The sequence below is a fragment of the Aquila chrysaetos genome, chromosome 13 (assembly GCF_900496995.4).
Source record: "Aquila chrysaetos chrysaetos chromosome 13, bAquChr1.4, whole genome shotgun sequence".
Taxonomy (NCBI): domain Eukaryota; kingdom Metazoa; phylum Chordata; class Aves; order Accipitriformes; family Accipitridae; genus Aquila; species Aquila chrysaetos.
In genome coordinates, this window is record NC_044016.1 from 14489776 (window position 1) to 14561864 (window position 72089).

Genomic DNA, 72089 nt, shown 5'->3' on the forward strand with positions numbered 1-72089 from the left:
AAAAGTCTCCCAGGCTCTGGAATTAATTTTTATTAGAGCAAAACTTAATCAGACGGGGGGAAGTTTTTAAATAAAGCAAGTTTTGACCTCCTGAGCAAGAAAGAAACACTCTAAAGGTTTGAAAAGAAATCTCTCCCCGACAGCCATGCCCTTGAAAGAAGGGCCCTGCAAAGCGGTCTTGCTTCCTGGCCTCTCCGCTTCACAAATCTTTTTGAATCAGATATTGTCAATGCAGTCTCCTCGGGCCCCCCGTGGTCCTGAAGCACTCCCCACCTGAGCAGAAGCCATGGCTTTCCAGGAGCTGTCTTGCCCTGCCACTGGTATGTGCCGAGACAACGTAAACAAAAGCCTTCATTTTGGCTTGGATAGGGCTCTTGTAGCAGAGCACCACGTACAGCAAACTGAGAACAAACAGGCGAGGCAGGTCTGCCGGCCATCAAAACGATGTCAGGTTCATTATGTCATGTTGCGTTGGGCTTTCTCATTCTTCCCCATGACCTAGTTGGGCAAGCTCTGCCTTTGCACTTAGCTCCAGTAGTGTTAAGAACACAGCTTCAGAGATCTGGGGGCTGCTGGATGTTTGCTTGGTGTTAAAGATGAAAAGGTTAGCTATGGTTTCAGAGGTCAATTTACAGAACTCAGCAGCGGTCTGTTACACTGAATTTTGTGAAATGTGATGGCTGGGGGGAGGCATTTATTTTGTCAGGGAAAACCCACACTGAAAGTAAAGCTCAGAGATAAAAACTTGCACGGCTTAAAAAAAAGTTCTCAAGTCTTTTGAACTGAACCCATCATGCCGATTATAGATTTAACTCCAGTAATTTGTATTACATATGTTTTTCCTGCAAGGAAATGCAGGAAATTGCAGGTATTGTTTTAAAAATCGCTTTCTTAAATACTGTAGTTGTCTTTCCTGATGACCACTGGAGATAGATTTAATCTGCATCCAGACATCAGTATGTTTTGCTGTAACAAATCAACAGGGCTAAATAAGTACCATATTATGAAGCTGTACGGGTCATTTCATATGTTCTTTAATGAAAATATTCTCCTGTTCGGTGTTTTTTTAAAAAATTATTACTTTAAGTTCATTAAGAATACTTACCTCAAATTGAAAATAAAACCTAAAATCAACTTTTAAGTATGAATGTCGTATGTGCAACTTACATTTAATATTTGCAAAGATTTAGTCCTAAGGGAAGAAATAGTCCTGATGACATTTTGATTTACCTGAGCAGCTCATCTTGGGACAGGAAAAATTCTCTTTCCCCATATCTTGTTAATGTGTATTTCTAGGTAAGCCAGAGGTGTATTTTTAAAATGCCTTTTTCTTTGTAACCTGCCAAAATGGCTTTTGTAATGTTCCATGCTTACTGTGTCTCACAGGGCTCCTACTGAGCCATACTTACTCTGTAAGCAGAAAGCTGAGATGGCTGTTGTTTGCTTGTTTTCAAGTTACTGATTCTCAAATTTCAGCTTGGAAAGTGAAAAAAAATCGCATTTGCCATTTTGCACATCAGTAACAAGGATCCTGGAGGCTGGTCGTGCCTTTAATAGTATCCATACATACTGCCATCATGTTCTGTGCTTGGTAGCATCTGTGTGGATTCACTGCCTCCTAAAAATGCCCTACACTGCAGTTAATCTTGAATTTGGTCAACAGTTTTGCTGGTGAGGTTTTAGATCTGATCAGCCCCTTATCTAGGGTACTCTCTGATTACTAACAACCACAAAAAAGTAAGGTTGATCTGAATATATGACTTGGGTGCCCCAAAGTTATATACTTTCTAGTCTCTATAGCGGAAATCCTGAATACTCATTTATACACTGAAGATCCCTGCACAGGACAGGGACTCAAAGCTGAATCCAAACAAGGTGCTGGCTAATTAGGGAGTGTAATACACCTAGCAAAAAAACCAAACCAAAACAAAAAACCCCAAACAAAACAAAAGAAAAACCTAAAGAAAAAAAACCCACCAAACCCAAAACCATCAAAATTCTGGGGGCAACAGTATATCTGAAAACCCAGACTCAGAGTTTAGACTGTGCAGCACAGTCTACTTTAGACATACCTTTATCAAGGTAAATGTGTTGCTGTAGAAGTTGATGTGGCTGTAAATAACTCCTTGCAATGCATGAGCTAACTTGTTTAAAGCTAGATTAAGGACCTCTGAACTGCACCACAATATGCAGAACAGACATCTCGGGCCTCAGCAGATGTCTTCTTCACAAAAGAAGCCTTTTTGGCAGAGGAAAGCAGCATTTGTTCTTGTTTCTTTTGAAGCAGAGCTGGAGGAGAAGGCAGGATCTTGAACGGCTTAGTAGTTAGGACTGTCTACTTGGGGGCTTGAATTCTGTCTGTCTGATGCGAATGCATAAATCCCCATGACTCCCACATGGACCAGGATGGTGGAACATCATGCTGTCCCTTGCTTACTCTTGCTGGCCCATTTAATGGTGGATTCCTTTCTCTAGAATAGCTTAGTATCAATTGTACTGGAGTGTGCACCTTGCATAAAAGGTTGGTGGTTAGGGCACTTGCCTGGGAAGCCAGACATTAGGCTTTTGAATGTCTGTAGGCTTAGGAAGCTATTGAATCCAGCCCTCTCACTTGCTGAGTCCTGCAAGCATTAAGCTGTTGCGTGAAAGGTGGAGATTCCCACCCATCCTTTTTAAAAGACAGTGAGCAAGTCTGCGTTTTCTGAGGAACCTCATCTTGTCAGTGTGCTCTTGGTATTATTCACTAATGATTAATGTTTTGGATGCCTTAGGGGGCCTGCACATTCTTTTGCCAAATTTCTAGATCCTATCTTGGGAGGGATGTGAGAAATAGGCGCTGAGCTGTTTAGGCTGGGGCAATTCTAAGCATGTACAAAGCAAACACCTAGGAAACTTTCAGGTCAAATGGGGAGGAGAGTGGTAAGTTTAAACACCCTCTGGAGTAAGAAAATCTTACTAAGAAGTATTTTGGATTTCATTTTGAACATCTGGGCCTCAGGTCTGAGTCAGTCCTGTTTTAGAAACTTGTGTTCTTTGCTGAATGTGGCTAATGGTCACTGAAGACAGTTGTACTATTCTAGATACACACAGGAAGCAAAAATGTTAGCAAGTATGAAGATACCCGTTTTTATTTCCAATTTGAGATGTACTTGTATTTTGGCTATTTTACTGCAGGTGATGTCTACATGTGAGTAGTTACTGCTTTTTGATGGACTCTTTAATTTCCTGCTACTCAATTTACAGACTCCCTTTTCTACTTAATAATGTTGTCTTCTATGCAGAAACAAAATGTTCTGGACAAGCAAATATCAGCTGGCTCAGATGTTTGCTGAAAAACACTGAGGGGCTTAAGAGTGTAAGCCATCAGGAGTCCTCAAAAAGCTAAAACATTTGGCATTCTCACATATCCATGTTAGTAAATTAATTAGAAGACGCACCGTATCTGTTCTCACTTGACTCTTCTTAGAGTTTTCATCACTATTGCTTTGCAATGAGAGGTTTTACAGAACTTTACATGTCACAGAGAAAGCAGTATTAAGATTTTAGGACAGGTAAGGAGAAGATTTCTGCATCAGAAGACTTCCACTTTTTTCGGATCAGCACTTCACTGCAGACACAGGCAGAGTGATTTTAAATTTAACCTGGCTATCTACTTCAGAAGCTCTTTCCCATGAATTCACACCCATTCACATGATCACGCTGCGCGAAAGCTCTCACCTTTGAAAAGCAAAGTTCAAAGTTGAGTATATTTTCCTGACTGGAACTATTTGCAGCTCAGTTTCCCTTGGTTGGGAGATATAATATCACATTCTTGTCTGGTTCCCACTGTGCTAAAAGTATCTAAAGAGTTTTGTTTTTAGAGGGTTTTTTTCTCTTGTCACCTTAACGATCCTGTCTTTGGTCAGTGGAAATCAGGTGCTATTTATTCAATTTCTGCAACACCCACTTCATGGGAATCTGGGTACCTTTAGCTCTGCCCATGGCTTTAGAAAAACAAATCTATTCTGCTTTGGGAATGCCAAATGAGACTAGCTGGGGTCAGACATAAAGGAAGCAGGAAGAGAACAACAGTGAACAAGGAAACATTAGTATGAAAACAATTTCATGTTTATGAATCATAGAGCCTTTGGTGAAATTAATTAAACAATGTGTCCGGGGCATATTCAAAGAAAGAGTTGAAAGGCAAAATATCTCTATGAAGGTGAAATAAGTTCATAGTATTATTTGAAGTGTTCTCAAGAATGTTTGTTCTATACAGAAGGAAAATGGGAAAAATTGAAAGTAAGTCAGGGTTTGTGGGTAGACACAGCATATTTTATTTTACTGTTACACTAGAGGAAACCAGTAACACTTTTAAGCACATAAGCCTGTCATGAGGTGATAGAAAGACAAACTCTTGGGCCTCATGGATAGGAAGAATGGACTGACACCAAAAGCCTTCCCCTTTTTCCCACTATACCAGAGGCAGTAAAACAGTTTTTGCTACAACTTTTGGATACCTCTTGTATGCTTAGAGCATGATCACTACAGCAATGTTCTTGCAAATGAGAAAAGACCTTCCATTCTTTTCAGTCACAGCTATATTTTTATTTCTATGCTGAGAATTTTGAAAGAGCAGATATTATCCAACAGAAGTACACCCCTGAATTTGTTGAAAATGTAGCTTCAACTTCATAGCTTAAAGGAAAATATTCAAAAATAAATTAATACAATTGTGTACAGCTGTGTACAATTTTGACAATATTTTATACATGTTTTCTACAAAAAAATGTAATTATACTTTCTGAGTGTAATCAGGTAGGCTTTTGCTATAGTAGACTTCAACTTTTTTCTCTTCTTGTAAAGTTGTGTCTTTTTTCCTATTTTTTTTACACAGGTTTCTATTGGTTGCACTGTAAAATACGCCTGACATTTTCTCTGTGTCTACTTTTTTCTTTTTTTTTTCCCCTACACAAGTCTTATTTAAGCCAGAGCTGTATTTTTTTTTTTAATTTATCTCTGTGTGTTCCTGCCAATCTTTAATGACTACATTAAGGCTTACTATTAAAGTGAAGAACAAACAAAATCATATTCTAAAACATCCTGTTCTGGCCTGTGCTGGTTTGCATGTAAATTTTAGGCAGGATTCTTTCTGCCCGATCTTTACATTAGTTACTCTAGCTAATGGAGGACGTTGTTACCTTTCATTCAGTCAAAGAACCATAGAACAACAGTCCCATATTTCAACATTTTCAATGGAAAATAAAAAACCAATATTTGAACAAGGATGGCATGAATTATTATTACATAGGCATATGTTTCATTGCTGTGTGATGGGCAGGGAAGAGGGGAAGAAGACAGGCATTAGAGGGATGGTGGGACAAAAGACAAGAAAAACGTAGCTGGGTGGCAGAAGAGCATTCTACACCAAATTCTCTAGTGGTGTAATAAACTGGGACAGTGTTGTCTTCTGCCTCCATATCAAGCACTGACATGCATCAAATATTACTAAATGCTTTGGATAAAACTGTTTGAATAATAAACTATAAAATAGTATTTTTACTTTCTCAGAGTTTGATTGTTAGTTAAAGAAAATTCCTTTTAACTGTTCCGCTGGCAGAAAAGAACATTAAAATAAAATCCAGCATATCAGAGTAGGTTAGAAACTTTCCAGAGGCATTAAAGCTAAATGCTTATTCCTTAAACCCCAAACAATTTATTTGACACACTTGGATTTGATGAATTTCTATCAAGGCATGGTCCTACAGGAATGCTTCCTGGATTTTTGTTTGATTTTTCCTGAAGTCAGTGATACTGAACATCTTGGGGATACCTACTGTCTGGGGCAGATACATCTGGTAAGTGTCTCCCAGGGCCAGAGACCACCGGAGCCTCTGGCAGCTGTTAGTGAAATGGACGTTCTGCTTGTCTTAGTGCAGAAGTTGATAAGAGATGAGTAATAGAGCACTTCATTAAACTACACTGGGGGATGAACACTGGTCAATTAGTTAAGATGAGATTAAAGCCCAAATATTTTGGACTTGGACTTTGCTTGCAGTTTATTGATTATTTTGCAGAGATGAGAAAAATTTATCTATTTTCTTCTAACTGTGGAAGTAGCTCTAAGGAAAGTTATCTCTTTACAAACTTTGCCTCTGTGAGAGGAACATAGTTTTCACTGAGCAGTTGAAAATCAAGTGGTAGAATTTCCTGCAGACTTGGATGCAGTCTGGTTTTTGACTGTGTGTAATTGAATATTTTAGTTTTGTGCCAAAGCAGCATGAAGGGGCCTCTATCTATATGAGAATAAAGTCCATGAAGTTTTTATTGTTGCATCTGACAAAATGCAAATTGCACAAATTTGAATACGTGAATCAATTTTAATTTGCAAAACTCTCACTAAATGGTTGTTACAAAATACTGCCAGGCTTCTTGCCGGTGGAAGAATTTTCCCAGTTTTTTAATTACAGACTTTTGTCTTGCAGAGCAGTGTAGGAGCAGGAATTTTAATTTTCTTTTGATTTTATGTTTCTATGTTCCTAGTTTTGGGACTATGTTTGAATCTGGAGTATCATATAAACATTTCAAATTTTAAATTTGATGTCAACACTTGAATCCAAACTTCCTTAAAGTTTTTGGGTGGTGGTGGACAATGTTGGTATTCTAGACCAGTCACATCTGTAAGTTACTACAAGGAAACGAAAATTGTGAGGAATGATTTTCAGGAAATATTTTTGTAGCAATTATTTGCTCCCCCCCCCCCCCCCCAACCAGTCTGTAAGATCAAAATCTATTCAGTTTTCATTGCTTTCAAAAAGTCATGTGATGCATTCAGGGGAATACGGGGGGGGGGGGGGGGGGGGCTGGGGGGTGGGCTTCACAACATACCAATGGTAGGACAAAGACAAATGAAGTATTTTTTCTTTTGAAGGCAGTATGTTTGAAAGCTGGATCATCCAATGTCAGCAAGTGGGACAAACCCAGGACAAATGATGGAATCAAAGCCTTACATCCTTAGCACAACCTTAAAAATAAACAAACCTGGAAGAGTGCCAGCATGCCTGTACTTGCAGGAGACTGTTTGCAGCTCCACTTGTTCCTATTCCTTGTGCTGACAACTTCCAGCTGTGTGGAATATTTAAGATGGGATAATACGAGCCTACTGCTAAACTTAGTACTCTACAGTGAGCCTAATACTATTCGTTACATCTTTAAAGAGCCCTGAGTAAAGATATGGGTAAAATACAGGTTTTAAAAATTTTTAATTATGTTTAGAAAGTTAAGAGGTTTTTCAAGTTTTGAAAGCTGTTTGGCAAAAAACTCCTAAATCATCTGCTCAGCACCTTCCTATGCTTTCTCCTAAAGATGGTCTATAGTTATTTGTCTTATCAGCTAACTTATCAGCACTTAATATTTTCTCTTTAAAGTGTCTGTGTTATTTCTCTTACCAGAAACGGCCCCTGAAGTTTTAGGCTGCTCCTCTAGAAATCTGTATTTACACCCAAACCACTTTCAGAAGCCTAAGCATGTCTTGAGGTTCTAATGTAAACTCAGAGACGGATACTGGGAGTCCCTTTTGAATTCCTTTCAAAGCTTTATTTCCTTTCATCCTTCAAAGAAAGGCATTATATTGATTTAGATTTTATTTTTTTGAGATAGAACACAATTGATCTGGGAGTTTATTATTGTTGCACCTCAATGCAGGAAGAATGTAAATTTTAGAGATTATGTTTGATTGCCAGCCTTAGTCTCAAATAGTCCATTAGATTTCAAAAATAACTCTTGTGGGAATAAATGTGTGCTCATACTTATATATTTTTTTTTCCATCTTAATTTGCATTTGCATACATGTGTTCATATATCTCTCTGTATATAGAGAGATATATTTCTGTATATGTGTGTGTATACACCTAGATGTATAAAAAAGTTTTAGAATTTGTATTATGTTTCAAATCGGCACAGAAAGTGTACAATTTCAGTGAGCCAGCAATCTGAAAAAATGTTTTGCTTTTGAGTACTCCAAACATTTCATTTTCATTGGACGTAATATGTTTTGTGTCTTAAATTTCAAATTGAAAAATCATTTCAAACATACAAGTGGGATTTTTTTGTTTTGAAACTGTCAAAATGGATCTCTTCAGCAACTTTAGGAACTTTGTTCCTGAAGAAGACATTAATTAAAACTGTCTTTTCCTCCTTTAATTTCAACCAGCTGATGTTTTCTAGCAAAATAAATGAATCTAAAAAAACAAATCATGAACGGGTGTGCTTTCAGAGAGAATTCTGCAGTGTTTTGTTAACTAATGGGCAAAATAGTACATAAAGGTTAGTTATAACTGTTAAGTAACTTGGAGCGGGTATTTCATCTGCAATATGACACGTTATTGAAGATACGAAATGAAAAATACACATCCAGTTTAGATAAACCTTCACATTTTAAGGGATTTAAACAAAGCTAATACCCAACAATGGATGCGTAATCAATATAATGTACTTCTACATATAAACCATTTTGAGCTATGGAAAATGTAAATATACTATCAAATTTTTTCTGTGGTGTGCTCCAGTCATGACTGGAACATCAGTCTTTTGGTAGAAAAAAAATTTATACATTATACAATAATGTCTAAATTAGTTCCAAAACTTGAGGAAGTGATTTTATATTTATGCAAATGCTTAAAGATATGTTGGGCCTGTGCAGCAGAAACAGGGTTATAATAATAGTTGGGGATCTTTCAGGATGAAAAGGGTCAAGTGATCTAAACCACCACAGAGTCTGCATGTTGTTACTATTGAATTAAATAAGGGTATTCAGGACAATACTATGATTGGGGAAGGGTGTTGCTTTATTTTCTGGCTTTGATGGACTCAAAGTACATAGTTTTTAATGTAATTTTACATAATTATTCATTTGAAACATGCAAAATGAATGAGTGGTCTCAGCAGCAACTGTAAAATGAGTCTATCCATAGCAAACACAGGGACGTTGTGCCTGGAGCTCCAAGGTGTAACTGCTGCTCTTTTGATGAATGCTTTAAAAACATTTTACGCAACTTGTGAGTAAAAAGGCAGAATAATTACTGTAATCAGAACATCACAAGCTGGCCCAGGCTCAGCAGCATGTTACAGAGACCTTTCGTGAGTGGTTAACTGGTGTTTACTCTTTCTGTAATAGTAAGGCTGTATATTTCATGTTAACTCTTTATTTGACATAACTGGGTATTTCAAATATACAAAAATTTTTGCTGTGAATAAGTAGTTTCCAGAGACCTTTTTCTGCATTTCAATCAGCACATGCAAAAATATTGCGGTTAGTTACATTTTTTCAGAGTTTCGTTGTTTTTTTTTTTTTTTTTTTTTTTTTTAACCAAAGTCCCTTTAATCAAAACAATTCACTGCTTTCCATTTTTGCCCAAGCATCTCTTCCAGCAGGTCCTCTTGTTTTCCCTGTAAAAAGGAAAAATTGATAAAGTTTAGTGTCTTTAATGCAACCCTGCTTATTTACAAAGTCTGAGGAGGAATCAGGAAAGAAAAAAAGAAAAAAGATGATTTTGTTGTTTCCAGCGTCAAGGCCCTTTGAGTCTGCAAGCATATTCCAAATATTCCACAATTCCAAAATACACTCTCCAGACTTTTCTTAAGAAAATGTGCTTTGATTTCTCTCAAAAACACATTGGAGTATTTCTGGCTTTATGTTACTCCTATGACTTTCTGAAACAGATGCTTGGGTGAGTTATGTCAGGCAGCAAAGTAGGATCCTGAGGCCAACGCCAAGCTTGATCTCCTCTTCCCTGTAAAGCAGACAGTGACGTTGTCCCGGCAGGAGAGTGTGAAGATACTGACCTCCCCAAGCTGAGTTTGCTGCTGAAAGGCAGGGGAATGCAGTGAGTTGGAGGGAGCAAGCATGTTAGCTTAGAGGCATGTAAGAGACTGTGAACATTGCCTAATGCTTTCTGCCTTCAGCTCTCCATTTTCGGTTGTTTCCAGCCAGCTCATTGTAGTAATTTAAGCTGAATTTTTCCATAGGTTGTTCCTTCATCACATTAGTTGTTTTGTTGGGGTTTTTTTTAAGTTTCAACAAAAATAGGTGATTTGTTTCCAAGAAAAATATTGGTGAAGAACAGGTGTTTTTGCCAGTGCTCATTTTCTTCATTTGGTTTTTTGAACAGCTGTGTATCCTCTGTGGTTTGGAGATATATACTGAAATTTGGCAGTGAAGTGCCTTTCATCGTTCTCATGAAATTCACCCTGTTTTAGTCAAGTTGCAAACAGGGGAAAAAATTGCCATTTTCATAAATGCAGCAGGATTTTGCTTCTTTTATTTGTTTGTTTTGCTGAAGGTATTACTAATTTTCAGAAGAATTTGTCTTACAAAACAAAAAACTTCTCTACAGAAAAATATCAATTATTTGATACTAACTTTGTTCTGAACTAAGACATACCAGCTGAAATAGGGACATAAAATTAATGTAGAAATATCAAAATGTTTCATTTTGCCCAGGTCAGGTCTATGCCCCCCCCAGAGGTAGAGTGGTGATGCGTGAGAAGGTAAGTACTATGATGAACCACCGAAGTGCAAAAGGACAGATGATGTGGTGTGACATGGGAAAATAAATTTTTTTCAAGAAGTATTCTTCTGTGGAAAACTTTGATTTTTGTGTGTACTCCCACGATTTCTATAAGAAACCTCTTGTAAGAGAGAGATTTTCTCTGTTCAGTTCAGTAGAGGCTTTTACGAGGAAGGAAGACTACCATTTGTCAAAACTGAGGTTGAAATGGATATTGAAAAAATTAATTCTGTAACACTTTTTAAGTCACCTTGAACATAGTAAGAATAATGTTGTTATTAATAATAAAGAATGTGATGTATTGCTCCAAGAATGGAATTAAGAGAGAATGAAACTCAGAGGTCTGAGAGATGCACTAAAGAAGTCAAAGAAATAACGAAAATCCATCTAAAATGAATTCCTACATTTTTCAGGCCTCCTTGCTATTTCCTAACCTTTTAACGGAGCAGATGAACCAGGAACTAGCCTTACTAAGAAATTTCAGACATCTGTTTCAACTTAAAATGCCTCCTGTTTCTTACTTTCATCAAGTTTCCTAGAGAAAAGAACTTCTCTCAGCCAGATCTCCCCCATGTTGTGATCTACATGAAATAATCAATAGCAGTATGCGATAATCTGCAGCATGATATACTGACAAATGCAAACTAGACTAAGCACAATATGGATCTCTTGTTTCTGTAAATATTTTATGCTTTCTCAAAGGACTTAAATTTATGAAGGCCTTAGAGACATACACCTGCAAATATAACACTTTGTTTTACTCAATTCCAATTACATTTAAAAATGCAGAAATTTCTCTGGCATATGAGCTCTCAAATGCTTTGTCTGTGAAGTACATGGTCCCTGAATTCTGGCTTTTTGTAGGGTTTTTCTTCTCAATTTTTATTTTAACTCCTTAGAAGAAGCTACAGCTAAGCAAATTTTAATCAACACCAGCAATATTTTTCATAGAGTTGCCACTAAGGTATTTATGTCATCGTAAATATTAGGGAGAAGGTTTGTGCAGGAGTGGGAGAGCAGCTTGGCTAAGAAGTTAATTTTATCTTTAGTCAGTTTGAATGAAGACATATAAGGAACCACCTTTTACTACTTTTTTTTTTTTTTTTCTTAGTAAGGCTCCAAGTTTAGACTCAATTTTATATCAATGCCATATTAGACATAGTGTTCTAAAAGGGCCATTAGCCTGATCCAGTGTGACAGTTCTTATGTTACTTTTTTACCATGGTAAATCCTTTAACCACTGAAATACTTTATATGCAGTGTAAAAACAAGCAAATGAAAAAAAGTAATCTTTTGGATTTCTTTTTTCAATTTTATTTTAGTATGAGCTCTAGCCCTACAGCTACATGATCACTTTGATCCATGCTCATGCTGAAAGGGGTGGTCTCGTTCTCTCCTTGCCACAGCAATTTCTCATTTTTTCCACCATTACTGTTAGTGCAGCCTTGGATTGAGGGGGGGTGCCAGGAATGGGGACAAGTTGGAAAACAATGCTTTTTTACATAATGGCTGAAAGCAGTTTGCTGGAAATACATAGCTTTGATACTTGATTGGTAACTACTTCATGATATAGTATGCAAAAAAGCTAATTCCACTTTATTCAGATAAAAATATAGGCAGGATGAAGCCTAGGTAAAAGATTAAATTATGAGAATAAGAAATGAAACTGTGTTAACTATGGTTAGAGAATGGCAAATGAAATCATACAGCAGTGATAGTAAGTGCTAGTGTTAGGACCTGTTGCACTTGTTATCTTTGTTACTGACTTGGAACAAGGAGTTAGCCACTCAGTAAATTAACAGCCCCAAAATTGCTACGAGTCTGAAGCTCAGTCTAGACAATGACATAAAAAAAGATGTCATGGTAGAAAGGAAAGCTGGGAAAGAATTACCAATACAAGATTATTCTTTTATAAAACAATCAAACAAACAAAATCTGAGAACCGAGAAACTATCCTGAAACATTTTTTTTCTTTACAGAAAAATTATTCTGGGGAAAACACAATACTAAGAGATGTCAGGTTATGTCAGTGTACAACTAATGGACATGAATTTGTCAAACAGTATGGATATGAAAAGACTTAGGCAGTTTGGGGCTGCTTAGGAAAAGTCATCTCGTTGTAAAAGCAAAAATCACTATGATGAGCCAGTACTGGGGTTCTGGACAACATCCTAGAATAAAGATACTGCCACACTGGAAGGGGTTTAACTAGCATTATTAGGGCTCTAAGCATTGATTTCTGAAGTCTAAAAAGCTAAATGTATGCAATTTAGCATGACTTAAGTTAGTGAAAAATTTAGGGCTTAAACACCTGGAGAAGATCTTTCCATCAATTGTCATAGCTCCATTGACTTGGTTTAGTTGCAATCTCCCAGGCCAAGGTCAAATTATTTAGCTGGAAACATGTGGACAAAAGCAATGAGGTAGAGTAGAATACAGAGCAAATATACGTTGAAGATACACACACACACACACACACACACACACGAGATCCTTACAGTGTGATAAAATTGGCTGTGGAATGGTCTACTTACGGAAAAGTATAAATCACAACGTTTGGAGCTTTTAAAGTGATTCTGAGCAAAGCTCAGTGTAGCATGCTGAAGTGGAGTGATCTTCCACTGGCTGGAAAATGGGCTGTATTCCATAGTCTTTCCAAATACTGTTACTCTTTACAAGAAGCCACATAGAAGGATCAGATTTAAGTATTTATGTATGAAATAAGCCATAGAGATTCAAAATTACTTTCAAATCAAAACCAGATTTATGGATCACTGTTGCTGCATTGTCTTGATTGAAGACGGCACCTTTGTAGGCTATTTGTGCCCATCATCGAGGTTTTGATACCCAGATGTTGATCTGTAAACTTGGTAAGACCTCTGATAGTAAATTAAGGAATCAGCTTTTCAATTCTATAGAAAGATCAGATTTGAAATCCTGGTAAGTTTCTGCTTTTTGGTCTTTTTCTTTAAAGAGATTAAACAAAGGTAGTAGCTCAACATATCTAAAAATCATCCTGACCTAAACAAAGGACCAACAAACATTGAAGATACATTTATAAGTTTGAGTGCTGTTTACCCTAAACATGTATCAGCAAAGTTCTGAATTTCCCTCACACCCTTTGCTCTTTTTTCAGTTTATAATCTAAATAGCTTCTCTCCAATGGCATCAGTAGTTGTGCCCAAGAGTTATTTGGAGTTGCAGAAAGATGTAAGCTCAGATTTTGAGGTTCCTTTACATAAAGGAAAACAGATATAGCCGCTGCAACAAAATGTTCTGCACACCCCACATGGTAGACAAAACTAAACCAGAAGGAGAAAAACATGCCGCTTGGCAGAGATTCGAGGTAACTTGCATGAGCAAAAGCTATGCCCATAGCCACCATAAAAACTTAACCTTCATTTTGAGATTCCTGTGTTTCAATTTGTTCAATATAGAAGCTAAAAGACAAATACGGTTAACAAGATATCCAGCGTCACTGGATAGTAAGGAAAGAGGGGAAAAAAATGCACAGAAATGTTCTTGTGGCTCTGTTTTGTTGCTAGTATTTAGCTTTGAGAAAGAAGCTTTGCTTTCTTGATTTGCAGAGGATTTCTACACTGCTAAATTGCACAATGCTGCAGTAATGCTAAGCTTTAAAACTGGCAACATGGATAGAGGTCATTCAGTCACTGTGTTTTGGTAGTGTTAGCATTACTCTGCATTAAACCAGAGCTGCGTGAATCAGTCAACATGTGTTGTCCTTGGGTATAAAATAGAGTGTTCTTTAGTTAGATATTTGGATGCGGCAGATACTATCTTTGAAATTTAAGAGAATTCCCACTTTTCCACTCTAGCAATAGTCGTAAACAGATGTCAAGGCTTGAAAAACGATTTCTGATAATACCATGGCTTCTCACATTTCATCATGCTATGCTTAAAAAGAAAAGGGAGAGGAGGCAGGCTACTGCTAACTACTCGAAAACAAAGATGTATGGTCAGATGGAGAATTACAATGAAATACGTTGATATTAATGCCTGTTTTTCACTACAGGATAAACGACAGGTTTCTCAAGAGTATTCTGTTTCTACACCAGTGAAATCTACGTGCAACGGGACTAGTTATGGGCTTGTATCAGGGATAGCACTGCATACTGAAGACAAAATGTAGAGGGCCAGAACAAACTTATCAATTACTCAATTCCCCATAAACATTAAATCAAGTGTCTCTTACTTCAGGAAAGTGGATTTTACTTGCAGATCTACAATTAGGCTGCACATAGGGAAGGTACCTGTTAATTTCCAATTATCTCCTGCAATAGTACACAAGTTTTCCTAATTGCCCAGGAGAGAAAGTTAGTGAGAGGATGGACAGCATTTTTATGCATGTCAGAGAAGTCTCCATCCTGCTGCTGATCATCCTTTCTCAGGCCTCACTTTCTAACAGCTGGGATGAACCTGCTGTTCCCAGAGCAGCACGGCTGTGTGTGGTATTAGGTGTCCAAACACAGCTTCTCTGTCTGGAGATTGTTCCCCTCTGCCCCAAGAAGTACTTGCTGGCTTCAGAAGAGGTGAATAAAAAACATATGGCAGAGAGCAGAGCTATGCAGATAGTTTTATTTTAAAGATGAAGGCATTTCATCAGTGTTGTGTTGTTTTACTGAGTTGCCAGGAACTTGCTCTAAAGTGCATTGTGTTTTATTTTGTGTGCTTGTGATCATGTGGCAGTGCTTAAACAGAAACCCACGGGTTTGTCCTGTGCAATCTTACCTCCTGATGCGCTGTCCTGGCAGAGAGTGATACCTTAAAAGCAGTGACATCTAGATAGCCAGTAACTTGCTGGAGGCAACCAAGTTATTACTACATGAAATTATATCTTTGACAGACAGCTTGATCTCTTGCTTCTCATCATGACGAACATGGAGCCAAAGCCTCTCAGTCCTTGCAGAAAACTGCAAAAAGGCCCCTGAGTCATTTACTAAGGAGGGACACTGATGTCCCCAGAGGGAGACAGGCAGGTCTCCTTGAAGGCCTGTGCTTATTTTCAGCAGAATAAAGCAATTTGCTCTGCTTCAACTTACTGTTTGTATTGTGATTCAGATTATAGCAACAGTTGTTTTCCAGGGTCCTAGATGCACGTTTTGCCTGGCTTGTTGAATGAGGTGTTCAGCAAGCTGTGGGTTCAGCAAGCATTTGCCCATTTGTGTGTTTGTCCTCTGTAAATGACCTAGCTAGGTCGTAGGACAAATTCTTTCTGGAAGTTAGATTTCCCTGTCTTCTGTTAGCAAGTCTAAGACTTCCAGAGATGTCTGCCTGCAAGTGGGGTGGGCAATGGCATTTTCAAGGTTAGAGCTCAGTGCCCAATTCAGAAAAGGGGACCAGTACTCCAAACAGCATAATGGTTCCAGTTCTTGATCATTTAATTTCATCTAGGAACACGTATTTGAAAGCTCACATGTGCCTGTTGTTGCTCATGCTTAACTGAAAATAAACTATAAAAGCTCCCAAACGATTCTGAGCACTGCCCCACCTGCCCAAATCCCATTAGTGACTGGTATGTCAACCTACAAAATAACGCTGTGATTGCTGAAGGAGTCCATGCTATTTTTCCATAAAAATTATCTCATTTTTTTAGCTTACACAGCTGTCTTTTGCTGTCTTGACATAACTGCTTGTCGATTAAAATTCTTGGCACAGATCAGCCTTTACTTATGTATACATCACCGTTTTGATTATTTCTGTTCCTCAGGGGAACTGGAAGCATGTAATCTCTGATTTGTAAAGCGGTCTTGTTACAGGTATCTTATTTTATAGGATTTAAAATAGGGACATATTTGGTATGTTCCTTTGATTTAAAAGAATATTCTGGTAAAATATGCTTTTTTAACAAGGTGGTTGTGAGGTGGTTGTAGCCACAGACCTAACCAAACACATGTACATTGATTGCACAGTAACTCAGCTTGTCTCCCCACCCCGAGTTTGGTTTGCTTTTCCTTTTAAAAGCAGTCTTGTCAGGATGAAGTCTGCCCTGAATAACTGCTTAATGTACCTTGATTCTAGACTGGAAGTCACTGTTTTCTTTCAAAATGTGCCTCTTGCCCACAACAAACAATTTCAGCCTTTCTTTGCTCTGCCAGCAGAAAGAACACTGGTGACAAGCGGCGCGTTAGCATTCCAGCTGTTGAAGCTGCTCTATTAGGGTGCTTAATTTTAGGAGCTTAACTTGAAACACCAAGCTTTAAGACAACTCTCATTAGTGTTACACAGCTAACTCATAAAATCTCTCAGGTTCAAAAGACTGTGAATCGATAAACGCTTTCCTTTTATTTAAACTGGAGCCTTGGAGTTATCTATGAATCAAAATATCACCTCACTGAAACCAAAATTATGAGTGTTAAAACATTAACGTTTTTTGCCATGGCCATGTTAGTCTATTTAGAAGTTGGTTAAATGGAATGCCATAAATTTCATAAAATATGTGGAGGAAGTTACCTTATGCATTAAATTTATTTAGTCAAATTCATAAAAGATAACATTTAACAGAAAAAAAAAAAACGAACTAGCATGGAACTACATGTAAATGCAAGATCATCCAAAAATGTTGTTTTGTTGAAATAGAAGGGTTTCACAGGAAGATTTTGGCTTAGGGAGTGATTATTAAAACCAAACAAAAATAACAGCAACACCTTTAAACATGCCGGTTTTTTCCACTCTAAATCAGTTTTTGGTAAGGGCTAAAATAGAGTTTAATGCTTATGTGTCATCAAAACAAAAAATTTTGCATAACCCTAAATAATTTTTCCTAGTTTAATTTCAAGAGAAGCATAAGGAATTTCTTACTTTCTGTTGCAGAACAAGAAAATATTCAGAACCCTGAAATCTATAAAGGAACAGAAATCTGATTCTTACATAACTGTAACAGTTATATACCTATATAACTTCTCATTATGTTGTTTTGCAGGTAAATTACTTCAGTCTTAAAGCCTGCATTAAGAGCAGATTCATTAATAGCTGAGTTTAGATTACCATGCTGTAAAAATCATGGTTGGTGTTTTCCAGTTAAAACGCTTCAGTACTGTAAACTCAGTTATATATAAAAATCTTACCTTGGATTTTCTGTGTGGAAACCAACAGTTCTTGTATGAGAAAGTTCTCTCCAGTTTTTGCTTACAAAACTAATAGAGTAGATGTTATAGGCATTGTGAAATAAATAGTTTTGTAGAGCCACTTAATTTACAAGTTCTGTCATTCATTAAAAAAAGAGACAATTCCAGCATTTAGTTATTACATGCAAATGTTCATAGTGAGAAAATACTCAGTATTATCATTGAATTAAAAAAAGATATAAAGTTGCGTGCTTATGGCAAACAGTCGCACAGAGATACGAGTATGCAATATCAGTACCTATGGAGGCAGGAGTTTGGAGGAGAAATTGGAATGTCTGCTGCTAGCAAACGTTCTCAGGGTGATTTTCCTTATCAAATTATCAATAAAGTAGCCTGGTGATGATATTTTCTTTGGAAATATTATGATTAATGTTTTTGAAAAATTGTTATTAAAATTCTACACAACAGACCTTGTTGCACAGAAACTAATAGAATCTGGATTATGCCTGGTACAAATTCATTACTATAATTAATTAGCTAAATTCAGTTTTGTATGCATGCAGCCAAACTTTTTTGAGTTCCTAGTTACATGCCTATACATAATGTTTGCTGTTGTAAGCATACCCTGTTTCTTTAACCAGCCATATTTCTTTTGTCTCTTCTGAAGCATCCTTGTTTGGAGTTACTAGTATCTATGGGGGAACAAAAAAAAAAAGGAAAGAAAGATGACATAAAGTCCATGAGCAAACAGAAAGTACAAAAGCAAAATAACGCTCAGGACTACATCTTGATAAAGCGTGGCATGTTTTCCAGTACATGTTGTTCCAGTTTGTGCGTGTGCAAATCGATTGTTGGTACATGCAACAAATATATGGTTGCTGCCATATATTTGAACTGTATCTAGATATTAAAAAACGTGATCCATGAAACCCAATCTATGTTGCCTACACTGTCCATGTAATCTATACAGTTATTACCATGGAGATTTTAATAAGGAAATCTTGTTTCTTCTCCTTATAAAATTAAGCTTACATTTCTTGAAATTCCCCTCCTTCCACATTACCATTTAGTCTTATGTAGAAAACATGTGCAAAGTTGTTCCCCTGGTAAACTTTGCATTTAATTGCATTTGGTGTTAGAGTAGTTTAAACAGTTGGCAAGTACTGTAAATGTTTCAGATCCCTTACCTGCAGAATGTTCATTTTTTGGAAAAACTAAAGCTCAGAATTATAACTTCATTAAGTGTTTACTTTACAAAACAGAAACAGTCAGATAACATTAATGGCTACATCATATAATTAGCTAAATTTCCTCTGTGTTTCTGTAAACTCCAGCCAGGCTTTTCTCACTTGCTTTTTCTGTCTTGGACAGAGACATTCCATTGTGTAAAGCTCTGCTATTGTTTTATTGAATGGAAGAACATGGAAAGAACAAAGAGTGGGCATCTTTAACCTCACTTCACCCCACATTGGTTTTAAAATAAAGCCAGTGGTCTCCAGTAAAAAAATGAATGAAAATATCAAAAAGCCTGGAAAGTGAAAGAAGTGACTGCATCTACCAGTTATTCAAAGTAATCCACTACATTTTAGGGTAAGGTACTATAAATCAAGATATTTAGTGACCAGTTTCTTTTATATCACCCTGACAGCCAAAGAGAGACAAGTATTTCACATATTTCTTTATATCCTGCTGGAAACACTGGAAAGGTCTTGCCTCAGTGTGAATCATGGTCAAGTCTTATAGGTATTTTCCGTTATCTCTTGGAGCCTCACCTTGCTGCTACTGAGGTCAGTGAGAGTTTAGTGATTGAAAACATGTTTGCAGTGATAACATCCCTCCACTCTCTTAATAATCAATTCAAACAGCTAATACCTCTAAAGGAACCCTCTTACGTCTATCTCGCATCCTCAGTTGTTGAACATTTTACTAAAATTAAAGAAGTGCTAGCTTCTCAGCATTCTTAATTGATATTCTTGATCTCAAGATAGGCTATAAATAGTACCCTTTTGCTGTCTGTGATACGCAGGACTGCAGTTCTCACTTTCTTTGCATGTTTGCTCTTAAAACACATTTTTTCCCAGTATCTCTTATATGTAATACACAAATGACTGGATTCATTGATTCCAGTTTATGGTGGCATTTGGAATTTATTGAGCAGATTTAAGTTTCAAGCAAGATTCTTCAAGTGCAAAAGTAAACTGAAAGCCTGGAGTGATTTTTGTGTTATGACATACCATAGTGGACACAAAGGCAACTGCAGTCCAACATAGACATGTCTGGCTCAGCTCACTTTGGACGGTACGGGGCAGAACCAGGTCAGTGGGGCATCAGGGAAGTCCAAAAAGCAGAGAAAATGCATCCCTGTGATGCACTGTACTGCTGTGAATCACTACAGTGGTCAAAGTTTGCTAGTTTAAAACTAACTTGAGTACCTTTTCATAACACTGAAGTAATCTGTGTGGGTGCAGTAAATGTCATTTACTTTCCTCTAATAGGCATATCAACCTTGTCAGTTTTCAAATAGCAGCTCTCCATTCTGTCTCTTTGACAGGCATTTGCTGCGTTTGCTTTCCATTCCAAAGGGAGCAACCTCCTTCTGCATCCTCACTAATGCAGTGGTTAAAAATCCAGTGAAATTTGAAGGCAGAACTTAACTTGGTTTCCTTTAAATATGTAAAGATTTCTCGTTATTGTTTTACCTCGACTGCCAGGGAAGTGACCATTAGGACAGAAACAGAAGAATATTTCTTTTCAGATTGTATTTCCATACTTTCATCTTTGTGGCTTCTTTCTGATGAATGAATAAAACTCATCACATACCGAGTAAATGTTACAGGAAAAAATTACTCCTGAAACATATTAGCTGCCTACAGTGACGGCCCAGGTCTCAGTTCAAAGAAAGTTGTCCTGAGCGTCACAGACACTTTGGAATATGTCCTTCCCACATTCCTCTGAAACCACAGACAGGACATCCTGCACCATAATAACAAGAGCCTGTGGGTTGTTAAAAGCCAGGAAAGAGCAGCTTTAGAATAGGAGAGAGGAGTTATACTTGAACAAGAAAACATCAGACCTTTCTGCAGGCTCCAAACTACCAAACTGATTCCTGAACCAAGTTCAAAAGGCTCATTTGTGTTTCCTACATCATTTGAAACATATTTAAAATGGTATGATATGATGATAGGAAAATACATGCTGTTTATTTCAGAAGGGAACTGTCTCACACTGTTATCTTGATTGGCCTTGAGTTTTTTTATGAAGTCTTGGAACAAACCAAGCCTATAGGAGTAAAACCTACAAGGCAAACTGTATGTCCTTGGCAGTTAAATATACATATATATGCTATGCTATTTACTGGTTTTCAGTCACAAAGAGCAAATTCATAGTTAATGCTGCTAAGTTCTCTCGCAAAAACCTAACTGGAAGATGTTTTGGGGACATGGCACTGCTAGCATTCAGACATCTTTTCGAAAAGCAAATTGTACTTCTCTAGACAGTGTGTACTCTGTTCTGTTTTACTTGTTTAAGAAGAGGGCAGATCAGAGACTAAGAAAATGTCCATGGATATGCATCCAAATCCAGTCCTGCTGAGTTTGGTGAATAGCAGCTGTTTATGGGTGCTATTTACTTTGAATATAGAGTCAAGAAAGGCCCCACCATTAAACTACATCTGTCTGAGGTGTTCTTCTCAAGGTACATGAGCTTCACGACCGAAGAAATACTCATACCTTCCTTTAAACAAACATGTTTTCTATTCATTATTTACTTCGCCTGCTGTATTCATCATAAAGTTGTTATATATTTAATGATCATTCAGAAAAAGAAACATTTTTTTTTCTTCCATAGGAAGGCTAAGAAATTAAAATGGTAATAGTAACTTGAAGAAATGGACAGCAAACAAGTAGTAGTTTTAATCATGTGAATCCTTCATAAAGGGAATTAACTATTTCTCATAGTTTTCTCATTGAGTTTTGCTTGAAATCTTCCTTGTGATTTTTTTTTCCTGTTCCAAAGTGGCCTTATGCAAACCCACACGACAGGATAGTGTCTGCTGTCCTTAATGCCAAAAGACTATTCGATGGTATCGGAGACAGAAACCCTCTGAGAAAATGCAATATTCCACTTCACCAAAATGAAAACAAAATCCTTTGATTGTAGCAGAGTCTGTTTCTTTTCTTATAAGGAGTGAAGACATTTTGGCAGCTATGCCGTTTTTCTTGTGATTTGTGGTATTGTTTATTATGAAAACAAATTGCCCATCTATTGGAGGATATTGAGCCAAATTTGCTGATGTCAGTGAAGGTACCCTGCGGCTGAAATGAGGTTGTTATGATCTGTGCAGGAACTTAAGAGGCTTAGAAAACTGCTGCAGAGAAACATCCCAGCTTTGGAACATTTTTAACTGGGAACCCCTGGCAGTGTAAAGTGAAAGTAGGGTCCAGCTTTTGGGTTGGGCTTCCTTTTTAAATGGAGGAGGTAGAGCTGCACCAATGTCTGTCAGCAGCAGCAGCAGCAATCTCCAAGAGCAGAGGGTAGGAGTCAGTCTTCTAAAGAACAGTGGCTCACCTGGGGTGGATCAGCACATACTTAAATTGACCTCAGCCCTGTACCTGCCTCTTCTTTCAGCAACAGCATCGCCATGAATGCCAGGGAAATCATTCCTCCAGTGGAAGGAAACCTCTGCTCCATCTGAGCCTTTGCTCTGGCAAACATAGATCAGTGCTAAGAGAAGAACAGCACAGGGCTTTTCTAGTGCCTCCCCCGCCTTTGAGACACAACCAACTCCATGCTAAATTCTGACAAGAAACACAAAGTAACTGCTTCTTTCCGTAAGAGTGTAAAAGAGTGGATTTCCTAAGTACTGATTATTACTGGTGCCCAGTGGGGTAAGTGCTGAACTTTCCCAAGCATTGAAAAGATCAGAAAAGGCACGACTGGGGAAAATATGAGAAAGTTTTATTAGCCTGTTCCATACTGTGCATGTACTTTGTAGGACCTTCAGGCAAGGGACTGTTTCCCAGCTGCTTGCTGGGTGAAGTTCTGTTGTTCTGCATGCTAGGTAATAGGATGAGGAGAAAACAGCTCATTTGCATTGACAGTAAAACATCATGGACCCCTTAATTGTGAGAAATACGGTCTCAAATTTTATCTATTAACTAGTGCTTGTACTAGTCACGTGTCACTGCTGTGGGTTGAACTGCATCACCACCTCTGTGATCCAGCATCGTAATTATATTGTGTAAAGGGAGTATTTTCATAGTGAACATAGCCTTGCTTCATATCTAGTTTTATTAGGCTGTGACAGTGTGCTTTCACAGCAATTAGTTCAGTCAGTTCCAATAATATGACATGTTGCAAGCCTTTCAGCTTCACTCCTTTCAAGTCTGTGAAACTGACTTCTGAGATCGACAGTGTGATAAGGAGACAGCACTGCCCTCTTGCACCTTGGAATATGGAAATGTAGAAATAATACAGACTGTTTGTACTTCATGTCTTATTAAGATCTGTATCTTTTATATTTATATATCCTAACCATTCTAGGTATGTAATTTGTGAATGTAATATACTTTATTCCAAAAATATCTGACTTGCTGGCCCAGTATGAAGTCCATACAGGTCACGGGGCTCCACTAGATTGCTACTTGCTAGCTTCATGTAAACCCTAGTCAAAATCTCTTTTTTTTTAATAGAAATTAGCTTAGATCAATAAAACCTTTTTAATTTCACAAATCGACACTCCTTAGGAGATGGGATTAGATCTCAGTTTCCCTCCCTCTTTAAGGGCAAAAATATTTTAGCTGAAAATTGCATAATTATGTTTCTTTTACCTAAGGCAAGTTCTGCCAGTGAACCATGATCAAAGGTATGCATTTAAGCAGGAAACCAGCATTTCTGGCTGCAAAGAAAAGCAGCATTATCTCTACTTTGTTTACTTTAACTGGACCAACAACGATCTAGCACGAACATGGGAGTTTTGCCTGCACATAGCTAAGGGGAGAGAGAGTGCCTAGGAGAGGGAAAGAGATGAAGTCCATATGTTAGATACGGGTGTATATGCGTTCATGCCTTGCTTAGAAGGTTTAGTATACATCGCTGAGCAAAGCTGTGAGATGTTATCTCATTGCCAATACATCAGCCTGTTTTGCTTGGATGAAAATTGACCACCCTTCAGAATGCCAAGTCATTCATCAAAATAAAAGACCCACAACTATGTGAGAGACAGAGCACAGGGTTGGTTCAGAACATATGCTGGAATGCATTTAATATCTCTGAACTTCATGCAAGAGAAGTAGAATGGAGCTCCTATTAGCACTTTCCTCTATACTCCCATAGGAAAATTTGTTCTGTGAAATTCGACTGACCAGATAACTATAGAGGGAGAAGAAATAAAGTGATAATACATGGCTTTGAAACCTTATCTTAAATTGGTCTAGTAATATTGGGGAGAGGTACTCATGTTACTGCTTTTATAACTACTGTAAACAGGTTAAAGCTTTTTGTTACTGAAACCATATGGAAAATGAATTCTTTGTCAAAGAAACTGATACTTCACTTGGCATGCTGTTACAGCTTAAATAATTTTAAAGTGAAAACTGAGAGGGTTTGAAAAATTGTCTTGCTCTAAAAATATAGGATGCAGGTGATTTCATCAAAGATACTTTCACAGAAGTAAAATATGTAAAAGGTATTGTGAAAAAGTATTTTCTTGATATTCCCACATTATTTACTTTTGTGCTGTTAGCATACTATTAAATGCAGTGGTGTTTTCATGTATAATATAGGTGTAATCCAGATCCCAATGAAACTAATGGAAAGAATCCCACTGACTTCAAAGACCTTGGAATTGAGCCTGTACATAAATTGCTAATTAAACTTGATTAGTAAGTAAGGTTGACCAATGGAAAAAATTTACCAGATTTATAGCCTACCTGAATAATAGGTAGTGGAATTAGTGAAGGTCTTGCAACTTTATTGCTGGAGTTCTGTTTGACCACAACACAGCATGAGCTATGGGCCTGTATTGCTTTTCCTCGTCTTAATTCCCTGGTTCATAGAAGTAAGGCAAATGTTTCTTTCTAACATGAATTTTTATTGTTTACATAAGACGGGTTTCCTTTTCATTAAAACTTTTGTTATGTTTCCTTGGAAAAACAATGATATAAATTAAGGGAAAGGGAGTATAAATTGCATTAATGGGATTAAATTAAAAAAGGAAGAATTATACAGAATATCAGGGGAAACATCCTGACAGCAAGATCTATTAGAGTACTGAATTGTCTCTTGCAGGAAGTAGAGGAAGCCATGTCGCTTGAGACAGTTTAAAACTAGCTTGGATGAACCACAGAAAAACCCAGCATAGAAATGAGACTGGGAAACGGACCGGCTCACTTAGTAGACCTTCTGTGTCTCTGATTTCTAGAAGAATTTTAAGAGTTGTACAATTTTAGGAAAGCCTTATGTATGTCTAGGCTCAGCTGTGGTACTGATTATACTAAACAGTTTACATTAGGCAGTTTTCAGTAACCCACACGTAAAGCTAACCAGGAAAATCCTCAAGGAAAAAGAAATCAAAATAAGATGACAAATAAAGCCCTGTAACTCTGAAAAGGGACTTCATGTGCCTACACCTTCTGATTCTTACCTGTTTGTCCCACTATGGTATAATTGCTTGACTGTTCAAGTGATGGGTAGGGTTCTGACCTACTGGAATGAAATACAGGTTGAGCAAGGTCAGTATTTGGCTGGTGGTGCTCACTGTATTAACCTAATTCTCTGGTTATCAATGTTATCAATGCTTTGGTAGCTTAAACATATTGTATGTGCACTGATCTGGCACTAAAAAGAATCCCGTATACTTTTAGGGATAACTATAGTTTGCTGCTAGATTTTTGGTTCTACTGATTTAGTTACTTGATGTCTGCAGCTGCCTGACTTGGTTTATTTGGTTAACAGACTTTGCTGTGTGTATTTGACCTCATTAAATGGAGGGTGTATGCAATAAATCCTATTAAGTGTGGGGTAGATGAGAACCCCCAAAGCTCTCCTAATATGCCATGAAAATATTATTTTCATTAATATGAAAGATACTGCTGCAGAATGTATTTTGGAAGGAAAAAAAGATCTTTTCCTCATGTCTTACTTAAAATTATTAAGGTGTTCTTTGAAGACCATCACAGTATGGCTTAAAATTAATCAACAAACTGTTCCTAAATGCCATTTGCCAGGCATAATCAAACAGGCATATGTTCAACACTCGGGAAACATTTTAGAGGATTAAAAGTCACAGCGTGGAGAGGAATATGAAATCCTAAACCTTCCCCTGCACTCAGACGAGCAGACAAGCCACATCATGAGCAGCTGAATCAGACTTCAGGAACTGCTTGCACAAACTATGAAAATGTCTGGCAAGATAAAATGTACCCTCAGCTGGAAGAAAATGATTCAGTGGTCACATGATGTCCCATGGCCATAGCTTTAAAACAGACTTTCAGAAACATATTCGACATGTGTTGATGATCACACAGATGAAAGAATGCATTGTACAGATGGGAATTCCAGTGTCTTGCACGGAGCCTTCAGGACTTATGAAAGAGAGCATTTACAGTGTAGTTTTAGGACAACCGCAGAAAAAAGTGCCTTTATCAGTCAGTACAGTAGTTATGAAAGCCTTGGTTTTTTTAACATACTGAAGTATTCACATATACACATATGGTATTGGAGATTAATTCATCTGTCCCTTGATGCATTCCTCATCACTGAAATAGAAAAACAAAACAGAAGAAAATGGAAAAGACTGCTGTGGAAAGAAAAGCCCTATTTTATTCAGTCTTAAGCATGACAAAGAAAAAAAAAATGGTCAGAAGCAGTCTTTGAATTATTTTTTGCATGCCCTGTGGACTTGAACTCCCCTAAGGTATTTTACTAAGCTTTATGACTGGGTAAAACAACCCTAGATATTTACTTGGTATATCATGAGGCTATTTTAAAAAGCATGTGTAAGACAGAAAAACCCACATGCTTTTTCCTTTTTTTCTTCAAATCTATTTATTTAAAAAAAAGGGGGGGAGAAGGATGTGTGTTTCAGTCTTTTAAATAATCTCAGTTATAGACATCGTTTGGTTTTCTCTGAATTTGTATATGCGGGGTAATTCTTTTAGGGGAGGCCGATTAAACCTCAAAGCAGACAAACAATATTCTTAAGATTGACTGTAGCTTCAGATTGACATCCCTTAATGAGCCTAAGCCCCAAATCCTGCCTTGCTGAAAACAGTCTAGGTTCATAAAGGTTTCTAATCTTTCAGTTCGACCTTTAGATGTATAAGAAACCCTCTGACCAGGCAAGAAGTTAAAATAAGCAAAGGTCTTTCTGGATTTTTTCAATGTGTTCTCTGGAAACACATAAATCTCAATGTAGGTTTTATCAGGCATATTTTTCCTTGGATCTAACCTAACCTTCTGATTTTATTCATGAAGCTCTGTATTTGTATAAAGGCATGGACATTTATGTGTATACATTTGTTCATCAAGCTTATAAAATCTTAGTACAATCTGGGCAGATCTGTATTATGGATATGAACGTAAAAGTAGGATGGAATAGACCATTTTGCATTAGGGACCTATTTGTAACTGTGAATTTAAAGAACCAGTCACACTTTAGTAAATTATAAAATGTTTTAGCCATGTGTACATTTTGTAAGCACACAGGTATGGTTTTCAGTTGTGTTAAATCAGCTCTTTGGTGATCTAAGTCGGCTATAGCGAAGCTGTGAATAATATCTAGAGAATTTAATGTTACAGTTAAGGCTCCTTTCCTTTGCAAATATTCCCAGTTTCCAGGATGAATTAATCAGCTGATTTATGTACATTACTCAAAAGTAAAACTACTTAAATGCTTTTAAAAGCATTTTAAAATGGTACAATTTGAGACAGGACCAACTGTCAACTGAGATATGTGGAATTACATCAGAGATTAAATTGGCCTACTGTTAAAATTATTAATGTTGGCCCAAAGACCGAAATTTTAACTCAGTCCTCATTCAGTCATAATTCCCATTGACCTTTGTCAGGTTTTTGCTTGCAGAAGTGAATAAAAACATGAGAGTTTGGCTCCTTAAGCTGTAAGTTATTAAAATAAAATTGTTGACCTTTCTGGTAGATGATCACAGTGGCAAAGTTAGGTTTCTTGCCAGGTTGGCTGGCTATGAGATTAAACTTTGCGGATTTACAATTATAGTAAAAATTACTTTTGCCATAGCATCCAGGCAAGGAAGTAAAACAGTCTAAGACAAATGCTTTCAGTAGGTGCAGTCATTCCTTTAGAGATCAGATTTCCTTTGCCCTCTCTTTTCTATGCCCTGTAGGTAATAAATTCCACCTAAATGTATGGCAACAGAAGGGACGTTCAGTGTCCCAAACAGTCAGCCACCCAAGGTAGACACTTTGCTCTAACATACATATCTTGATCTCTGCTTCTTGGGCAATGGCATCACAAATTACAACGGACCATTTAATTGTGCAATTTCATTGATCAGATTTACTACTGCCGTCTTTGTTGCTAATACCTGTAATTATGTTTGGACTTAATGAGAAGGCCACAGCAAAATGTCTGAGGAGCCCTATAACCTGGTTTTCCACATTCCTGGCCTTTTGTTTGTTCCAGGATTTGTAACATGGTAATTGATAATGATAGGTGGTAGATGAGATAAATGGTTTTACTGTAATGCCAGGAAATTAGTTTACTTGCACTCATGGCCAGAAATGTACTTCATCCAACCTTTTTATAGGTGTTTGCTAAGGAATAAAAAGAGAAATTCTGCAGCTCTATTCCCAACAAAATTTTGCTTCTCTTTGTTTAGGTCCAGCTTTAGCAATTTGCTTGGTAATATGTGAGCCAGGATAATAACTGTCAGAAGTCAAAACCCGAGCTAAATAGGCAGCTAGTGCAATTTGGCAGTATTGTTTTATCTGTGTTATGATTTCCTCATAAATAGCACTTCTACAATTTTAGTTGTACTTTCAATATTAATGCTTGTATTAACAAGGCTCTGGTGATTTTTTTTTTATTTTTTTTTTTTTATGTAGTTTACAACATTTCTAAGGTACATTACAGGGTTGAAGCATACATTTCACATCTATGGTAAAGATCACATTTGTGATAAGCGGTGAAGGAGGAGGACAGAGCGGATTCCTTTCTGTTAGAGAACATTTTTCATTCATTTAACTTCAGTGATATCCTTCCAAATGGCAATCTAGTGTAATCTTGGGACATAATTTGTAACATATCCTTGTGGGAGCTGACTGGATTCCCATTGATTTTTCAATTCTGGGTGTTGCCAGTTTTGCATGAAGCTGAAATACCCCAGCTTCAGTATCATTAAGGAGGCTGCAAAATGTTCACAGCAAACACAACTTTTGTGTGTTATTATGGAAAAACAATGTGTTATGGCTTTGGAAAAAGAAATTTCTAGGAAGTCACTAAAACAAGTTACAAATGAGATGGAAGTCTAATACTTAAAAAGACAAAGGACTTGTGAAGGGTAATTGCACAGCCAGTGTTTCCCATTTGGAAGAAGCACTTAAATGTGTCAACAAGACTTGTGGCAACATCTGCTGAGCACATTTTGATGCCATCCTTTATAGCCACTCATTTTTACAAGACATAACCATTTCGGAAACATATCTGACTGCTGTGAGCAGCTGAGAAATCTATCAGTTCCTTGACACTGAAATGAGGTAGACTTGTTCTCTTCCTTCTCTTTCTGCCATTCTTTACACCCTTCCCTGGTCCTTGCTGATGAGTTTTCAGCAGGATTAAGAAGCTGAATTGATTCAAAGAAGGGTCCAATCAGCTTTAGATATTTGTCTGTATGGGCCTTGTAGCAAAACAGATGGGATGAAGATCGAGTGGAAACTCATTCTTTGAGAAAATAATGTTATTAGAGTTACTAACTGCATTTTGTGGATCCTAAGAGATGGTGGTAATTGAAATATTCTGGGTCTCTTACACTCATATCAAGATGCAATGTTACAGTCAGCATGGGCTGGTAGGCAAAAAGTATTAGACCTGTGTCTGAATTCCATCTGTGCCATTGTGCCCTGGACCTACACATCCAATTATCTGAACTGTACACAATCACTAACTATCTTACAATACGCAAATGATGTCTTTATCTGTAAACCATGCAAAAGGGCATGTTCTGAGACTGCAGGAGATACATCCAGAAAGCTAGTTGGTGTCATCAAAGTACTGAATACTGAAGCATCTGTATGAGATAATTGAGGGACACATTAAAACTGAATTGCTCCAAGAGAATTAGCAGAACTCAAAATGCCTAGATACTGAAATATCAAAGAGATACTATATCTTTGGTTTGATATGTAGTATGCTTGGGAGAAAGAGGTATTCTAATATGTGGTGATATTGTCAGTCTAGTAACTGGTCAGTTGTTCTTCTTCTGCTCATTTTCACAGAGGACTTCCTGAAATACAACAAGGTGGAGTAACAAGCATACCACAGTTTCAAGAAGAAACATTTTGAGAATAATTCTTCTGCATGGAAACATTATGATCAGCCACCCAAATAAACATTTTCAGACTTTTTTTTTCTAAGGGAGTTGGAAGGATCTTGGGAAATGAGTAATTCTCAGAATAGGCAGGAATTTACTTAGTAACTTATTAATTGCTGGATGCTAGAGAAGTACTGGCATGTCCGTTATTCCCTGGGCATTGGCACTACTCAGTAGATGTCCATGCGATTAATCGAATGAGCCTGGTCCAGACAATGAAGAGTGTTAACAAGGCCTTTGCAGAGCTTGTGGAAAGTGCCAGGTTATTAGTGTTACACAGAGGTGCAGAAAGATGAAGAATTTTTGTAGCCATTGACATTTCTTGAGAGATGTCCATAAAAAATACTGGAGGTGGAAGAGGATGTCTGATAAATTAATTTAAAGAGTAGACCCGCGGATCAGATGCAAGATAGCTAACAAAGGAAGAAGAACTATGTTTGAGTATAACAAGTTACACTTGAGCAATAAATGACAGTGTGTCATTCAGTGTGTGAATAAATCATGCGCACTCAAAACTTAGCTTGGACTTTGCGAAATGCTTGTATCCCTGTCAAACCAATGAATGCATGTGCATTAGTAATAGAGTCTAGTCCTTGTGTGTAAGCTAAAAAGCTGTATCAAAAACCAAGCTAATTAAGAAGGCAATTTGATGTATTTATATCAAAGAAAGTCAGGAATATGAGGAAGAGACAGAGAGAGAGAATTCTAGTATCGTTAGAAATTAGTATGCTTTATAATACATCTTTTAGTATGATTCTCCAAAGAAAACAGCACATTACTTGTTTATGATTAGTTCAGGGAAGTAATAAATTTATTTTAGCTGTTTACCTTTGTTAAAGTATTTTTGGGGCTGATAAGTCTGTTCTAATACAAAAATATGTATATTATTTTGCGGAAGTGATATATATGTAGTGCACTCTGTCATATCTAAACTAAGTCAATTGACAGATGTCTTCAAAATTTATTGCTAAATTTCTGCCATCTGAGGTCATATTGTTAACTTTCTTTTTTATGCTGGGCTCCTCAGTATAAACTGGGACCCACCCATTTTAGTATATGACTCAGACTGCTCATTTAATACATTTAATTGATTGCTAAATGCTTTGTAACGAGAACTTGGAAAAAGGTGGGAGCATCATATCACTTGTTAACAACCCTTCTATGTCTCTGAAAAGACTGACATTAGAGGAAGTCAGTTTTGGGAATGTACTTCAGTACCTCTTACGCTTCTTGCAGTACTGAAAGTCAGAGGACTTGAATTTTAAACATGGTTCTTTCTGCTAATGATTTCATGGTTTTATGCATTGATTTCTTGACAGTCCCTTTTTTTTTTCATTTTCTTATTTTTTTTATTTAGGCATAGGTAGAGGATGGGCAGTATATATATATATATAAAAAATTTTATTGGTTAGTAGCTAACATTATTTTAATGTGTGAAATCTATGGTTAAATATACCAGAAAAAAGTTTTAGACCTGTCTTTAAAACATGTTTACATAACATTTTGTCACATATTTCTACCCATGCAAAGCTTCATAGATCCATGTGAAATTATGTTTTCCTTCCATTCTTCTGAAAGAGTTTAGCAAAATTTGCCTGTTAGGTAAGATTAGTTTTTCTTTAAAGAAGGTAACTTATGTTTAGAAAACTAAGCAACAGAAATCCAGGGCAAATTCCAAGAGAGGATGCATTGCATTTAAAGAACAGCCTGCATGCTATGGGCATCTTTGCTTTTTTAAAGCTTTGAATTGGTTTTTATTGTATAGCTATGTCCTCAGAGAGCTAAGATTTACAGCCCTCATTAATGTAATTTATAAGACTAAATGACAAGCATACTAAAGAATCTGCAGCTGAACCAGTCAGCAACATACAGATAATTCAGATTTATCCAACCTGGTCTTGTCAAGTCAAGCAAAACAAAATCAATCAGTGAACAGAAGTAGTGGGACTACTTAAGCTGAAAAAGAGAGTCTGTTTCCTGCTAGGGGACTGGAGCTGGGCAGTCTGTGCCCATTTTGCATTTCAGAGAAACTACTGCAGGAAGTGATTTTTTTTTTCTTTTTTTTTTTTTTTAAAGTGTTGAAAAACTACTGACATTCTCTGAGAAATCCCCTTCTCGCTCTCATGTGTGCTGTCCTGAAAAGTGGCATGATGGCAGTGCTCGGGAATAGCTTTCTCAAAGAGAGTCCAAGTCAGAAAATTGCTATTTGTCAGAAAATCACATTTCCATCTTGCAGCCACTAATAATAACCTACAAAAGTATTCACTCTCAGTTTTAAATGACCTCTTGTGCTTGCTGCTGCTGTTGAAATTAGCAGTCAGTTGACACAACTGGTATTTTCCCTTCCACTGAGAACCAGCTATGAGCATGAGGCACATGTGCCCTGACTGAGGAAAAGAAAGCTGAGTCCCTGAGCAGGGGACCTGATCACCCAGGCTGTCGATTCCTCCTCACCTTTACTTCCCATTTGGCTTCACATGCATCACCAAATAACACAATTTCAAGACTTAGGTTGAGCTGGGGGTGGAGGTGATGGAAACTTAGTTCTGCTACCTAGCGTACCAACATTGACCTGTGTACCTCATCGAGCAGGGCCCGCCTGTGAGCAGCCTTCCTTGAAACTTGCAGAGAATACACCAACTTCATGTCTGATAACAGCTGCTGAAAGCTGTCCTCTCACTGAAAGGATGATGGGGAACCAACAGCCCTCGACTTTGTGCCTCGCATGTATTTTAGTTGATAGCTCTAACATGTGATGTGTGTCAATGTACCTAGTGCCATGAACTAGTCAGAGACATGTGAGCCTGTTTGTGAACAGTTCATTGAGCAAGGAACTGGTTTTTGCTTTATTAGCCTTGTTTTCATGCTTGTCTGGAGTGATATACAATGAGGTGTTTTCAGTTGAGGAGTTTTGAACTTTTTTTAGTAACAAAACCTTGTTTGTTCTAAGTAAAAGCAGAAGTCAAATCCCCCAGTTAGAAGCCAGGAGTAATGCACTACAATTTACATCTTGGGTCACGAAGATTAAAAAAGCAAATTCCTAATATCATGTTTACTTCCTGGCACAGCAAAGAGAAGTAGAAAAGACTACAACACGTTCATGAGCAGATGCTTGGTTCCCTTTGCCGGTGGCTCATTAGAATGCTGTGTAACTGGACTATATACAGGTGGACAGTTAAAAGCCAATAATTTTAATTAGTGCTTTTTTAGATCTGTGTAGCCAAGGATCTCTAGGAGCTTGACCTTGGGCTAGAAACCAGTCTAATGTTTTAAGTCATTGTGGGCCTGCTAAGATGCTTGTCTCACTAGTGACTGATTTATGACTCATTCTCTCCTCAGTTAGTCATAGTATTGCAAGTTTCCACAGCGTGAAATTGCAACTAAGAGGAGGAACTAGGGCAGAGAAAAAGCTGGGGAAGAAAACTAAAATGGGAAAGATTTATTATTGTGCAATATGGGCTGAAAGAAGTGAGAAACAAACTAACCAGAGTTGTTTATTAGTCTAATGTGAGGTTCAGCAAGGTAAACTGCAAGAGACTGTTGGGGTTCCATGGACTCATTGTGTATTTCTAAATTAACATTAGATATTCAGGAAAAAACCCAATGTTTTGGGTGCGTTTTTAAAATTTGTATCATGAACACCTCACTAGTGACTCTTTGCTCAGTGTACCATGGATCCAACAGCAAACTCTGTCTTTGAATAGCCCTAGCCGTGTTCTGTGAGATAGGGTGACCCTTTACCTAGGTTAGTTTGGCTGGGTTTGGTGATGGTCTTACCAAAATATCTGGGACAACTAGAAAAAGTCTAATAGGAAGTAACAGAAATCTTTGGGCTGTGATAGACCTCAGGAATTTTGAAAGGGGAATGAGTGAAGAGCATCATGAGAAAGCTTATGTAGAACATTTTAAAATAGTGAACAGTAAAATCATAACTGATTGTAACATGTGAAGAGAGGACATGAAGGTTGAGAAGTTTCACATTTGAAACTGGTCTAAAAAAGCCTCATGAAGCCTTCATGAGCTCAAAAACTTAGATGTCAGGTTACAAAACCACAATTTAATCCAACCATTGCCTTCTTAGACATTCCCTCTTCGGCTATGCATTCTAGAGATGGTATTATATTACCCATTGTGGGAGAACAGTGTGTCAGGTTAACACATTTAGTGCTTTAGTTAGAGGTATACTTGGGTCCCATTTAAACAAATAAAACCTTGCAACCAAAAAAGATACTTTGTTTCTGTATAAACTGAAGAAATCCATAGAAGAGCCCAGGGCAGAAACAGCTATGCAATTCATTTGTGTCCATCCACCTTCATCCTAATACCCATAATGACAACTTCTTCCGGTGAGAGAGGAAACAATGGAATCTTGTTTCACCACTGCCAGTTTATATGCGTACACTAGAAACACAACAGAACAAGCTGGAAGCATTTTGGATGAGAGGCTTTTGTTGATTATATGTATAGAAGTGCCAACAGCTCTTCAAATGGATAGCAACCAACACTGAACCTCAAAAAAATCCAGACTGTTCACTTCAGATAAGCATCCAAAAATTAGTCTGCTTAACCAAAACTTGTCCAAACCTCTTTGGTCTGGAAATCAGGCTGGAAATGTTACATGATCCGACTTTCATATGAGTTTTCCAGTGCTCATTTCCTTTTGCCAGCAAAGAGATATCATGAGAACAACTTCTTATAGCATGGTGTGTCTGCAATTAGGCTTCCGCTCTTGGCTGAAAAAAAACCCCAACAGTTAACCAAGCCTGTTTTGAGCTTGTGCAGGGAATGGATTTGATGCAAAGTCCATCCCTAATAATTACATAGGAGAGAGAAACCATATACTCTTATGCAATTAAATATGCATAGTATTAATTCCTTTGCAAGATTTTAAAGCCACTTCCTTTCTTCTTGTGGCACTAAATCCAATAGTTTCATTTTAAAACCGAACTTGGACTGAAATTGAATTCACTTGTAAGTTAACTTCAGATTAAGTCTACCAGTAGAAAAATTGGTTAATGCAACAGAATTGTTTCTACTCTTCCCTTTTCAACAGCTTTTAGTGTATGATCATATTTTGATCTATATTCCACATGATCCTTTTTATGAAAATCAAAAAGACAACTTTTGTTTTCAACAGTTTTGCTGTGAATTAGGCTAGGAGAGCTGGCCAGTGTTGGGAAAATGTCCAAAAAAAATATAAAGTGGTATGTAGTTAACAAAACTACGTTAAACATAAAAGGAGCCAGTTAAGTCCTAAAGAAGGTACAAAAGCTTGCAGAATAAGAACAATTAAAAATAAAGCTGAGAATACTGCATCACTGTGTAGGAGAAACAGCACCCCAGATCCTGCAGTCAGTGACACCAATTACTGTTTTGTCTGCTGAGAGTTAAGATGAAGGACTAGGGCATTACATCTTACAGAGTCTTTTCCTGTGACTCCTTTTTATTGGACTAAAACATTTCAAATGATAGGAACTTAGTGGACAAATTTTGAACTGAGTTGTTGCCATCAGATATCCATGTGAGTGGATGTAATAACTCACACATTCGCTAGCAGTTTCATGCAGGCCAGTAGTACTCGTGTGGGCCCTTGGAAGTTCAGTACCATCTGCAATTCAAATTTTGCTTCTTCTACTGACTAAAAACTAAAGGTGTTATAATCACTAAGGTTAACATTAATCTATAAAGGTATGAAAATTTAGCTTCAAAAATAGAAAAACTGACCATTACTAAATAAAGAACTTCTGGCAGAGATAGTGCTAAATCAGAGTAAAGAGATGGGGTTTTTACATTCAAGTGTCAAATTATCTGTGACAAAGATAGAGGAACAGAATGCTGGAAAGGAGACTTTGCCCTTTACCCATTAGTAGCCTTTCCCATACAAACTTGCATACCTTGTTCTGTTTGGCTTCCAAGGTGAATGAAAAAGGCTTCCACACATTGTTTGTGTAATGCTCTATCAGCCAAAAAAAGGGTCTTCAGAAGTGCCTAAGAGCAGATTTTCCAAAAGTTTTGAGGTGACTAGGTGCCATTTGCAGCACAAACTGTAGCATAAAAATAGCTTTAAACACCTTCACATTCAGTTCCTTTGAAAATTGAAAGTCAGCTCCTACATAATTTTTGTGGTTTTCAGAATTTTACCGATATAGATAAGTAGTTGGTTTCATTTGTTCAACTCCAGGTCTCTATTTTCTTTGTTGCTTCATTTTAATTCTGCATATTCCTAAGAATGCACATCAGTTTTATTTGTACTCAGCATAGGTCTCACCAGCTGTTTTGTTTCCCATAGCTTTCTGTGAAAGGGTATCATCAGGCATATTTTATAGTTTACATTTTTTTTTGCCACTAGTCTGAATAATATCTGATAGACACATGCTTTGGAATTTGTCAGGAAAGGGATTCATCTTTTATTTCAACTGATTTCTGATGAAATTGCCCACAGAAGTAACCACAATGTCAGAGGTTATGGAAACAACTCTGTTAAAAAAAAAAGAAAAAATAAAAAAAAAAAAAGCAGGACCGAGTCAGACACTGAGAAATGTAGCTATTTCTCCAACTTCTTTCTCATCATGTAGTTCCTTTCTGGTTCTATCATACTTAAGTCTTTGAGGTTTTTCTCTGAATTGTTACTTATAGTACCCTGAGCTGCTTCTGCCTTAAAAGCAGATAATCATCCTGAAAAAGACCATAGTTTATTAAAAGAACTAATGATCCTAAGTAGTCTAACCTCTCAGGATGTTATACTCTGTGGAGCAAGGAGTTTCCCTGACTAGTTATTTGCTGAACTCTGAATAAAATCACTGGGTTTGTATCAATAGGATGTCAAACCACGACTTTATTCTTCACTCCTTCTCCACTGTTCCTGAATGGATGCCGTATACGCAGAGAGGAGGGAAAACAAGAATTACCCAGTGTGCTTTCTCCAAAAATGAAACTGTTTTAAACTAGTTGTAATAAACATTCTCTGTTTTGCTCTTATGCTCACTTTTTTTTTTTTTATTCTTGGAAAAATGCACACAGGCTTAAATCTTAGGTAGCAATGAAAGGAAGATTTTTTTCAGGCACAAGTGTTGTGAATGTAGGCTCATTTCTGAGACTCCTCAAAACCAAGAAGCCTGGCTGCACCTAGGGTAGGCACGAAGCTAAAGCAGTATCGTATTAGTGAACTGGGTGCTAGTAAAACAGGGATAATTTAGGCCTCCAAGGGTAAGTAAGTTAGTCTAAGGACCTTTCTAGATCCTTGGGGCAAAAGAATCCAAGGAAAGTGCAAAGGATGGTTTAAGATGTGTTAACCCCAATGCACCATGTGTGTAGACATACTGTATGGCATTCAAGGTTATTAGGGCAAATCCCACAGAAAGTGAAGTTCATGTAAAGGTTCTCTGTTGCCTTCCCTGACTGATGCCCAAATGAAATTCTGACTGGCCACCCCTATAGGTTGAATTTTCAGTATCTAGTTCTGAATTGGCTCTCATGTTCCTTCTATATTGTGTTGCAATAAGTAAGAGCTCATTTTAACCCTAGTTTTCCCCAAATAACCATTCTTAACAAGAAGTTACACAAGGTAGTCTAGGCAGTACGTAGAGCACGGCATACATGCAAATATGCCTTCTTACAGCTTATTTCAATGCCTATGGCAATCTAAAAACCCAGGGAAAACTTCAAACACATTATTTCAGAAAAGAACATTGATGCGCACTTGAAAATTACATCAGGCAGCAATAGTAATTTCAAGCACATTTTCCCTTCTGGGAAAGTACATCAAAGAGCAGGGGTACCATTCTCTTGTGTCATTTCCTTCAATAACAAAGGAAGGGCTGACCTTAGATATTTGGATTATGTTAGTCAAAACTAAAAAAAAGTATATTAATCAGCTCTGAGTCTTGATAGAGCCCTTTTGCCATGCAGTTGTTCCTTAAATAAACTCTGAGTAAGGGAAAAGAGGTTGGAAACTGAAGTACAGAATGTGATCAGGTTAAAATGCAACTGGTCAGACTGAAAATCTGTGGCAGGTACAGAAAGAAATACATATAAATTTTCTGGCTCTTTTACTACAGATACAATTCCACTGTCATGTGAATAGAGAGAAAATGTAAATAGTCTGCTGGTCCCTAATAAGAACCTCTTCTAAGAGTTGAAGTGAGGGAAAGAAGAGGCAGAGATCTGAGCTAATGACAGTGTCATCATTGTCCCTCCCAGTTCTGATGATTACATGATTAATGTCAGTAGCCTGAGTCTCCTCCTTAAATGGATTGTTATAATACATGTATCACCTTTGTTTGCATATGCATTCCTCCCCCACAGAAAAAAAAAACAAACCCAAACCTAATATGCAGCATAATTACATGACCACTTTTCTGCAGGAGAAAGGCAAAGCTCAGTGTAGAGCGAACTCCACCAAAATTGGGGAAGTTTAGAAATGGATAAGAACCAGAGTGACATAGCACAATCCCATCATACTGAAATACTGTATCTTGGCCGCTAAATACAATTAAAATTTAAACTATATTTTACCCTTATTACCTATACAGAGTTCAGTTTGGTCAACCATATGCACCTGAGTAATTGTAATGGACTTGCTTGGGCCATTTATGTGCATCATAACATGTGGAAATAACGGTGGCAAAACCAGATCCATTAAATGTGAGTAAATCTTACCTTGACACCAAGAGATGTCAATTCAACTACGTACAATTCCCCATCTACAAATCATGCTCCTTTCTGCTATACTGTACTCCTTTGTCTCCATAAAGGAAAATCTGCCAGACTTGGCCTGTCTGTATACAACAGCTCTGTAGTGGATAATTTCACAGAGGTCCTCTAGATACCATCAGAACACTAAGACTACTTCCACTTCAACCTGTTTACCACAAGATCTAATTTTTTTTCTTTATGATACTGAAATAGGGGGAAAGGAAATATGTGATGTAGTTGTGTGTAGTATAAGTGTATTGGATTGTAATACCCAGGAATGCTTTCCGGGCCCCAAAACCCTAATTCTTTGTTGTCAAAGAAAAGAACATTTCTTATTATTATTCTGAATTCACTCTGGCATGTTCAAGGAGGAATATTTTTTATATGATTCCTTTCTTTATTGTGAGTCAGCAGAAAGACCTATGGCCATTTCAGACAGAGGGAAGAATGTTGCCTGTATGTGTGGATGATGTTTGAGATACAACCAGCAGTTTTAGCAAGCTTCTTCCTCCCACTCATGTAGAAATTAAGAATACTGGAATTAGGAGAGAGGAGGATGAATGGTATTCCTTCTTGGAAATTGTAGTTTTCTAATTATTCATGCTAGCTTGCAAGAGACGATAGAGAATTTCACAATGAAAAAAACAGGAGCATTGAAGAAAAAAAAGTTCTTTGTCTCAAAAGACTATCTTGATTAATTAATTTCTTTCTGTTGAGAATTTAAATTATAGCTTTTTTACCTTTCTTGTTAGATTCTGTGACATGGGAAAAAAGCATGACTTAGAAGCTATTCTGCAGCATACAGGAATAATAAAACTTTATGGCAGGTTATCTGAGACAGACACGTGACTAAACCTGGAGTTCTTGAATCCACCTCCAGCATTATTAGTTATGAGTTATAAATAAAAGCTTCTGACACATTTCATGGACAAGCAGTTCTGGGGATAAAAGCTTAGCTATGACAGTATGAACATTAAGTAGTTACTGAAACACTGCTTTAAATTTAGAAATCAAGGTTTCTCACGCAAGTACGAGTGAAGTCAGGTAAAATTTGTAGGACATGATAGGACATAGGCAGAATGAAATGTCCAGCATTTGCACTGAGATACTTCCAGAGGGACTCTGCAAGGGGGGCATACAGAGACCCGATGGATTAACTCATTTCATTTCCATGAAATCTGCTGCAGTATAAACCATTTAGAGCAACATTACCTTGAGAGACCTATAATGTTTATTTAGGATCTAGACTGAATCCAGGGTCAGTGTGGCTAAATGCCATTCCAGAATCACGATTGAAGCATTGTTTGAGGTCTTGTATGAAATGAGACCAGTCAGTATCTAATGCAGTGTTGCTATTGTGTGAGCACTGGAGAAGACTGCCCAGGGCTGAAGAGGTGTGGGGAAAGCCCAGATGTTGTGCTCCAACCTCAGCTGACATTGATGGGGTGGGACCTGTGTACTGAGAAGGATTCTCGATATTTACAAAGCTTTCCCACTGGCTGCTAGTATCTGAATGACTTCCAACACTGCTACTGTCACCTTTTGTAAGCATTGAAATTGTTCTGCTTGTTAAAAAAAAAAAAAAAAAATCAGTTCAAGTGAATTTCATCACTGTTGGTGGCTGGAACTGAAAGTGAGGGTGAACTTTCAACACCAGATCTGTTTTCTGGCTGGGAACCATTTTTCTTCCCATTGGGAACAGTTTCAGTGGAGAAAAGATGAAAAGGCTAGGCAAAACAAAATAGATAGGCAAACAAATAGGCAAAACAAAAAGCATATCTAGGGCCCTGTTCCACTGGACGTGTTTGACAGGCAATACTTTAAAGATGATGGCAGTAGCTCAGTTTTCTTGGCATCTCTATTTCTTGTAAGAAGGACCATACTAACAACTTGGTAACACACAATTTTACAGGCATGAAGGGTAGGCAGAGGGTATAAGCTGCTAAATCGGTCTGAAAAATGAATTTATCTTTCCTCAAAGACAAAAATCCCAAAGCTTTTGATTTGGTGCTGGTTTTTCTTTTTTCTTTTTAAATTTTCATCAGTGCCAAGCGGCAAACAGGATTTAAAAGAACTGACTCGGGTTGTTTGCACAGGTGCAAATTCTCTGCGGTCCTTCAACATTTTAAAATTGCAGAAATGCAGGAGCTCAGTGCAAATAGAAGTACAGGAAAAAATTCTATGTCCGGAGTGTTCCACAACAGCCGGCGGCGAGGCCAGCAGAGGCAACGGTAAGTGGGCGGCTGAGCGGTGGATGGAGGCGGGCTGGGAGGCTCCCGAGGCCCGGGAGCGCCGGGGCAGAGCGGAGGGACCCGGCCACAGCCGGCGGCTCTCGCGAGAGAGGCTGACGCGGCGTGCGCGTTGCCACGGGCAACCGCGGGAGATTTGAGCGGCCCCGAGGAGCGCCGGCGACCAGGAGCGCGGCGAGGCAGGGCGCGCAGGCTGGGCGCGCAGGCTGGGCGCGCAGGCTGGGCGCGCAGGCTGTTCGCGCAGGCTGGGCGCGCAGGCAGGGCGCAGCCCCCCGCTTCCCAGCTCGAGAAGGCTACTCAAGCGGTGGGCGCCGGCCCAGAGGGAGACTCGGCTATGGTTGCTGCCACTCGGGTGAAAGCCATTGCTAGGAAAAAAGTGGCAGCGCAGACAGAGGTGCCATGTAAACGTGCAGCTGTCCAGGTCTCTGGCTGCAGGGAGTGCCCGAGTCTATCACTGGGTGCCGGAGGGCAGCGGGGACAGCTCCCGTGTGCGGTGTGACCAGGTGGATGATCTGCTCGGCCTGGTGGCAGAGCTGAAGGAGGAAGTGGAAAGGTTGAGGAGTACCAGGGAGTCTGAGAGGGAGGGAGATTGGTGGACCCACACCCTACCATCCCTGAGGCAGAGGCAGCAGATGGAGGCTCCGCAAGAAGCGGAGGTTCCCCTGCCCTCTTGCCACCAGGCAGGAGGGGACCTACGAGGTGGAGGGGAATGGATACAGGTCCTGATAGCATATTTCCATACATTCTGTATGGCATGTCTAAATATTTTGATGGTTTTAATATTTTGTACCAGCCATGGAAACTGGTTTGTTGCTAGGTGACTGTAAAAGTGAGATTTGGTAAATAATTATTAGAAATCTTATACTAACGCTATGATTGAAACAATAAAGTATAGCCAAGCAATTAACTAGCAGAGGTAGTTACTCATAAGTTTTGCAGTTCTTTGGTCTTATGACTAGATGTTCCTGTACGCTAGATGAGAACAATGTTGAAACTGACCACATGTGATTGAAACTGCATTAAGCTTCAAGATCAAAGAACAAGGACAAGAATAAAGACTTCAAGGACAGCCAGCAAGAACTTCAAGGGTCGGTGGTTGCAAAAGCAGCCCTTTGACTCAAATGGATCCTTCACTGCGCATGATCGAATGTAGGCAGTACTATGATAATCAGTTATAATCATTTTTATGTATATGTATACTAATCTGATTAATATGCAATTAGTTATTCTATATAACCTGTTTGTGCTAAAGCTGTGGCATGCACGCTAGGTGGAACTATCCCCTGTGCATCCAGCGCTGCAATAAACAATGCCTGCTTTCTAAAACTCCAAAATGAGTCTTAGTGAGTTTCTTCGACCAGCTTTTCGGTATCAGTCCCTGCTCGGGGAGGCAGGCGAATCCGCTCCTGGACTCCCTCACCTTCCCAGTTGCCCCTTCACAACAAGTATGGGGCTCTGGAACTTGAGGACCAGGTCAATGAAAATCAGGGTGTAGATGAAGCCCTATCTAGGGAGGTGCCTAGGCTCAGTCAGGCAGCCCCACTCATTCTCACATCCTCTGAAAAAAGAAAAAGGAGGGTAATTGTAGGTGACTCCTTTCTGAGGGGGACAGAGGGCCCAATATGCAGACCTGACCCATCCCACAGGGAAGCCTGCTGCCTCCCTGGGGCCCGGGTAAAAGACATTACCAGGGAACTCCCTGGTCTGGTTCGGACCTCTGATTATTACCCATTGCTGGTTGTGCAGGTTGGCAGTGATGAGATTGCAGAGAGAAATGCAAAGGCAATCAAAAGGGACTTCAGGGCACTGGGACGATTAGTGGAAGGATTGGGAGCACAGGTAGTGTTTTCCTCAATCCCTGCAGTGGCAGGGAAATACACTGAAAGGAACAGGAAAACACACCTGGTTAATACGTGGCTCAGAGGCTGGTGCCATCGGTGGCATTTTGGGTTTTTTGATCATGGGGAGGTTTACACGGCACCAGGCTTGCTGGCAACAGATGGAGTCCAGCTATCGCAAAGGGGTAAAAGAATCCTCGCTCGTGAGATGGCGGGACTCATAGAGAGGGCTTTAAACTAGGTTTGAAGGGGGAAGGAGATAAAACTAGGTGCAACAGAGATGAGCCTGGGGGCAGCATGCCAGTGCTGGGGGTGGAATCGATAGCCCAGCTCAAATGCATCTGTGCCAGTGCATGCAGCATGGGCAATAAACAGGGGGAGCTGGAAGCCATTGTGCAGCAGGATAGATATGACTTAGCTGTCATCACGGAAACACGGTGGGACGACTCCCATGACTGGAGTGCTGCAATGAATGGCTATAAGCTCTTCAGAAGGGATAGGCAAGGAAGGAGAGGTGGTGGGGTGGCTCTCTTATGTTAGGGAGTGTTTTGATTGTACAGAGCTACACGATTGTGATGACAAGATTGAATGCTTATGGGTGAGGGTGAGAGGGAAGGCCAACAAGGCAGATATTGTGCTGGGAGTCTGTTATAGACCACCCAACCAGGTTGAAGAGACAGATGGATCATTCTACAAGCAGCTGGCAGTAGTCTCAGAATCATGTGCCCTTGTTCTCGTGGGGGACTTCAACTTCCCAGATGTCTGCTGGAAATACAACATGGCAGAGAGCAAGCAGTCTAGGAGGTTTGTGGAGTGTGTGGAAGATAACTTCCTGACACAGCTGGTAGGTGAGCCAACCAGGGGAGGAGCCTTGCAAGATCTACTGTTTACAAACAGGGAAGGCACTGGTGGGAGGTGTGATGGTCGGAGGCCATCTTGGGCTTAGCAACCATGGAATGATAGAACTCTCAATTTTTGGTGAGGCAAGGAAGGCAGTTAGCAAAACCACCACTATGGACTTCTGGAGGGCAAACTTTGGCCTCTTCAAGGCACTGGTTGAGGGAATCCCTTGGGAGACAGTCCTGAAGGGCAAAGGGGTCTAGGAGGGATGGACATTCTTTAAGAAGGAAATCTTAATGTCTCAGGACCAGGCTATTCCCATGTGCTGCAAGTTGAACCACCGAGGAAAACGACTGGCCTGGCTGAACTGGGAGCTTTTGCTAGGAGTCAGGAAAAAAAAGGAGTGTTTACCATCTCTGGGAGAAAGGGCAGGCAACCTGGGAGGAGTACAGGGATCTTGTTAGGTTATACAGAGAGGAAATTAGAAAGGCAAAAGCTCAGCTAGAACTCAATCTGGCCACTATTGTAAGGGACAACAAAAAATGTTTTTACAAATATGTTAACAATAAAAAGAGAGCCAAGGAGAATATCTATCCTTTAATGGATACAGAAGGGAACGTTGCCACCAGAGATGAGGAAAAGGCTGAGGTACTTAATGCCTTCTTTGCCTCAGTCTTTAATAGTGAGACCAGTTATCCTCAGGGTACTCTGCCCCCTGAGCTGGAAGGCAAGGATGGAGAGCAGAATATACCCCCATTAATCCTGGAGGAAACAGTGACCTGCTACGCTGCCTGGACACTCACAAGTCTATGGGACCAGATGGGATCCATCCAAGAGTACTGAGGGAGCTGGCAGAGGAGCTTGCCAAGCCACTCTCCATCATTTATCAGCAATCCTGGTCAACAGGGGAGGTCCCAGATGACTGGAGGCTTGACAATGTGACACCCATTTACAAGAAGGGTTGGAGGGAGGATCCAGGGAATTACAGGCCTGTCAGCTGGACCTCGGTACCGGGGGAGATTATGGAACAGTTTGTGTTGAGTGCGCTCACATGGCATGTGCAGGACAACCAGGGGATCAGGCCCAGTCAGCATGGGTTCATGAAAGGCAGGTCCTGCTTGACCAACCTGATCTCCTTCTATGACCAGGTGACCCACCTAGTGGATGAGGGAAAGGCTGTGGATGTTGTCTACCTGGACTTCAGCAAGGCCTTTGACACTGTCTCTCATGGCATACTCCTTGAGAAGCTGGTGGCTCATGGCTTAGACAAGTGTACTCTTCGCTGGGTAAAAAACCGGCTGGCTGGATGAGCCCAGGGGGTTGTGGTGAATGGGGTGAAATCCAGTTGGCGGCGGGTCACAAGTGGTGTTCCCCAGGGCTCAGTATTGGGGCCAGTTCTGTGTAATATCTTTATCAATGATCTGGATGAGGGGATTGAGTGCACCCCCAGCAAGCTTGCAGACGACACCAAGTTGGGAGGCAGGGTTGATCTGCTCGAGCGTAGGAAGGCTCTACAGAGAGATCTGGACAGGCTGGATTGATGGGCCAAGGCCAACTGTACGAGGTTCAACAAGGCCAAGTGCCGGGTCCTGCACTTGGGTCACAGCAACCTCATGCAGCGCTACAGGCTTGGGGAAGAGTGGCTGGAAAGCTGCCCAGCAGAAAAAGACCTGGGGGTGCTGGTTGACAGCCGGCTGAATATGAGCCAGCAGTGTGCCCAGGTGGCCAAGAAGGCCAACAGCATCCTGGCCTGTATCAGAAATAGTGTGGCCAGCAGGAGCAGGGAGGTGATTGTCCCCCTGTACTCGGCACTGGTGAGGCTGCACCTCGAGTCCTGTGTTCAGTTTTGGGCCCCTCACTACAGGAAAGACATTGAGGTGCTGGAGCGTGTCCAGGGAAGGGCAACCAAGTTGGTGAGGGGCCTGGAGCACAAGTCTTATGAGGAGCAGCTGAGAGAACTGGGGTTGATTAGCCTGGAGAAAAGGAGGCTGAGGGGAGACCTTATCACTTCTACAACTACCTGAAAGGGGGTTGTAGTGAGGTGGGTGTTGGTCCCTTCTGTCAGGTGGCTGGAGATAGGATGAGAGGAAATGGCCTCAAGTTGTGGCAAGGGGGGTTTAGGAAAAATTTCTTTACTGAAAGGGTTGTCAGGTATTAGAACAGGCTGCCCAGGGAAGTGGTTGAGTCACCATCCCTGGAGGTATTCAGAAAGCGTGTAGGCAAGGCACTTCAGGACATGGTTTAGTGGGCATGGTTGATGGTTGGACTTGATGATCTTGAAGGTCTTTTCCAATCTAAATGATTCTATGATTCTATGAACAGTTACAAACAAAAGAGGAACTTCTGCAGTCACTGAATTTTTTTTCATGTGCATAAATTCAAATTGAAAACTTGGCAGCACTTCACTTCGGCATTTATATCACCAAAGCCTGTAGTTCTGTTTCTTCTTCCATTCTTTGTTTTCACCTAATTCAGCTTAGTACTCCCTGGCATAGAGAATTATGAGGCATAATAGAATGAAGCTCTCATGTCAATTTGGACTTGTGGGTACTGCATAAATATTAATGATAATTAATAGGACTTTGGTTTTACCTTTAATGTCCAAATACCATGAAGGAAGGTGTGGCAATGATTTCCCTTTTTTCTGTGGTGTAGCATTACTGATTTCATTTTGCATTTTGACCAAGGAATCAGGATCCTATTGTGATATTTTACAAGTGCATGATGTAAAAATACATCAACAAAAAGTAGCCATTGTTGAAGACATAATTTTTTTTTACACATTATCTGGTTTATGTTTGTTAATGATGATAGTCCCTGTATGAAGTGGTTCCCACCAAGTGGAATTTTAATGTTTTTATTATGTTCCTTGATATTAGAATCAGACAGAGATAAAAATAGTAATTCTTTTTCTCAGAGGTTTTTTTTGACATTTGACATTTGACATTTGTGTTTGTTCCAATTGAAGAAATAGAAGGAAAACACTTAGGATACTCTATTAATGGGGACAGAGCTCTTGCACTGTTCTGGGGACGGACAGCTGGTCCTGCAAATCCAGGTTCCCAGCAGCCTGCTATGTAGGCTGCCAACAAGTTGGACGAGGTAGCAAGTGAGAACCCAAGTTTTAAAACCTGCCTGGCAGTGAGGCTCATATTGGAGCCTGCCTAGGGTCTGTCAGACCGTCTGTGAAAAGTTCTAAATTGGCCAAATCATCAAATTCCAATGAAACAGTATTTGGTAAGAATTTTTCCAACCTGCTCTAATTAAAAGGAAAGTAAATCACCACAGCCACTGTTGTGCCTGTTCAAACTCCCATCTGTAGTTGTTTCCAGTGTTCCAGGTTGAAATGATATGTAGATATGTATGTGGGTCCACAACATATTCCTGAATCCAGGAAGTCATTCTTTTGAGCCAGAAAAAAAAACCAAAACCACCAACCCAAACCAAAAAAAAAAACCCAAAAAGCCAATGTCCATGGCCAGACTGTTTATAGTTCTATCACCTCATAATTTTTCTCTGAGGAAGACTTTTTTTTTTTTTTTTGTAAAAGGAGTATTTCTCTCTACACAGTTTATTTCCAAGAGATATTGTGTCCTGATGAAGAGTTTTAAAAAGGTCATGCAAACTATACTGTTCAGGCTGTCTAAAAAAGATTGCTATTAAATATGCCTTAAACTTAATATTCCCTGGAAGATTAACTGGCTTGTAAATGACATTTTGAAAGATTATTTTAGCTATGAAGGGTTATGTATATGTGCTGAATTTTAAAGTCTGCCTGTTAACTCTCAAAGTGAATTGAAATGAGTAATTTATTTTGCTGATATTTAGTATGTTATGTCATTTCTGAAATATAGAGCTCTTCATCTGGGGAATATAAAAGATACTGTAGAACCAGCAGTACTTAGAGCTCCACACACAACCACTCCCTTTGGACTCAGATATCAAAGGAAACTTCCAAAATACAAAGATAGATTTTAAACTGAAGTGCACACCTAGTTGTTGAGAAAATCTGCTTGTACATGCCAAAAGACGATGGGTGCCAGGCAGTTTGTAAATCACCTTCATTAGATACCTAACTGTAAATGGAGTTTTTCTGAGAAGGTTGTTCACTGTAACACTGACACTAGGATGACAAGATCCAAACCAGAAAAGTCATCTCAATTAACTGACTGTATTTCCTAGACAGGAACTGATCTATTTCTTTATGTATTTATTATTATTGGCTCTTGCATTATAGCTCTGGCCAGGTGAACGATTCCCATGTAAGGGATAGTCTATATGCAGTGTGTCTTTCTGCACAGAGAGCAGGGTTGTCGTGATTTAACCCCAGCTGGCAACTAAGCACCACGCAGCCGCTCGCTCATTCCCCCCCCCACCAGTGTGTTGGGGAACAGAATTGGAAAAAAAAGTAAGACTTGTGGGTTGAGATAAGAACAGTTTAATAGGACAGAAAGGAAGAAAAAAAAATTACAATAATAATATTAAAGAATTGGAATGTACAAAACAAGTGATGTACAATGCTGTTGCTCACCACTCACTGATCGATGCCCAGTTAGTTCCTGAGCAGCGATCCCCCCAGGCCAACTCCCCCCAGTTTATATACTGGTCGTGACGTCACATGGTATGGTATACCCCTTTGGGCAGTTTGGGTCAGCTGCCCTGGCTGTGTCCCCTCCCAACTTCTTGTGCCCTTCCAGCCTTCTTGCTGGCTGGGCATCAGAAGCTGAAAAATCCTTTACTTAGTCTAAACATTCCTTAACACCCTAATGTTTTCAGTTGTTCCTATCAACGTTATTCTCATACCAAATCCAAAACATAACACTATACCAGATACTAGAAAGAAAATTAAATGTCCCAGCCAAAAACAGGACAAGGCCCTCTGTTAATCTGTGGCTTCACCTACTCCACATCTGTTCATGCTGTGAGTCCTTTTATTTGTGTAGAGTCTTGGAAAGGTGTCTTGTGCAAGGGTCTGATCTTTGCAGGTATGACAACACAAATTGTCTGGCATAACCCTGGACAGCCTGCTCCAGATCTAGAATAATTAGATAGGAGGAGGAAGCTCAGCAGAAGGAGGATGGTCATTGAAGTGACATTGGTTTCCACAAGTGGTGACTAGCAGTCTTTCAGGCTCCAGGAAGAGAAACCCCTTGAGTGGGCTCGGGGACTTTGTTTTCTGCTAGGGAACTCTGTACAAGAGCTCAGATGTAAGGGTTTTCCAAACTTTTTTTATGCATGCCTCAGTGGCATGTTATTTAGAGGAAAACTGAACTTGTTCTTTTTTGTTTGTTTATTTTATTTTGGCTTCTCTCTACTTGACTCCTGCACATGTGGCACAGTCAAGAAGTTCTTTTGAGAGCCCCTTACCTCGCGAAATGTCCTGGAGATTATCCTGTGCCTGACGTAATAACAGCCAGCTGACTAACAGCAACTACCAGTTCCAGATTATGCATCTGTCTGCTTAGCAATGGCTAAGGAGCACACAGCTGGTGTGCATGGGAAGGGCTGGCCTGTGTCCTAATTATTCTGTGAGAGAAAGAACCAGCCATTGGGATTTGCCCAAGCCTCACTTCATCCATGATGAGCTGTAATACTAACCATATTTGAGTGAGTCACTACCAAAACCAGCTGGGAAATAGGCATTTCAGAGGTGAAGCTGGATGGGCTGGATAGTCTGTGGTATTCTGGGGAGTTATTTGTAAATGTTACTATATGGAGCTGCATGGATGCATTTTGCCAATATTGGTGTTCATCATAAGCTAGCTAAAAGTTTCTTGTCCATTCTGAACATGATGGACCATCTGTTTAGAGTATGTTTGAATGAAAACAACACTAGGTTTTTAGTGGGTGTCTGTGTAGCTTCAGTGCATCTTCCTGACTGTGTTAAAGTATTGGTCTAGTGTTCATGGCTAACATGGGAGCTGTGAAAACATCTGACACATACCTCACAGCCAAAGTACTTACAATGGGAAAGCTTGGTCCTGTGATCAGCTGGCCCAGCCAAAAACAATAATGGGAGATAGATAACACTGCTGACACACAACTGAGTCTTCACTAACGGACCCTTTGAGACCCAAAATATCTCAGATCAAGATTCTGTCATGATAACAACCTGAGAGAAGTAAGAAACTTCCGAAAAGTCTCTATATTCTGCAGGGCTGTTGTTTTGCGTGAGCTAAAGACTGGTGATGAATGTTTGCTTGCCAATGTGATACAAATAATCCCCTGAATAAATGTGACTATTTAGCATGCTGGTTTTGCTGATGAGTAATACTTTTGAAGGCTCAGGAAATGTGTAACCCAAATAAAAAGAAGTCATAGCACTGTGGAAGGTCTGATGGAGATGACCTACTTCCAACACAATCTGGTTTTGTGCAAAACTCAGATCCAGAGGAACCCGTCTGGATTTTGTTCATACATAGCAACAGTCATGTGAGCTGACTGAATTTCATGCAGTACTTTGTATTACAAAAATAATACTTCACCATTTGCTGTATACTGTGGGCACTGAGGTCCTGCCTGCTAGGTAAACTGCATTTGGTTGAGATCATCATGACCTGTAATGGCTTCATTCAGTGTCGGATTTGCATGCCTTTACTAACATTTGATACCCAGAATTGCAGGCATCTAGGAATGCTTTCCTAGAAAAGAACACTAGAGCACAGGTTTCATTTCTTCAAGTAACTAATACATGACAATGTTGAGTAAACAAGCCACTGAGCCAACATGAAAAGGAGGTTACAAGCTGGTCCTTAGCCTGTGTCATGCTGGTAGACAGCCCTGCCTCAGCCTGGAGATGAACTTTTCAGATTAGGAAGAAAGGAATTGTTAGCAATGATCCAAGGTGAACTGCTTGTCTCTCTCCTGTATTTCAGGATTCATTTGGCAAGGCTCAGAAACTTTTTTTTTTTCTGAGAAAAAATTAGGGGCTCTCAGTAAGAATTCTGAGGTAAGTGCCGTCTGAAGTTTTGTTAAGCCCACTGCTTCAATGAGACATTAGAAGGAAAATATTTTGTTTTGTTGGTTTATTTTGGCTTTTCCTTGCTCTGATCCTTTACAGGGCTCTACAGAGGAGTATGTAGGATGGGCCGTGTGCCAGGTTTGCAGCCTGCACCATCCTTCAGTCCCAGAGAGTTCAGTTAGAAAAGGTATAAATGTATTCTCTACTGAATGCCTGTCAAATGAGGGGGAAAGGAGGGAGGACAAGAAGTGAGGCTTTTGTCTAAGCAGAGAATTTATCTGTAGCTGGACTTGCACATGAAAACCTTTAGGACAAGACATGAACTGTGGTGCTTCTGATGATGTGAGCCCCTAGTAGAGCTGGGAAATGGGCATTATACAGGCATTTTTGCAGCTTTTTCTTCCCCTGGAAAGGGAAGGTGGGTCCATGACACTTTGTAAGACCTGTTGATGAAGTTTCCTTTTTTACTGAGGCTCTTCTAAAAGTGGCTTTCCATTTTCTTACTTGGTTTTACAGATTTTAGAAATGTGTTGGGTATGTTTATAATATTAAAATAGGTGCTGTTTATGGGGATAGAATCAAGGGAGAATCTTACTAGAGTAGTCATTGCCAGTGTAGATAGGAGATAACATTTGAATTCCCTGTTGTGAAGCTGCCCTTACACTCTTGCCATGTGGCTTAGACCCATTCTTGGACACAACCTATTACTTCTGGTTCAAATACATGTAAAAAATAGCAGACGTCTTAAGCACTGAAAGAGATTCTCATCATTCTATGAATGGCTCACTTTATGTAAATGTCTCTAAGCAGCTTTATTTTGTTTATTTTGTGGATTAAATCTCAGTCTTAATCTGGCATCCATTTTGGCTTTGAGGAGGCATCCATGGCAGTCTACTGAAGGCATAGACAAGAAATGAAAAGGCAGTTTTTGTAGTCATTCCAACATTACAGGAAGAGAACACTTAAAACTAGCCACATGTGGTACTCATGCACAGAAACTGAGACTCTGTGTGCTTGGCAGTGTAGAATTGAGTAGAAAGAGAAATTGAGTTGAAAAGATGACAACTAAGACCATAATTATGAAATGCAAGCTCTATGGGCAACTTTTGCTAGAAAAGCTGTAATGCAATCAGTTGCATATTGTGAGACAAACCCACATATAAACAAGAAAAGTCTTTTTATTGTCCCTAAATCACATGTAAATCTGAAGAGTAAAGAATTTGAATAACTGGCCCCAGATCACACCAAATGAATTTGAGAAAAAGAAAAAACTTAGGGTTTTTCTGAAAGCCAATCAGGGCCTTAGAAACATGACCGTCCTTCCATTCAAATAGAATTTAATAGAAATATCATAATAGCCAAAGTAGCCAACTCTTAAAAGACTTACAGATATACTATTTCAAGTTTCAATAAATCTCAATTGATCTTTAAGATTTGCAACTAATCTGCCATAAGTCCCCAGCTGCTACAAAAGCTTTCTTCACAGAAATGTCAGCATGGCTTTCCTAAGTCCCAGACTCAGACTGAATTTCTTGGGAACTTTAGACAAGTGCTTCATCTTTCAACCTTCATACTCCTCCTCCTTACTAGTGCCAGTAATAGAGACTGTTAGTTTGTACTGCACAGTGAAGTGCAGTAATTTCTTCATTATCATCAACTATGTAAGATAATGAGAAGTCCTTATTTCCTATTATCTGTCATGCAAATGGACAAACTGTAATGCATAACTGAAAATGTTTTTGGATGTACAATTCTGGAATTATTTTTTTCCATATACATTAAAATCCCACTGCAGCACTTATGATGTCTGCTGTATGGCCAAGTTCAAAGTCATCATTGCTCCAGAATCACTGCTGACAGGCAGAATAAAGGATTGCAGTCAGCCTCAAAAGTGTATCTTTCCAGCTTTCTTGTTGCTGGTTTTATTTTGTTAGCAATCCAGTTCTAAATTGCAGTTTTGTCTTTCATTTCTCCATGTGTTCAAACTGGACTAAAGCTGTAGCTTCTTGCTTGACTGGCTCCAGTGAGGTGGCATTGTTCACAATAAAATTCATTTTTCACAGATAAAATAGTGGACTCTGAACTGACTGCAACTGCTCAGGAGTGAGACCTTGATGCTGTAATAGGCACCAAAATGTCGGCTCAGTGTTTAGTAGCAGTTTAGCAAGCAAACAAAATGTTAGGCTCCTTTAGGAATGGAAAAAAAAAGAAAAAATTGAAAACACCATTATGGATATATCATTCACAACCTGAATGATGTGTGCAGTTCTAGTCTCCCTATCTGAAGAAGATTATGTTAGAACTTGAGAAGGCACAGAGAAGAGAAGCAGGGATGACCAGAGGTATGGAGCAGCTTGCATAGGAAGACTGATTGAGAAGGCTAGGGCTCCTCCAGCCTCAGAAGGGATATAAAAGAGGTCTACAAAATCATGAATGGCATGAGGAGATTTGGTAATGATCAAAACTGATCACAGTTTTCTCCAGTGTGAAAACTGCGGGCCAACAAATGAAGCTGGTAGGAGCCTAGTTCAAGTCAGAAGTAGGTAATTGACCTGAACGAGAGAGCTCTTCATAAATGAGCTGTTGTCCTATGGAACACCATACGACACTGTGGACATAAGAAATGTACATGGGTTCAAGGGAAGACTGGACAAGTATTTGAAACAGAGGGCCCCCAGAGTTACTGAATATATTAAATCGTAACAAGCTCAGAAAATCTGCTGAGTTGAAAGCAGCTGCAGGGTGGAAGAGTATGAGGAGAGGAAATAGCCTCTATACTTACTCTACTATGCTTTCTTATGTGTCCAGTTATGACCATAGAATATTTGATTAGCTAGATACTTGGTCTGAATCAGTATAGCCACTTGTATTTTTATATTATAGCAATGCCCTGACTGTTGGTGTGGCCTAGAAAGATATTCTGAGCCTCTAACTTCTGTAAGATTTTATTTTTTTTTCTATAGAATCGGGGAAAAATGCTTTATTTCTTGGGCTATACAGTAATGGGATCTGCAGTGTGTGTGAGGTGATCAGAGCTATACATCTCTCTCATTACAAACTTTGCAGAGTCTGAAGAGTCAGTTAGGAATGTATACTTTCATGTCTGTATCTTCACAAATGTACAGTAAAATGCCAAACTAAGCTAGTGCTTTAAAATAGAGAGCTGTGAGGAGTGAATTCTGCAGTGCATTTTGTAGTCTCTGAATCATAACTACGTGAAGTCCTGATATTTTCACTTCACTTGCTTTGCACACATTCTGAAAGGCTCTGTGAATGTTTGGAGCATCCTTTTGTGTATGAAAATATGAAAAAGCCAAGTATTATTAGAAAACCTATTTTCATCTAGTTGCGAACTGAATATTCTTCCTGGCAATGAAATCAACATCTAAAGTTATCATTTGGAGAGAGGGAGAAATGGGTTCCATATGGGATAATTATGTCGTGGTCTTCTCTTGAAGTAATACAGAAATCACTGCCCTGATGAAAGAGTCAGGAGTAACTTGTTTATCTAGCATTTGTTTGGGCATCACAACACTAGAACAGGTCAGAAGGAATCTGACCCAGGTATTTTCTGTCTTGATTATCGTTACGAATGTGAACAGAAATTTCAGCTAAGACAAGCTTACCGTAAATCCTATGAATCTGTGTTTTGAGGCATCACCTCTTATGGTGAAAGGATTGTTCTGTCTCTGCGCTCAACTCAGTCCTTGGTTTCTTTAGTGAAATATCCAGTAAAGGTGCCAATTGTGGCAGAGGTTTTAGTGGTGTGGATTCCTGTCCATGAGATCACCAGCTCATTGACCATGACTTGGTAATGACCACTTGGTAAGTGACCTGCACTGGGTTTGAACTGGTGACCTTAATGTGGAAGACTCTGAATGCCACTTCTAATCTCTGGAGGATTTAATTTCTGGTTTTTATTCTAAAATAAACTCTGTTCAACCTCAGATTTCTTCCTCAGGCAGTGTTGTGACAATAATCTTTTCTCCATTACCTTGAAATGCTTTGTATCTTTCACAGCACTAAGTTGATCTTCATCATTTCATTCAGAAATAATCTTAATATACATTTAATTCATAGACTAGTAGAAAACTTTATTTTTCAGCTAGTGTTTATGGGAACAAGAAAGAATTTTAACAGCTATATTCAGTACCCTTGAGAAAACACCACGCACTGTAGCATGGGAACAGCCCTAAGTTCCTTACTCCAGCAAAAGCCTAAGTCAACAAGATTTGTGCCTGAGGAACTACCACAGGACTGGCCCAAATATTTTGATGGTTTTAGATACAGAAGTACATGAAAGGAGAAAGAGACAAAAATCATTCCAGATTTCAGAATATTTAGCTGGAGCTTGTTTATGTAGCATTTTTTAAAAAATAACTATTCTGGAACATTAAGTCGTGTAGCTCTAATTGAGCCCAAACGTGTATCAGGTACACTGATTTAAAGCCCACAATGATCCAGTTATTTGGAAACACATTATAAGAGGTGGTGTTGGCTTTAAGTGTTTTTTCAGCTAGTATCTATGTATTGATAGCAATTATCAACCCTTCACTGAAATCTTCTAATTTCATCATCAAAGTAAAAAATGAAGGTGAAAATTAAATCGTTAGTGTATTCACTATTCATGAACTTGCTTAAACTGATAGTATTGCTCAAGACATGAGCTTTTATAGTTATTTGCCCCTTATTTTTCATGGCAAAATACTCAAACTTTTGCCTTAGAAAATCTTGGACTTTGTAAACCCTTTTGGCAGGGGAAAGAGGGAATATGGGTGTGACAGGTGCAAAGTTTAAATTACTTTTAGCAAAATATGAATAATTAGATCCTATGAATCTCAGTTGATAGGTATTCTTGAGGGTTTTTCATTTCTATGCATTACTGATTCCTGGCTTGTGGGGGAAAATTTTACAATTAAATCCTCCTTTATTGGTGCATAGCTTATATGTCCAGGCATAAAATTTAAAAAGAGAAGTGAACAACCCTTCCCTGAAACATAGAACTTGATCAGACTGAATGCAATAAATCAGTGCTGCTTCTTCAAGTAATGATACAGAATAACTCAATATAAAATATTAAGTAAAACAAAACAAAACAAAAAGGCAGTGAGTTCTTTTCTTCTCAAATGTCTGCTAATTTGTTAAATACATTAAGGAGCTAGACATACGGCTGTCCTCCTGTATAAATTATAACATGGATACTGTGACTTCGCAAAGATTCCAGTACTGCCATATTTTGTTACTGAAATTTTTCCATCTCTTTGATCAAAATGGCCAGTCTTCAGCATCTGGTCAAATACTTAACATATTTTGTATAGCATAGCCAGGAAAATACAGATTTTAATTACAGATCCATGAAGCCCTTGTGGTTAAGAAGGAAAAAGAATCAAAAGTTTCATCTGAAGTCAAGCTGGCTGGCTGATGAAGTGAAGTCCGATAGGAAATGAACATACATACATATTATATTGTATATTTGTATATTTTTATATGCTATCTAACACTGAGATCAGTTTTGGAAGACTGTTGCCCCTGACTTGCAAGACTGAGCAAATCTGGCAATGGCATGGACATATGCTGAGTTTTGTTTTCCAGTGTAAATTCTAGGCATTTTTCCTACAAACCAAAATGTCTATCTTATGAGGTCTGTGTTATGCTTTCAAAAACATTTTTGTGTCATGCATCTGCTATATAGCCTTAATCCAAGTGTGCTATACTCCTCATAGGAAAGCACATTGAAATTCTTACTTCAAGACATTTTCAACTAAAAAGGACTGTCCTTTTTCACTTTTTGTATTCCAGTAAAATGTTAAATTTTTAAAGGAAAGTTTCGTTTTTCTTAATTTCATTACCTGAACAGATAATGGCCCTTCTCTCCAAAAACACTCTCTGCTTTTCTCTGGAAAAGAGAATTTTTATGACAAATTCAAAAACTATGGAACTTTTATGATAAACTAAAAAAAAAAAATCTTTGACCTTTCTTTCCAAGTTTCTCATTAAAATGCTGACTATTTTATGACCTGCTTCAGTGTGGTAATTTCTGTTTAATTTAGCTTGCAGCCAGTTACTTTCTGAACCAACAGAGAAACTCCCTGTGTAGATTCACTGAACACAAGAAACATCACTTTCATTCATGCGATTGTAGGGTTTCTTCTCATGGCTGCTGAAAATTTTGAGAAAGCACTTTATTTTTTGCTTACAGTTTACTCAGTATTTTCCTCCCAAGTTTTCATTATAAAATATGTTTTGATAACTCTGAAATGTAGGAAAGAGCCTTGAAATATTGTCCTCTGAGGCATGAAAAGTTTATAGTGTCTTATTTCTAGATGTAAATATGATTCATTCTGTGCTAAAGTTTCTAAATTTTATTTCAGCCATATGACAGCCAGCTGATAGTGCTTTAAGGGGCTCACTAAAGAGCAAAGCTGGCAAAGTCTCTTTTCAGCTGATAGCTCAGATGAGTAGTAGGAATTAGCTGTAACAGCAGCAGCTCTCAGGAGGCAATAGCACAGAAGGCGGCAGCGTGGCAGGGAATGAACAGAAGGGAATAGATACTGAGAATTGGTCTACCTTGTCACCCACAGAAGTGACAGTGTAGCAGCCATGAGTAATATAAGCTTCAGCGTTAGAGTACCTTTCCTTTAACTCAAGGGGAATAAACCTACACAAAAGATGTGGGTCAAATTCATATACGAGGTTGCAAGCAGCCTCTGTCACTCTACGCAGCGTGGAGATGCCTCCCAGAGCCCTCTCACTGTGGGGAGAGGCTCCCTGCTACAGGCAGACCCAAGGGAATCCTCTCCACACAGGCTGGACCAGGCTCAGCCTGGCCTGAAGGCTCAGCCAAAAGTGAGATCCTGGTTTTCAAGCTCATCTTTGCTTTTTCCATCAGGTCGAGCAAGCTGCTGGCCTGCTTGGTGATCTTGGGAACTTTTTTTTCTTCTCTGGCTCATTTTCCATGGGGAAGGTGTAAAAAATTAGAGATACTCTATTGAAAATATAGTACATATAAAGTAGATGTGATGCTGCTCTAAGCAGCTGTACAGGGTTTCTGCATTCCCTGATGTTTTTCAGAGAATACAAGGCTTCTAGTGTGAGTCAGAAACATGCACACAGTTCATATATTTTTCATTTCAGTTCTGTAAAGACAGGAGTAGTCCATGGAATGATCATTTGTATAAAATGACTCCAAGACTAGCTCTAAATTTGTGAAGTGCTTTTGGGTTCTTTTGAATGAAAGGAATTACAACTTGTAAATGCAAAACAGTGCTACATATGTTGTTGTGTGTACTGGTAAACCAAGGAGATGTCATCTGAAAGCAGCTAATAGCGCATGGTTCTACCTGGAAACCTTTCTACTACAGATTTTACTCATTTCCAGCCTTTCCCGATTCTTCATAGCTGAGGAAAACATTTCCGCTGACTTGAGTGAGGCTGGATAGAAGGTGTATGGCTACGTTTAAGGTGGCAGGGTAACAAATATATAAATTATGAGGTTTTCTGGAATAAAAAAAATTTCCACTTAAAATATCACAAGTCTAAAGTTGATTCTGCTAGTGTTTATGTATGATAGTTCATATAATACATATAGATCTGTTTACATTATAATGCCCTCACATTTATAGTTGAGCAAATCAAAAAGGAATTATCTGCTAATGTTTTAAAGAGAAATACTCTCAACTAATTCATCATATTCCACCAAAGACAGGTGGATAATTAGGAAAAACATTTATAGAGTTAGTTTTATATTTTATAATAATAAAAATGATATGCTGAAAACAGGTGCCATCTTATCATTTGCATTATAAACTACTCAAAACCTAATTTCTTTTTGAGGACTGTCTGCTACATTAGTTTCTCTGAACTGGAAAACAGATCCAGATAAAGTCCCAGTTCTCAAAATGTGGAAGAAAAGTTGAAGTCAGAGTTTAGGTCTCATTTGCATTACAACTTTGTGAGTAAGTCAGGAAATGGACTGTGTAATGGGTCATTCTGATGGGAATCTAGTCTTCACTAGCTGCTGTCAGTGTCATGGAAATGACAATGTAAATCTTGAACAATTTGATTTCTACTGCACATGTTTGAAATATTTATAAAGTAATGATGTGGTAACTGGGATGTTCTTGATATCGGCTCTGTAGCTCTGCCTGTTTTAGTGCCATACTTTTCCTGTATTTTGCATGTGATCTTTCACTTTACTTGCTGATGAGAATGATCCTTTTGGTGACATTATTACAGAATTTGCTGCAACTTCTTTATCAGGTTCAGGTTCTCCAGTAGGACATTGCTGCTGGACAGGAGGAGGGAAGGGATCCCTTCCTTCGTATTCAGCTGGGTAGCAGAGGAAATTTTCCAGAGACCTCTTTACAATCCCAAACAAACAATGGCAGAAATTCCCCTCATTACTGGATCTTTATGAATAGTGACATTACTTTGATGACTACAAGGCTAAATAAAATGGGTTTTCTCCCATGACCTGATGACTTTTCCCGTTATATACTCACAAGGTACTACAGTAATTAGTATCTGCTGACAGTTGTGTACAACATAACTTTATACAACACTTTTCTAAACAGACTGTTTCTTTCATAGGGCATAAAACAAATTACTCATACAAATTTGCTGTATGTCACATCTTCCAGGTTACATCTGTTTATGTACATATGCCTATTTTGTTAGAGAGTTTTATTTAAAAGCTTTTAATGTCCACACAGACTTTTAGAATATCTAATTACGTTCTCAAAAATGGGAGGAAGGGGAATTATTGAAAAGAAAATCTTTGAAGTAGTGGAGGCTTATTCTTCAGGCACTAGTGGTCTCCAACAATTTTTGGCAAGACATTTGTTCTCTTTTAAGGTCCAGTGCTAATGCACAAAAGCTCAGAAGCTCAGGCATGTAACTTCTCCTCTCACAGTGGTATATCGTAATGATCTGCAGCATTATTGATCCAGGGACCCTTTGACTATAGGCTGCTGGGAAACACTCTCACCTAAGATCAACTTTTCACGTGTTTGATTTTCCCTAACAGTTTTCTCTAACCTTCAGTAGTACATGAGAGCTAATTTCAAACTAACCTTAGTGTATTCTCAGTGACTGGATTTTGTGGGTTTTGGGGGAGGGGTGTTGGTTTTTTTTAAACAAAGACTACTAAATTATTTCTTTTGTGAAAAACCCATACAGCTGTAGAGAAGAGTAAGTCATGTTTGGGATTTTGCAGCCTTGATCCATCTTTTTTATGCACGAGGCAAAAGAATAGCATCAGGCAGAGAGATGTGTCCCTCAAAAGGCTCCATGATTTGAAATCTGATGCTTCCTGTAGAGAGCTTTGTCATCTCCCTGTCCACCCACCTGTTTCCCTCTTCTGGCCACACATGGAGTCATTACCACATCCAACAGTGTTTGGCTTAGCGGTCAGGTAGTGTTGGCACACAGTTTCGTGGTGGGCCTCATTATGCAAGAGAACCTACTGTCTGATTTTCCCTGCCAAGAGAATCCTGCTTTTTCTCCCCCCACCGGTGTTATCAAGGGTGGCTCAGTCCAAGTTAGGGCTTTGATTGGGCCACACAATCACAGCTACAAGACCTGCTTTCCTTCAGGTATAAATGGGAGAGAAAAGGGCTGGAAGTGGTCCTCACATAATCACTTACTAGGAGACTTGGAAGACAAAGTGGCAAATGTGGCTCCTGTGTAATGACTTGTAGTACAAGCTTCTACAGAGGCCCATTTGAAGATGGCATAACTTAGAGCAACCCCATTATTGCTGCAAGCTGTGTCCATGGCTGAGATCCAAGCTGAAAGTCAGCAAAAGTAGATGAAAGCAACCAGCATTGTTTCCTTTATGCCTCTTGCACTAATGAACTCTATTATCTTTATTAAATTGTTTCTCACCTACAGCTTGTAAATGCAATTATAATTTGGTCCTTTTAGCTCTTGCATACTCTTTAGTAGACTGTTCCCAGGCCAATTCAAAATCACCACAACATAAAAAGATTGTTCTCAACAGCACTTTCATGCTGTTGATTTGAAATACTTTGAAAACCATTAGATTGTTCCAGGCTTACCGGGACATTTCCATAAAAATAAGCTCCATGCCAAAGAATCTGAGATTCATATATTACAGGATATGGTCTCCTCACACCCTCCGCCTACTCATTTGGAAGTGTCTCATGGTTTTCCTGCATCATTTGACACATCTGTAGTCATTTAATTGTTCTAGCCTTTCAGACTGTATTGTGAAACAATTGCTTACAGGACTCATTAAAAGAAAATATAACAAAAAATTCCCATGTGTTGTACCTCCTCCACAGTAACATAAGCCTTGGAAACTTGCAGCGTATCCAAAAATCATTATTATTTTTTAAACAGGACATTTTGACCTGTTAGAGTAGGCAGCCAGTATGCAGCATGAGTATTTGGACAGTATTTCTGTATGTCTAAACAAGGCATGAGTGGAATGAGTGTGTTATACATTGCATGGGATTTTTTTAATTGTTATTTGTTTATTCCAGTTTTGTTCCTGACTCAGAAAGGTACTTAACCACTTTTTTATGTCAACCTTCAACTAGAAAAGCCTTTTCTTAAGTCCTGTTGAAGTGAGTGGAAACTAAACATATGCTTGGAAGGAAGCATTAGCTTGAAATGTTTTGCTGACTGGGATATTCTCTCACACTAGTCTTTGGAAGTTGACCTGGCAAGAGGTGTTATTGGAGTCCATCTGTTTATCTCAATTAGTATTGTGTCATACAGAATAAAACACGTTGCCAAATGCTTGAAATTCCACCGTTCTCTATTTCACTCCTTAGTGGAGAGGAGAACTCCCTGTATCTCCGGCTGAGATACCAAACATCTGGCAGATCTCTAAATTCCCATCTGACTCAAGGTCATAGAACAAGACACTTCATATTGATGCTGAACTAGGCTTCTGCAATGTAATGGATGTATCTAGTTGCACATGTTTAAATTGGTTTCAAAAAAAGATGTTTAACAGTTTCTGTTGAAACATGCATTATTGTAGACACAACTGTGGCTCATAGGCTGATAAGAGCCTAGCTGGAGAGTGTCACAACGAATATATAAAAATGCTGCTTAGGTTTTGAGGGAAGGATCACATCTGAATCAATCCAGCACTAAATTATCCACTGACAAATCTTGATTGTGAGAATCTTTTGGATGGAATTTGGTAGTGAGCCTGTGAGCGACAGGCAGATCAGCAGCCTTAACGTGAAAATGGCTTAGCAATAGGAAAATAGAAATTAAACATTCTTTGCTTTCTACCTTCTTTTCAGGTGGCTTAACACACCTATTTTCTCTGAGGTAATGTTTTGGAAAGACTAGAAAATTTTTACCACATCCATAGATGTATTTTACACTGACTTTATAACAGGATACATAACAGCAGAATCTATTGTATGGAATCTAATAGAATCTAATCTATACCTGAAACAGAGCTAGATGTATAGTTTTCTTAGCTTAATAAGTAGGCCCAAGTGATGAACAAGTTTCTGCACAATGGATTTTACCATATTTAAAACAGATGTAAAACGTGCTGCTTCTCAGAGTACCAGGTGAGTCCCTCTTTGTTCTAGTCCGTCCATATTTTTATGCCACATTCATCGTTACATTTGACTGCCTAGAGACTTGAATCTCCTCCAGTTCAGCTTTTCAGGCACACAGGTGTAGTGATGAGTAGAGATGAGCTGTCATTAAAGCTCAGGTTCTCAGGCTTTGAGATCAGTTGCAGAGGTCTAGGAAACTCTGCCTTGAGAGCCAGGAATCTCAAATGCTGGCCCTGGTGCTCAGGACTAGCAGGAGGAATAACAGCCTTCCCCTCAAAACAGCAGAGTCAGGTGGGGTATGTCCTGGGTCAGATACCATGAGATCCCATGAGAGCTGAAAGGTGTCTTTCTGTTTTTTCCTTCTCCATCCCTATCACTTTCTCCTTATTTCTACCATGATTTCTTCCACTTCTGACCCCAGGACCATATGCGGGATTTGGCAAACACCTCATCAGCTTTAAGTGAAACATAGTAGGTTCCACGAGGGTCATTTCCAAGGTAACTTCATTTCATCAGAAAAATCACTGACTTTCTCTGGATCCAACCCTTGCCCTAATGAGTGGGAAACACAATAACCCATAGCAGTTTTTTTGGGACACCCCATTGCCAAAGATGCTTAGCAAGTCTGCATTACCTGGGGAGAAACAAGGAAGATTATAATTTAGCAAACACGGGAATAAGGTTTGTGATGAATGTGAGCACTTGCTCATAGATAAGCAGAAACAGTACAGTGCCTTTGCAAATCCCTCCCCAAAGGTTAGTGGTTAATAACACAGGTGCCTCTCTTTGCACCTACTGTTACACTCTGTGCCTTCTAAACTGTACCTCAGTATTTTACTATTTCCTTTGCAAGGCCTAATCTGGAGTTCAGACTACACAGGAGAATAGTGTGTACAGCACAGATTTTATCATGCTTCCCGTCTCAGCTGGCTTTCCAGCAGAAAGGTGATGTAAACACTCTGAGGAGCGGTTTGGTTATATTCAGAAAACAGATTTTTCTATAGGTTTTCTCCCATATCAGTTTGTTTTTATTGGTATGTAAGAATAGAGACAGCATTAAACAGGATGTGTGTAACTTCGAACAGATCATGAACTTTTGTCAGTTATAATAGATTTAAGAATACATATGTGTGTACAGGCTTATGTGTGCATATATATATGCCAACATACAGCCAACACAAAAACGTGTGTGTGTGCTTGTAATCTAACAGAAAAGTTTGAGAAGAATATAAATGTTAGTGGAGGGCTACATATGTGTTCATTAATAATTGCTTTTTAGATTAAGCACCAGTTTCATGTTCTCTTTCAGTAGTAATTGAATTGAAGTGAGTGCATTTAAAACACCAAGGGTAAACAAAATCCAGTGGACTAGACTGGGCATCCTTTGCAAAGAGAATCCCGGACATAACTGTGTTACAGCAAGTCATTTTCCTGGGGCCTGACATACAATGTGTTTCTGTGCAGCAAATTTAACAGAGGATATGCAGTTTGCATCGTCTCTTTTTTCCTCTTAGCCAGTTTTTCCAGCTAATGGAAAGAGAATGTCATTGGCTTCATCTTTATTCCACCCTCATTCCTTCAGGCCCAAACTCTAAGTTGGATGACTCCCAATAGGATCAGGACACATATGGTCAAAACATATCACTTAAGTAATGCTTCTGAATCAGCACATGCATTTGCAAAATATTTTTTTACTGTTAAATTTGTGAGATTAATTTATTGCTCAGCTCACATTTCTTTATGAATAAATATATATGTATACGTTTGCATATATATACATGTGTATGTGCATATACATATGAGTAAACCCCTTTTCTCTATCCTACTAGACCTCCAGAAGGTGGTGCTTCCAGCTCTCTGTATGTGAGCTGCAAAGAGACGTTTACTTTTGTATATGTGGTGACAGGAAGTGGGATGAACAAGCTCACATCTGTTAGCCATTAAACAGTGAAATAATAACAACAACAATAATAAAATATTATTTTAGCCAGGCCGACAAGAACAGACATCAGACATAGAAAGCTGAAGGTGAGTCAAAAGAGGGCCCACATCCAGCTGATTTCTTCAAAGGCAAAATACTATGTACTCTTTCCTGGTTTTCAGTTCTGCAAATACTGCCTTCTTGGATCATCATAACATGCCATCAGAATGAGTGGGTTTGAGGATTTCCTGTAGAAAACTATAGCAGCATTCACTTCTGCAACAGTGTTCTGAGAGGAACAAGCACGGGCCTCAGAAATTTTTGGATTCAGAAAAGTAACACTTTTCTTACACTTCTTCCCACTCACCTTCTTCACTTTGGTCTGCTGATTTTTCTCCCAGGAAACTGCTGAACAATTGTAAAATGGATTAATTAGAAATGTGTGCCATTTTTTAATAGATACTACCTGAGCAATTAACAAGGGTTGTGGGGGTTTTTTTTAATAGCTCTTGTGTGATGTATTGCATCACTAGAGAGAACAAGAGGACTGACTTTCACTAAAAACTGATCAAGTCAATGAGAGTAAAAGAGGTTTCAGAAGATCACGCCTCAGGACATTGCTTTGAGTGATAAAACAATCTATTATTAAATTTAAAGAGAGGGATTGCTCTTTTGCTGATATGCATGATAGTTGTTACCAGATAGCAGCTGCCACTGCAGAAAACTCTGGCAAGCTGAAGGAACATCATGATTAATTGGAGAACTGGTATTCACAGAAAATGGCTGGCTGCCAATGGACTGCAGAAGTAAATAGCATCAATTAAGTCAGCATAGCTAATTTTGTCCTGAGCTAGTAATTACACTCTATGCACAAAGACCTCTTTATTAAAATAATAGAATACTGTTGAAAGTATAAGTGTACAACTGTTGAGTATTATTCAAGCTATTTCTTGATGATTTAATAGAAAAAAGGATAAGCACTGACTTTTACTGCTTTGGTCGCTTTGGCAGATAACTATTGCTACTTGAGTTCTCTATTTTTACTGTTTCTGTTTCATCAATCTGTTTATGTGTAAATAAAAAAGGCAAGCACTTGGTACAGTGTTTTATAAACATCGGTGTGCAAATATTTGGAGCAAGTTTGGAACTTAGTTTTAGGCTGCTTGTTTGTTTCATTTTGCAAAGTCGCAGTGTGTTTCTCAAGTCCGAAGTCGGGGATCACGTGGTGGTGATTCAATGGTCGTGTGTTGTTGGTCATGCCTCACTGAGAGGATGGCACTGAGCTTGGCCTCTCAAGTCGAGTGTTCATGTCCCTGTGTTCAGAGGCACAGGACAAAGGGTGTCCAGGACAAACTGTTCCAGGCTTTGAGGACCTGTTGATGCAAGCAGACTGGCAGGAAAGAGTCTTTACCAACCTTTGCTATTTCAGTAGATATCGCTGGGCTCCATGACTCAAAGGCTCCTGTACAGTGGATCGCGCTCACTCCCGTTTGGCAAGGAATGGTAGGAGAAATGGATACATGTAGCCTTCACTGCTGAGCTCAACTATAATGTGGTGTTGGCTGTTCCCTGAGGAATAGGAAAATTACCCCAATGACAATATCACTGTCTTCTCCAGGTGAGAAGGGAGTGGTCTCTGTGTGTTTACATAGTGTCAGGTTGTAACCGCGCAGACATGTACATTCAGTGTTTTAACTGTCTCAAGGAGAAAGTCAACAAATTATCTGAGTCCTGGCCAGACTTCAAAAGTTCAGAGGTTTGGTTCAGAAAGAGCTGCAGTCACCGATCCAAAGTTTATAAAAGCTCTCCAGAATTTCTGAGACTGTAAAACTGGGCTGGAGCAGCATTTTTCCTGTAGCTTTCAGCACTTCTGTTTCCCGTCCTAGCTGGACAGTGGAATTGAAAAAACACTTCTTCAGAAATTCCAAGAGCTTAAGAACATTTGGTCCCAGTCTGGTTCTAAAAATGAGTAAAGACCTGGGAGGCTGTCTGGTGGGGTCATATCTAACCCACCTAGTCTGTCCTGTTTTGTCTGCAGCTCCCTTCAGAATGAGTGGTATTTTTGTAGTTGGGGTCTGGTGCGACACTCAGTATGCACCCTAACAAACCGGCTTGTTGTCTTTTCCCAGCTGCTTAGAGGTTCCTGTTGATATTAAAGCTCTTGATTCAGAAGCAGATTCTGTTTAGTCTTTTGTAGTTAACACTGTACTTTGGTGAAGAAAGAGCCCAACAATTGGACAGCTGCAATATTGCAACGTCAACGGGGAGTCTTAAATTTCAGAATAGTAGAAAGCATGTTCCTAATGCCTTGGTGTTTCAGATAGGAAAACGCTGTTTATAATATCACATGACCAAGGCAATGGCTAATCAAGTCATGGGAAGAAAATAAATTTCATCTCCTGCTGATAACTCTTTCACAAAGCTGCTTTGGGATTATGCTGTAAGGACTATTTATTCATCCTTTTTCTTCCTGCTTGGAAAATGCTTGGGTTTTTTCCAGAGGGTAGCTACAAAAGTACTGGACCACTGCAACAAGTGGGTCAGACACCAGCATGCTTCATATGTGCCAGCGATGACCACTACAGGGGCAGCAGCCTAGGCCCTATTGCTTCAGCTGAAAGAGAATTTGTCATTTCCATTTGGTCAGGCTAAATAAATATATGTTTAGCCATTTTTACCTAAATCTAGGGCCTTTTAAATTTTTTTAGTTCATTGTGAAAACTAGATTTTTCTTGAAGTCCTGGGGAGTGAGGATTAGTGTTAGTATACTATTAGTTTCTACTGTCACTAAAAGACAACTAGCTAACATACCCTTGTAAGAAATTTCAGGTATGTAGAGGTAGGCAGGCTTTTGCAGAGACCCCTGAAGCCACAGATTCCAGTTCTGCCCTTCAAACTTAAAAACAATTGAATTGCAGAGATATTTGTATTGAGAGGAGAGAGAGAATTGTTAAGCCAATTACAAAGAGAGGAGAAATTTAGCATTCAGTTCTGGATCCAGGCTCAGATATTAAGCAGTTCAGAAGATTTTGGATCTGAGACTCTGGTATGAGTTCGTGCCTGTTACTGTGTGCAGTAAGAAACTTCCTGCAACTATGCTCATGCCTTCACTGAGGAACAGATACTTCTTCTGGGATCCTTCTGCAGGACAGGCTGCAGCCGCATGCAGTGTCCGACCCCTCCAGGGACACCACATATATTCCATATGAAGGAGCTCTAAGAGATATTTATTCTCACCAAGACACAAATCTTCCTGTACTTTCCCAAGGGATTGAGTGCTGCCTAAATATTACAGATCTTGAAAAAATCCCTTAAAACCTTATCTGCAACTTTGAACCACTTGGCACCTTTCTTTTCATCCCAGGAAGAATTTTCTAATAAGTTTTCTTAAGTGTTTTTGGAATCCAAGATAGTCAGGTTTATATCACTGTAATAGTACCTCTGCAGAGTCTACCACAATTTTCCTTTATCCATCTTTAAATAACTACAGTAGTAACTTACAAGAAATCTAAGCATAATTCATATTTGTGTAGTACTTAGAACTCTTTAAGCCGAAGGGAGTCTACAAATGCCGTGTTCACTCAATTGGGTACGTTTCCTTGTGATGGACAGAAAGTCAGTTTAGGCAATGAACTGTGAATGGCAGTTGCCACTTAGTCATGTCAAAAAATCAGCATTTGGCTTAGCAGAGATACCTTTTGTGGAGTGAAACTGGATTTCATGTTGTGTTAAATAAATATGACATTTTAAGCTTTATTTTATATTAATAGTGAAAGTTAAAAAATAGTAGCTAGTTAATAAAAGTAATGTACAATTTTACATACTCATCACAAGATTTTTTACCAATTACATATTATTTGGACTCTGAAAGTAGGAGGCATTGGGATTAATATTGTGTTTGGCCTTATAATGGCCTCTTATAGAGATGAATTTGAACCTTAGTGAATATAATTTTGCCTCTCTCACTTTTATTCCATATTGCATTTTACTCCAGTTTCAACCTTCTCGTATGCTTGGTTAAAAAAAGTTGGTGTAGTAGTGAGGCTGAGAGATTCAGCAAGACTTCCCACTAAAAATATTATGCATATGCACTACATGAGCAAGTCTACATTAAAAGAACATTATTAAGGTTTTTGAGGCAAGTAATCTGAGGCAAGTAATCATGAAAGTGAAGTTTGACACTGCATGTATAATTTCAGTTCAGGTCACGCATTTGCATTTTAATCATATAGTTGGTTTTTAAGTCACAAGCCCCTTCCGTTTTTCAGCACACAAGATATGTTGGATCTAGGGTTTGCACCAGAGCTGTGAAGTCAAGAAGGTTAGTGCCTTTGGATGTGAATTCAAAGATTGTATCATCATCTGTATCAAGTGAGGCAGAGGACTACTGGAAGAGAAAGGATGGTCTCTGCCCATCTCTCTCTCAGAATTCCCATGAGATGACCCTAAGTCACTAAAACCAGACTTTATCAAACATGACTGAGAATTTTGCATTTCTTATTTCTGGATCCCATGTTTAGAGGTGCAGCCAAAGGCAATAGGACCTGTACTTTGGGCATATAAGTATTGTGAAAACTTAAGTCCCATGTGTCACAACTGAAAAAAATGAAATAGCTACTGTTATTTCAGCTGCAAAATGGAAACTATACTGTGAAAATAATTAATATATATGAAACACTCAGATACTATTGTATTGGATATGACACAGAAAGTCTTGAGGAAATTAATAAAGCTATCTTGAGAGCAGTTTTTGACTAAAAGAAAGCATGTAAAGGCCATGATCACACACTGAAGAGTAAGTCAAAACAGCCAACTGAACGTTGTTTTTTTGTGAGCACTTTTCATTTCAATTCACAAAATTATATTGTCATTTCTGACTTTCCCAGCATTTGACTTGGCAACTTTAACACTTTTTATGTGTCACACATGTACTGGGAGAAAAGTGCTATAAATTCATGGTCAGGTCTTTTTTTTTTTTGTATTCTTACTTCTCAATGTCATGAAATAACTCAGCACAGCCCAGTTTCCCCTCACCTTTAAAAGAAATACAGTATTTTAGATGTGGTTTTGTACTTAGTGAAGAAAGTAAATTTGACATAGAAGTTCTTTTCAGGGAAAGTTTTGTGCTAGCAGCTTTCAGAAATAACTGTTTTTTCTCATCAGAAGCTGAGTAATAATGAGCTACATTTAGAAATACAGCTGACCACCTCCTGTGAAGATACCAGCACTGTTTCTTTAACTCTTAAAACAATGTTGGGCAGTCAGTCAGGAGGGAATGGGATCAGGGAGAGATCAAGGGAAAAGCTCCTCTCAGTGAAGCAGAGGGTGAGAAACAGACCACCTCTATGGGAAGTGCTGTTTTCCTCATACCAGCAATGTTTCTTGCTCCACATTGGAAGATAATGTTTCATTCTTGACAATTGTCATATGCTGCTGCCAAGGGAGGAAGGAGGAAATAAGGCAAAGAAAAAAAAAAAAGAAAGAAAGAGAGACCTGTCCATGGAAAGGGGATAACAGCTTTAACAGAGCTCGCAGCAGAAACCCGCATGCATCCCCATGTACTGATTGCCCTGAAACAACCAGGCACAGCCACAGCCACAGCCATGCACAATATCCTGCTGGGCCTCCAGCCACAGCTCTGTCCCCCTCAGAAAGGACAGAGGTCTTCAAATTGCCACTCAGTTATCCAGATTACCTGCTTTTCCTCATAAACCACCAACATTGTTCTCTTCTACAGGATCTTATGCTGAGTTGCCAAGTAAGGGGGTGTCTGCTGAGGATAAATAAAGGGAATATTCTTACAGAAGTATTTAGGCTGTACTCAAAATGCTGAAGGTGGCAGGGGCTCTGGATTTTAGTTATCATCTTGCAACTTTTTTCTCCTTAGACAGTTGTTTTTGCACAAGAAACTTGCAGGATCAGGCCATTGTTCACACAGGCCTATGTGCTGCAGCCCTACAGCCTACTGCACAGCCATTCATTTTTTTGGTGAGAAGTGGTGATAGCAAGCAGTTACCTTGGCACAGTTTTACCTAACCAAGGTGAAGTGTAGTACTTTTTCAGATATGCCACATACTAGGTGAGCAGGGGGGCTCGCCAGCTTTCCCAAAGGAAAGCCAAACTTCCAAAACTGTCAGCCATGTTTACTTCAGGCCTAAGAACTGGAGATACCGGTGTCTGGGAGGAACAAGAAGAGGGTGAGAGAGACTAGAAAGTAATTTTCTTTATTCTCCAATGGACATTTGATGAACTTTGTTGATTTTCTTTGACTTTCTCTGTTCCTTTTCTTCATATTTTTAACATTGTATTTGGGGAATGAGGAATAATAGATCTAGGATGTTTTCCACCACTTTGAGGGAGATGTTAACAGCAGTATATCAGAAAGATGGAAAAATATGTTTCTCTGTCTTTCCAGTGATTGTATCTCTGACGGTGTACTTTTGCGTAAGCAAAAGTCTAAATAGAATAAATGAAATGGCAGAGATGCAGTGTTGGTGTCTTCGTTGCACTCTCTGGCTGAGGTTCCCTAAAGGTCGTTTGACCACCTCTGTTCGACTGTTCAAAGTAAGAAAATGTCAAAACTTACTGTTGCCAAATTCTTTTCTACTAGAAAACTAAACTAGGAAAATAAAACCCACTCATGGTCAGCATAGGCTTGACCCAGTAAGAAACTAAGTCTCATAGGTAACGGATGAAAATGTCTGTGTGAAAAGTCCAAATATTGTACAAAACCAGATTACAGTTGACAACAGGCTGATCGTGGTGACAGCAAGCACGTAATTGTTTCAGAGTCTTTGTACTTATTTGCTGTGATTTCATCACCCTGTTAACACTTAGACCGTGTTTCTATGTAGCCATTTCTATTACGTACTCCATCCGTTCATCAGCTCCGTTTCCTCATTCTGGCTGCTTCGGGCACCAGGTTTATTTTTGGTGGTTGTTTAAGCTGATGAAGCGCATAACCTTGGATCAACACAGTGTTTCAGATTTATCTCTCAATATTGCCTGTTTTTCTTGACTAGGAGAACCTGGGGTAAACACTACACATAGTAGTAGTGAAATGCAGTACAGATTGCCTCTTCAACAACTCACACAGTGTATTTTGTTATAGAAAAAATAAATATGTTGGGCAGACAAGAAAATTGCTTGCAGCGATGAGTGGGAGTTTACAAACTAACTAAAGAGCTTTGATTCCTGTGTCCTCTAGTTGCACTAAATACCAAAAGATAGTATCACAGTGTAGCATAAATGAAAACACTGAAAGCAACTCATTTGTTTGTTTATTACTGTTTTGTTTAAATTTATGGATACACATGTTCCACTCTGAATGCTTATAGCATTGCATAAATATGGTTTTGCCTGGGTAGGTTTCTTTCTTATTTTTTTTGAGCCACAAATTATAATGTTTATCATGCTGATGAAGCAATGGTTGGGGGACAAATATGATATTAAAAATAGACTTGGATTTCCCAATCATCTGAAGTGCTGGCTTGCAAGCCCATGCAGCAATGTTGATTTGTGGGTAGTTAATTTTCTTGGCCATTGTTTTTCTACTGTGTGATGCTGTGAGGTTATTTCTAGGCAAAATGAAATATACAGTTATACATAGTAAGAGAATTGTATGGTAGAAAATGTTCTTGGCACACACACACACTACTCAGAATGAGTACATAACGTGCACTTGAATGGACTAGCTGTTTTTTGTTTGTTTTTCCATTGGCAAGCCAAGAAATAAAACACAATCCATTTTGAACTTAATTTTTCCTTTTTTTTTTTTTTTTAAGATTATGATACAAAATCTTATTTTCCTTTGGACGCAGTTCCAAGACTCTGGAG